General features: G+C 45.1%; 3 protein-coding genes across 4 annotated transcripts; 1 reads left to right on the top strand and 2 right to left on the bottom strand.

Annotated features, from left to right (window-relative positions):
- Positions 1 to 25800: 25800 nt before the first annotated feature.
- Positions 25801 to 29322, bottom strand: LOC136537202 (BTB/POZ domain-containing protein At1g03010-like). The gene is made up of 3 exons (XM_066529250.1): positions 29210 to 29322; positions 27164 to 27230; positions 25801 to 27072 (listed from the first exon to the last, which is right to left on the bottom strand). Exons 1-3 carry the CDS (start codon positions 29320 to 29322, stop codon positions 25801 to 25803), a joined length of 1452 nt encoding a protein of 483 aa, XP_066385347.1.
- Positions 29323 to 31543: 2221 nt separating this feature from the next.
- On the bottom strand, positions 31544 to 34612 carry LOC136539960 (probable mediator of RNA polymerase II transcription subunit 26b). 2 transcript variants are annotated; one of them, XM_066531944.1, is made up of 9 exons: positions 33703 to 34612; positions 33533 to 33601; positions 33356 to 33438; positions 33160 to 33212; positions 32946 to 33067; positions 32800 to 32827; positions 32373 to 32707; positions 32166 to 32283; positions 31544 to 31935 (listed from the first exon to the last, which is right to left on the bottom strand). In XM_066531944.1, exons 1-9 carry the CDS (start codon positions 34096 to 34098, stop codon positions 31808 to 31810), a joined length of 1332 nt encoding a protein of 443 aa, XP_066388041.1. In that variant the 5' UTR covers positions 34099 to 34612; the 3' UTR covers positions 31544 to 31807. The 2 variants fall into 2 exon arrangements, with proteins under 2 accessions (XP_066388041.1, XP_066388042.1); XM_066531945.1 differs by having other exon boundaries at positions 32166 to 32280; positions 33703 to 34604.
- Positions 34613 to 40769: 6157 nt separating this feature from the next.
- Positions 40770 to 48151, top strand: LOC136539959 (stomatal closure-related actin-binding protein 1-like). The gene is made up of 13 exons (XM_066531943.1): positions 40770 to 41118; positions 42770 to 43074; positions 43294 to 43422; positions 43680 to 43772; positions 44543 to 44683; positions 45458 to 45526; positions 45621 to 45704; positions 46059 to 46242; positions 46348 to 46464; positions 46550 to 46608; positions 46960 to 47094; positions 47391 to 47540; positions 47621 to 48151. Exons 2-13 carry the CDS (start codon positions 42790 to 42792, stop codon positions 47657 to 47659), a joined length of 1485 nt encoding a protein of 494 aa, XP_066388040.1. The 5' UTR covers positions 40770 to 41118; positions 42770 to 42789; the 3' UTR covers positions 47660 to 48151.
- Positions 48152 to 71855: the final 23704 nt, after the last annotated feature.

The raw sequence follows: 71855 nt of genomic DNA, 5'->3' as shown, positions 1-71855 counted from the left end.
GACGACCGGACGCAGCAGCTCAATGTGACCGGACGCTAGACCTTAGCGTCCGGTCGTTTCCAGTAAGCATCTAGAAATGATTTTTCACGACTGGACATGTCCGGTCATGCTCGACCGGACACACCCAACGTCTGGTCACTTGGTGTTTCCCCTGTGCATGACCATGTCAGTGTGACCAGACATAGCCAGCCAGCATCCGGTTGTTTCAGTGCCAGTGTTCGGTCGACGATCGACGCTGCGCTTCTTCTACTGCTACTGACCGGACGCGCCGGTCCTTCAGAGACCAGCGTCCGGTCACTTACAGTGACCATGTTCACTTGAGTTTAGGGCGCCGGTGGCACCGTTGGACTGTCCGCACTCTACGAGCGGACACTCCGCCGGTGAAGTTTCTAATCCTTGCTCAAATATGCCAACCACCAAGTGTATCACCTTGTGCACATATGTTAGCATATTTTCACAAACATTTTTCAAGGGTGTTAGCACTCCACTAGATCCTAAATGCATATGCAATGAGTTAGAGCATCTAGTGGCACTTTGATAACCGCATTTCGATATGAGTTTCACCCCTCTTAATAGTACGGCTATCGAACCTAAATATGATCACACTCACTAAGTGTCTCGATCACCAAAACAAAATGGCTCCTACCATTTATACATTTGCCTTGTGCCTTTTGTTTTCTCTTTCTTCTTTTCAAGTCCAAGCGCTTGATCATCACCATGGCATCACCATCATCATGATCTTCACAATTGCTTCATCACTTGGAGTAGTGCCACCTATCTCATGATCACTTGATAAACTAGGTTAGCACTTAGGGTTCCATCAATTCACTAAAACCAAACTAGAGCTTTCAATCTCCCCCTTTTTGGTAATCGATGACAACCCTTTCACAAAGATATGAATTAAATTTAATTGAATCCATGTTGCTTGTCCAAGCATATTTACCATGTGTAAAATGATATGGACAAGTTTCATGAACCCCAAATGGTAGTGATTGCTCCCCCTACATATGTGCTAAGAGTTTGGATTGTAGATTGCACATATGCTTAGATAGGAAATATAGGAGACAATATCTACCAAATGATGCTAAGGTATAAAAGATGGACCTTTGAACCGTGATACCAATCAGAGTGCACCAATATACCATCCTTAGCACCATGGTTAGCTCGATACCACTTGGAAACACTTGGAAATGAAATCACTAAATAACCTATGCATGCTAGATTTTCATTTCATTATTCAAACCTACAACTAGCATACACCACACAAGCATGGATATTGAAATTTAAAACTTGTGCCATGCAAGCAAACATATGAAATGCACAATCAAATGCACCATACAAGTTCATGAGCTTGCTCCCCCTACTTGTGTGCTCAAAATTTTAATTGATCCCTTTCCTTTGTCATATCTCTCCCCTATGTCAAGTTCTCCCCCTATCACTTATATCTTTATTTCTTTCCCCCTTTGTTGTCTTTTCACCATCTTAGTACATTAATATCTTTATTTTTCTTCCCATGTACAAATATCACTAATATCTTTGTTTTTCTCCCCCTTTGTCATCAATGACCACAAAGATTCAAAAAATAGATAGGTTGAGATTATCAAAGTCAATCAATGGGGTGAGGATCATTTTTTCAAATTTAGTCCAATCTAGATCATTTACCAAAGATATTTAACTTAGTTTGATCCAAGGACAAGCTTCTTCACACCTCTAAATAAGGGTTATCTTATACCATGTTGAGTTAAACACTTAGAGCTCATTTTCTAGATTAAACACTAGGTTTATAAGCCCACTAACATGTCATATGCTACCACTAGATCAAAAATAAGCATAGAAGTAATAGTGGTACCACACAATCATCAAATTCATTTGATTTTCATGAATGAGTCTATTAAATGTGAAAGATATCTAGATGTGCTAAACATGTCCTTAGTAAGGATGTATGCCATGTCAATCAACTTTTACCTTGGATTGCTTGAAGGAGAGGCATGTCATATGAGTGGAGGGGTGCATCAACACATATTTGAGAAATCCAATATGTTCAACTCATTCCTTAGCTTGCAAAACCTTTTCTCATCCAATGGCTTGGTGAATATATCGGCAAGTTGATCTTCAGTGCCTACACTCTCAATGCAAATGTCCCCTTTTTGTTGGTGATCTCTTATGAAATGGTGGCGGACATCAATATGCTTTGTTCTTGCATGTTGAACTGAATTGTTGGTCAACTTGATTGCACTCTCATTGTCACATAGCAATGGCACCTTTTTGAACTTGATTCCAAAGTCACTCAAAGTGGCCTTGATCCAAAGTACTTGTGCACAACAACTACCGGTGGATATGTATTTGACTTTGGTAGTTGATAATGCAACACTATTTTGCTTCTTTGATGACCATGAAACAAGTGATCTTCCCAACAATTGACATGTGCTCGTGGTGCTCTTCCTTTCAACCTTGCATCCCGCATAATCTGAGTCAGAGTAACCAACTAGCTCAAACTTTGCTCCTTTGGGATACCACAAACCAACATTTGTGTATGCTTTAAGTACCTCAATATTCTCTTAGTAGCCTTCAAATGACTTTCTCTTGGTGAGGCTTAAAATCTTGCACACACGCATACACTAAACATGACATCTGGCCTTGATGCGGTCACATAGAGTAGGCTTCCAATCATAGACCGATATAATTTTTGATCCACCATGTTGCCACTTGCATCACTATCCAAGTTACCATTTGTTCCCATTGGTGTGCTAATGACTTTACTATCACTCATGCCAAACTTCTTGATCATGTCCTTGATATACTTGCCTTGACTCACAAATGTACCATTCTTCAATTGCTTGATTTGAAGACCAAGGAAGTAACTTAACTCTCCAATCATGGGCATCTCAAACTCACTAGCCATCATCTTTCCAAACTCATCAGAAAAGTCTTGACTTGTTTATCCAAATATGATGTCATCAATATAGATTTTCAACACAAATAAATCTTTTCCAATCTTCTTGATGAAACCAACCTTACCCATCATGAACCCTTTAGAGAGTAAAAAGTCCCTCAATCTCTCATACCATGCTCTAGGTGCTTGCTTCAAACCATGCAATGCCTTCTTCAACTTGTACACATGGTCGGTCTTCTTGTCATCTTCAAAACTGGGAGGTTGCTCAACATATACTTCTTCATTGATGTAACCATTGAGAAATACACTCTTAACATCCATTTGATAGAGCTTGATATTGTGGGCACAAGTATATGCTAGCAAGATTCTAATTGCTTCCAATCTAGCAACCGGGGCATATTTTTCTCCAAAGTCAAGACCTTCAACTTGTGTATAGCCTTGAGCTACCAATCTTGCTTTGTTCCTTACTACTATCCCATCTTGATCTTGCTTGTTTCTATAGACCCATTTGGTTCCAATCACATTATGTCCCTTTGGTCTCTCTACTAATTCACACACTTGATTTCTTGTGAAGTTATTCAATTCTTCATGCATAGCATTCACCTAGTCAACATCCTTCAATGCTTCATCTATCTTCTTTGGTTCAATGAATGACACAAATGAGAAGTGCTCACAAAATGAAGCCAATCTTGATCTAGTTTGCACATCTCTTGAAATATCACCAATGATAGTGTCCAATGGATGATCCCTTGTAATATTGGTTGGTTGGAGGATTGGAACTTGATTGCTTGCACTTGCTTGATCATTAGGTTGAGATGATGTACTAGCCACTTGATCTTGTGCATTATCATGAGAGCTTGCTTGAGTTGTATCATCTTGCAAATTTGAGTTAGAGAGCACTTGCACTTGATCATCTTCATCATCATTCACTTGCCTAGGTCTCGATTCACCAACATCCATGTTCTTCATGGCATTTGAAAGTTGAATGCCTCTAACATCTTTCAAGTTATTATTCTCTTCTTGTGAACCCTTGGTTTCATCAAATTCAACATCATGAACTTCCTCAAGAGTGCCACTATCCAAATTCCAAACTCTATATGCTTTGCTTGTAGTGGAATATCCGAGTAGGAATCCTTCATCACATTTCTTGTCAAACTTGCCCAATCTAGTGCATTTCTTCAAGATATAGCATTTGCAACCAAAGACCCAAAAATATGCAATATTGGGCTTTCTACCATTCAAGAGCTCATATGGTGTCTTCTCTTTCAATGGGTGACAATAGAGGTGGTTGCTACAATAGCAAGCCGTGTTGATAGCTTTGGCCCAAAAACATCGACTCACATTGTACTCACTAAGCATAGACCTTGCCATATCAATGAGTGTCCTATTCTTCCTCTCAACAAGGCCATTTGATTGTGGAGTATACTTGGCTGAGAATTGATGTCCAATTCCAAATTTATCACACAACTCATCAATTCTAGTGATCTTGAACTCACTACCATTGTCACTTCTAACTCTCTTGATGGTTGTTTCAAACTCATTGTGAATGCCCTTGACAAATGATTTGAATGTTGTAAACACATCACTTTTGTCCACTAGAAAGAATACCCATGTGTATCTAGTATAATCATCCACTATCACAAAGTCATATTTGTTACCACCGATGCTAGTGTATTGTGTTGGCCCAAACAAATCCATGTGTAATAACTCAAATGCTTTACTAGTGCTCATCATGCTTTTCTTAGGATGGGTGTTTTCAACTTGTTTTCCAGCTTGACAAGAGCTACAAAGCTTATCCTTTTCAAATACAACATCTTTCAAGCCTCTAACCAAGTCATGCTTAACCAATCTATTCAATTGTTTCATTCCAACATGACCAAGCCTTCTATGCCATAACCAATCCATACTAGACTTAGTGAACAAGCATGTAGATAATCTAGCTTCACTAGCATTAAAATCAACCAAGTATAGATTCTCATATCTAAAGCCTTTAAAGATCAAGTTAGAGCCATCTACACTTATGATCTCTACATCATCTACCCCAAATATGCATTTGAATCCAAGATCACACAATTGAGCCACAGATAGCAAATTGAAGTTCAAGCTCTCTACTAGCAACACATTGGATATGCTCATGTCATTGGATATTGCAATCTTACCAAGCCCTTTGACCTTGCCTTTGCCATTATCACCAAATGTAATACTATTATAACCATCATTGCCATTGGTATTGATTGAGTTGAACATTCTTGCATCACCGGTCATGTGTTGGGTGCACCCACTATCAAGAACCCAATGTCTTCCTCTAGCTTTGTAATTGACCTACAAAAGAAGATCAATTCTTTTTAGGTACCCAAACTTGCTTGGGTCCTTGAAGGTTAGTTACTAAGCTCTTTGGTACCCAAATGGCTTTCTTCTTTGAGCCCATCCATGGTTTACCAATGAACTTAGCCTTTACACCATTTGCACCCTTAGTAAGCACATAGAAAGAATTAATCTTAATGGAGGATACATTAGCATTTTTACTCTTGTTCTTGCACTCATGCTCTTTATGACCAACTTGCTTGCAACTAGTGCAAAACCGACCATTGTTCTTCACAAAACTAGTCTTGTGAGGAGTAAAGGTCGCCTTGCCTTTCTTGGGAATATAGCCCAATCCCTCTTTATAGAGAGACGCTCTTTGGCTACCCAAGCACATACGCAAGCGGTCCTCACCACCGTAGGCCTTAGCTAAGGTGTGAGTGAGCTTATTGACCTCCTTCTTGAGGTTCTCATTCTCAACCATTAGTGAGGCATCACAAGTGAAACCATCACTACTAGATGAGGTGGAAGTAGAAGTACTACAAGAAGGGTTAGTGGGAGCAACAATGATAGGCATAGATAATGATTCATCAATTATATCACAAGTTAAGCCTACATTGCAAGTTTCAACATGCTTCTTTTTATTTTGCTCATTAAGCAAAGAGGAATGAGCTTTTTCAAGCTTCTTGTGAGCCTTGCCAAGCTTCTCATGGGCTTCCTCTAGCCTCTCATGAGTTGCTTTGAGCTCATCAAGGGCTTGCTTAAGGGCTTTTACCTCCTTATTTAAGCTCTTGCATTCCCTTCTCTTAATGTCAAAGTGTTCTTTAGCATCTTCTAGTATGTCAAATAATTCATCTTTAGTAGGTTCATCATCATCACTATCACTATCATTTTCATTTTCATTTTTGTTATCATGTTCTTCATCACTTCTATCATCACAAATTTGTACCTTAGTGGCCTTAGCCATGAAGCATGATGGAGTGTCGAAGAGAGAAGGCTTCTCGTTGATTGCAATGCTTGCAAGTGCCTTCTTCTTGGTGGTCTTGTCATCATCACTATCATCATCTCTTGAGGAAGCATCACTATCCCAAGTGACCACATATGAACCACCCTTCTTCTTCTTGAAGGTCATCTTGTCCTTCTCTTTCTTTTCCTTCTTGTCCTTCTTCTTGTTCTTCTTATCATCATCATCATCATTGTCGCTATTGTATGGGCATTGAGCAACAAGATGATTTTTGCTTCCACATTTAAAGCACCTTCTTGACTCCTTGTTCTTGGATGAAGATTTCTTTCTTCTAGCATGGTACCCTTTCTTCATCATGAACTTGCCAAATTTCTTGACAAAGAGAGCCATCTTCTCATCGTCATCATCATCCCATGAGCCATCATCTTCACTTGATGTTTCTTACCTTGCCTTGCCCTTGGATGATGTGGCTTTGAATGCCACACTCTTCTTCTTCTCATCTTTCTTCTCCTTCTTTTCTTCCTTCTCATCATCATCTCTATATGTATCATCGGTCATTATATCTCCCAACACTTGGTTTAGTGTCATGGTGTCCAAACCACTCCTCACTAGAATAGTGACCAATGTGCCAAATCTTGAAGGTAAGCATCTTAAGAACTTGTGGGAGAAGTCCTTGTCCTTCACCTCTTCTCCAAGTGCTTTGAGATCATTGACAAGCACTTGAAGCCTATGAAACATCTCCGGCACACTCTCATCCTCCTTCATCTTGAAGCTTGCGTACTTCTCTTTGAGAATGTATGCCTTTGCACCCTTCATGGCTTGAGTGCCCTCAAATGATTCTTCCAACTTCTTCCAAGCCTCATGAGCCATCTCAATATTCTTGATTTGCTCAAATGTTCTCTCATCAATTGCATCATGAATGGCACTTAGAGCAATGTCATTGTTTTGGAGAAGTATTTCTTTGGCCATGGTGGGATTCTCTGGATCACCAATCTTAATTTTGGTTTCTACCACCTTCTACACTTTTCTATTGATTGACTTGATATGTGTGGTCATCTTTGATTTCCAATATGGATAATTTGTGCCATCAAATTGGGGTGGCTTCTTGGTGTTGTTGATTTGAGCCATTTTTACACCGAAGGTTGTCAAGCCTCAAATCACGGTGACCCCAGCTCTGATACCACTTGAAAGGTCCTAATGACTAGAGGGGGGTGAATAGCCTATTAAAAATTTCTACAACAACACTTAACAAACCGGTTAGATAATTATGAGGCGAAGCAAGTATTGCGCTAGCCTACTAAAAATGCAAGCCACCTACCACAATTCTAGTTTATATAGTTTCTATCCACACAATAGCTATGACACTACACTAAGTTAGTGTGCTCTCAAAAGCTAACTAAAGAGCCACACTAACCAAACTAACAAGCTCTCACAACTAGCTACACTAAAGAGCTTGACAACTAGTTTGCAGTAATGTAAAGAGAGTGAGCAATTTGTTTATACCGCCGTGTCGAAGAAGGAGCCAATCAATCACAAGAGTGAATACCAATGAAAACCAATCACCTCGGAATCAAATGATGAACACAATGATTTTTACCGAGGTTCACTTGCTTGCCGGCAAGCTACTCCTCGTTGTGGCGATTCACTCACTTGGAGGTTCACGAGCTAATTGGCATCACACGCCAAACTCTCAATAGGGTGCCACACAACCAACATAAGATGAGGATCACACAAGCCACGAGTAATCCACTAGAGTACCTTTTGGCTCTCCACCAGGGAAAGGTCAAGAACCCCTCACAATCACCACGATCGGAGCCGGAGACAATCACCAACCTTCGCTCGACGATCCTCTCTGCTCCAAACCGTCTAGGTGGCGGTAACCACCAAGAGTAACAAGTGAATCCCGCAGCGAAACACGAACACCAAGTGCCTCTAGATACAAACACTCAAGCAATGCACTTGGATTCTCTCCCAATCTCACAAAGATGATGAATCAATGATGGAGATGAATGGGAGGGCTTTGACTAAGCTCACAAGGTTGCTATGTCAATGCAAAATGGCCAAGAGAGTGAGCTTTAGCCAGCCATGGGGCTTAAATAGAAGCCCCCACAAAATAGACCCGTTGTACCCCTTCACTGGGCACAGCACGGGGTGACAGGACGCTCCGGTAATATCGACCAGACGTGGACCTCAGCGTCCGACCACGCAATGCGTGCCACATGTCCCCTCTCTTCAAATATTGATCGTCTGATCTCAACGGTCAAGTGACGACTGGACGTAGCAGCTCAATGTGACCGGACGCTGGACCTCAGCATCCGGTCGTTTCCAGTAAGCATCTAGAAATGATTTTTCACGACCGGACGCGTCTAGTCATGCTCGACCGGACACACCCAGCGTCCGGTCACTTGGCATTTCCCCTGTGCATGACCATGTTAGTGTGACCAGACGTAGCCATCCAGCATCCGGTTGTTTCAGCGCCAGCATCCGGTCGATGATCGACGCTGCGCTTCTTCTGCTGCTACTGACCAGACTCGCCGGACCTTTAGAGACCAGCGTCTGATCACTTACAGTGTCCACGTTCACCTGAGTTTAGGGCATCGGTGGTACCATCGGACTGTCCGCACTCTACGGGCGGACACTCCACCGGTGAAGTTTCTAACTCTTGCTCAAATGTGCCAACCACCAAGTGTATCACCTTGTGCACATGTGTTAGCATATTTTCATAAACATTTTTCAAGGGTGTTAGCACTCCACTAGATCCTAAATGCATATGCAATGAGTTAGAGCATCTAGTGGCACTTTGATAACCGCGTTTCGATATGAGTTTCGCTCCTTTTAATAGTACGGCTATCGAACATAAATGTGATCACACTCACTAAGTGTCTCGATCCCTAAAACAAAATGGCTCCTACCATTTATACCTTTGCCTTGAGCCTTTTGTTTTTCTCTTTCTTCTTTTCAAGTCCAAGTGCTTGATCATCACCATGACATCACCATCATCATGATCTTCACAATTGCTTCATCACTTGGAGTAGTGCCACCTATCTCATGACCACTTGATAAACTAGGTTAGCACTTAGGGTTCCATCAATTCACCAAAACCAAACTGGAGCTTTCACCTGTGTGAAAGACTTATAGAAGCTTATGGGGTGCATGGTGGCTCTAAGCCGCTTCATATCATGTTTGGGTGAGAAAGGTCTCCCATTCTTCAAGCTGCTAAAGGCTAATGAGTGGTTCGAGTGGACGGAGGAAGCCGATAAAGCTTTCACCAAACTCAGCAATTCTTGACTTTGCCTCCAATTATGACTGCACTACAATCTAGTGAGACTTTACTGATTTACATCACCACAACCTCCTAGGTTGTTAGTATGGCTATAGTCATTGAGCGTGAGGAGGCTAGGCATGCGTACAAGGTCCAATGACCAGTTTATTTCATCAGTGAGGTCTTGAACGAGTCCAAGACTCGACATCCTCAAGTCCAGAAGCTATTGTACGTAGTCCTAATTATATCCCGCAAGCTTCGACATTACTTCGACGCTTACAAGATCGTTGTAGTCACCAAATTCCCCCTTGGTGATATTCTCCACAACAAAGAAGCTAACGGCTGCATCATCAAATGGGCGGTTGAGCTCCCCACCTACTCCATAGAGTTTAGAAGCCGACCGACTATCAAGTCATAGGTATTGGTAGATTTTATCACCAAGTGGACCGAGGTTCAAGAGCCCATATCGGTTGATCGCCCCGAGCACTAGAAGATGTATTTCGATGGCGCTTTCAACATCGAAGGTGCCAGGGTAGGCATGTTGTTTATTACTCCCTCTGAGGACGAGCTCCGCTACGTACTCTGGATTCATTTTTTGACATCCAATAACGCTACCGAATACGAAGCAGCTCTCCACGTCCTCCGTATCGTCACCGAACTCGACGTCAAGCACTTGTTCGACGGTGTAAAGGTTGCCAGTTTTTCGCCAAGCAGATACATGTGCTAGCACAAGCCCTTTAGATGATCCCCGCATCTTGGCCTTTCACATGCTGGGGACTGGACATGATCGGGCTCTTTAAACCAGCTCTGGGAGGTTTGAAATATGTGTATGTCGCCATTGATAAGTTCTCCAAGTGGATTGAGTACAAGCCCCTCGTCACCGTGACCACAAAGAAGGCAGCCGACCTGTTTGAAGATATTATACAATGTTTTGGTCTGCCAAACAGCATCATAACTGATCTGGGATCTACATTTACCGGCAATGACTTTTGGGATTTTTACAAAGACCGGTGCATCTCTGTCAAATACGTTTCGGTCGCCCACACTAGAGCCAATGGCCAGGTCGAATGGGCAAACAACATGATATTAGATGCCCTGAAAAATAGATTGTATCAGAAGGACAAGAAGCACCCAGAAAGATGGCTCAAAGAATTGCCGGCAGTAGTCCGAGGACTCCGGACCCAGACCAGTCGTAACACCGGTGTCTCTCCATACTACTTGGTGTATGGTTCGGAGGCTGTTCGCCCGCCAATATCGCCTTCCAAGCTCCAATAGTTGAAATTTTTTATGAAGAACAATAGGTTCTTGCCCGACAAGAAGACATCGATCGCCTTGAAGAAGAGTGCTTGTTTACGTGTGTTCGCACGACCAAATATTTAGAAGGCCTGTGGAGGTATTACAATCACAACATCCAGGAATGATCATTTGTGGTCGGCGACCTGGTACTCCGCAGGAAGGAGAAGACTAATGGCTTGCACAAGCTCTCGTCACATTGGGAGGGCCCCTACATCATGAAAGAGGTACCCGACCATGCTCCTACAGGTTGTGCAACTCCGAGGGGGTCAACATCCCCAACTCCTAGCACATCGAGCTTGTTAGGCATTTCTATCCTTGAAGCGTTTCTAATAAAGATATGTATATCTCCATATTCCTTTCTAATCGTTGGAAACTTGTCTAGATAGGGCTGCCATATGATTTGGTATGCCTATGTAGCATCCGGTGGATTATTCGGTGATGTCTGTGTCTGCAATCTTTTTCCAACGGCTAGTAGACCCTTCCCACCTTATATTATATTATATTATATTATATTATATTATATTATATTATATTATATTATATTATATTATATTATATTATATTATATTATATTATATTATATTATATTATATTATATTATATTATATTATATTATATTATATTATATTATATTATATTATATTATATTATATTATATTATATCTCTACGTTTTCCTTGGCTCTTTGGGAGCTCTCTTTGACTCTGAAACACACAGACACATATATAGGGACTTTGAGAAGGGCTTGAGGGCATTCAAGTTAAAATCACTTGGTGGGAAGTGTGGTTAGTGTGCATCTAGGGGTTCTTGGCTTGGATAATCATCAAATGAAGGTTAAAGACTTATTACTCTAGGTGTTTGCCAGCACCTAGATGGTTTATTGGAGGACTAGTAGGTGACCTTCTGGATGGAGCTACTTTGTGGGGAGACTCTTAGAGTTGTGTGTTCAGTATGAAACCCGTAGACCCAGAGTGAAGAAGGGGTATTCACCTATGTAGACTTGAGTCTTGGTGGCTCAGGAGAGCGTAACCGAGTCTTGGTGGCTATTTTGTGCTCCTGTGAGAATTAGGGGGTAGTGGCAACTACCTGATACCACAGAAAAAAAACCTTGCTATCTCCTACCCATCATTTCAATCATTGATTAGTTTATTATTTGCTCTTTGTTTGTGTACAAATGTGACAACTAGGATTGTTTCTTCTTGCTAGAGTGTGCTTAAGAGCATCTCCACTGGATCTCTTACTATCAGTGTTTTATAAACCAAACTAGTAAATTTATATGATTGCCACGCTGCTCTAGGAAGACGATGGTAGCATCCAAAATACATGAGGATTTATACTGGTTTAGGCCAGAGCCCTACATCTAGTCTCAGAGATGATCGAGTGCGTGTTCCTCGCTTGAATGCTCTGAAGTTCTTACTATGGGGGTGCAAGAATGGTGGAAGAGGAAGAAGAGCTACAGCTAGGAGATGGACTGCCTAAAGAGAAGCTCCAGGAGCCTTACTACTATGGAGAATGAAAGAAATGGTAGAGGATGTCAATCTCCCCAGAGAGGGTGCCCTGGCTGCCCTTATATAGAGTTTGGGGCTAGGGCGCATACAAAGCAGTAGGTTCTCCCGACAAAGGGTCGTGAGCCTGAGGGAGAGCCTAGCTAACTTGGCTTGCAAGCTACGCCGTCTTGAGGTACACATCCATGCATGGTTGTCGTCATGGTCTTGTGGCCACATTGCGGCATGGCGTGGAGTGGTGCTACTATGCTAGTTGTGGTAGCACTATAGGCACGTTGGTGGTACTAGGCTGTCGTACGAGAGTTGGTAGCCACCCCTAGGTCGTCGATCGTCTTGTTGGCTTGAATAGCTAGGGGCCACAATCCCGATCGTTGGGGTCGTGTCTCCCATTGGTCCAGATGGCCTCTAAGTCAAGGCTCTTGTCGCGGATCCCATCCCGTAGAGGGTGATATGATACCCATGTCTTGTCGGTCCATAGTTGGACGGTGGGCTTCGTACCGGTCATCACCGCCGTGTGGTGTTGTCTTGTCTGTGCAGCATGGCACATGGATGACGTCTGACCGGGCCGAGGTGACTGTTGTCCCCTCGATCCTTACAGGGTCAGTGCAGCGTGCCTGCTCTTGTTAGAGCGGACACGCTTGGCTAGGCTTGACCTCTCCCTGTTCCCTCCGGGGGTCATGACGAGGGAGATGTCATGCGCCTTTCAAGCATTATGTGGCTAAGGCAGGAGGAAGGGGTCGTGGCCGACCTCGGCCTTGTCACCTAGCCTGATTCATTTGGCCGAGCTGGGCCTCAGTCGTTTGGGCCTTCGCTAGCTAATATGTTGCGGGCCGCGTGTTCTGCTAACTAATCGATGCCTTGAGACACCCTGAGGTTATGACCCCGACACTTATACTCTCCCCTATCCCTTGAATAAGAAATAAATGTAACAGCTGCAACATATCTCCAATCACGTCTCCTATCCCTATATTCTTTAGAAGATCTCCTAGATCCCTAAAGAAAGGGGCAACCCCTCCCTCTCCTAAATCCGCTGGAGCAAAGGTCTCTCATATCCTAAAGTTACTTTGAGACATCTCCTATAACTACTTATAGGGGAGAAGTGTAACACCCCTGGTGTTACGAGCATATTTAGCACCGTGATTTAGGCCTAAGTAAAGTTTTCAAAGCGAGTTTCTTGGATTTTTGATTTAAAACGTACTTGCCATGATAAGCGGATCCTGCGTGATTTAGTTTCGAGGACTCAAATAAACACTCTAGATAAATTACGCAGTGCGTAGAAATGTTTAGAAATGTTCGATAACGATTCTAGCAAATAAATAGTGAACGACGTGTTTAATTGATTAAACACGAAAAATAGTTTTATAAACAAAATAAAATATAGTTTGTATTTAGTACTTAATAAATCGAGAGCGCAAGTTTAATTGAGGAAAATGCAACTCTTGTTTTGGTAAGTAAAAGTATTCAATAGTATATATATATATATATGATAGCTCAAAAATCAAAGTTAGAATTTAAAAACTATCCAATTCGTTCACGTCACGCCGTGTTGCTCTATCTGCCACGCTGCGCTGTCGTGTCCATGCCCCCGCTACGCGCCACCGTCCAACTGCTGGTTCTGTCGCCTCACCTTGCATCACATTGAATGCCTCTGCTGCCTTGCCTGCCTTGCGTGCTTCAGTTGCCTGCCTGTGCACTCTCCCTTCTCCCTCTCTATCCTTTCGCTGCACTGCTGCCCGTGCTGCTCGTGCACTTTCTCTTGGTAGTGATAGCCGGTGTCTTGTCCAAATATTTTTATGGGAGTACCAGCAGTCCTCAGCGGCTCACCTTTTTTTAGCACCAGTAGCTAGCATTTCTTTTACTGCACCAGCAGCCGAGCCAGCACAGCTGCATTAGGTCCCTTTTTCCTTGCCTTCGACTGCGTCCTGTACCAGCGCCAGTCTTTTTCCTCCTTGCGAGCGCACCCATGCCGGTCGTGGTCGCATATCATCCCCGCGCTAGAGCCGCGACCCCAGCCCTGCTTTTCTCCAGCTCGCCTTCACTGCTGGCTTCGGCGTTATGGCGCAAGCCATGCCGCTGCCCGACCACCGCATGCGCTAGTGCGCCTGATCCACGTGTGGCTCCTCGCCCCTCCTCTTCCTCCTCTGCCACGGCCGTGCATGGCCGTCGTGCCCGCCTGCCTACGCCAGTCGTCGTACCACGCCATTTGCGAGTGCTCCGTGGCCGACCGCAGTGCTGCCCCTCCCGCAGCACCTCGCCTCGCTCCTCTGTGCCGCCATGGTCGCTTCCACCGTTGCCACCGCGCTCGTGAGCGCACGCAAGCCACAACACGCCACGGCCGTGACCCGCACGCCATCACCAGGCGCATCACGCCGCCCCGCCGTGCCCCACAGTCGTCGAGCCGCAGCGCCGCTGCTCCTTCGTCCTCCGCTCTGTCACCATGCCGCATTGCCCTGCAGCACCTGCCAGGGCTGCGCTTCGCCAGCTGTTCGCCCGCGCCTCCTCCATCGAAGTCGTGTCATGCGGAGTGGGCCGCCGTGCGCCGTCCCGGAGCCAGCCGCGCCGCCGATGCCGCTGTGGATGCCGTCCCATGCCTCCTCTGCTTTGTAAGATGAAGGAAGGGTATAAGTCCAAACACAAACTTTGTACAGGGTCCCTATTGCTAAATACTGGACTCAAGTAAATAGTAATTTCATAACGTGGGTTAAATTGAGGAAAATACGAGGGCCTCGGTGCAAATTGGCGCCATCGCTGTCTGGATCCTGGCCGCATGGGCCGGCTGTTGGGCCGCGGCCTGCGCACCTGGCCCGACCGCGCCAGCTACCGGCCTGCTCCCGCGTGTGGCCGGCTGCTCACCAGCGCCTGGGCCGGCTTGTCGGGCCACGCTCGCGCCCGCGCTGCTTGGGCTGAACTCGCCCGCGCTGGGCCACGCGCTGTGCGTCTGCGTGGGCCGTCGGCTCGATCTGGGCCGCACGCGCTCCGTCTCCGCCTAGGCTGCTTGGCTCACTGGGCCAGGCCGAGCTAGGCCGCTTCGGGCCCAAGGAACCTTTTACTTTTTTTTCCCGGTGTTTTGTTAATTTCAGCAATTGTCTAAATGCTTGGAAATTCAAAATAAATGGTAGAAAATCATAAAAATGCCAAACCAGTTTTATTGAGTTCCTAAAATCATGATCTACCTGTTAGTATAGTTTGTTCACATAGTTTGATAATATTCATGGAAGCTATATAATTAATTTAAGGTACTTAATATTGTAAAATATAAACTTGTAGGAGTTTCCATGAGAAATTGGTAATATTGTTGAATCTAAAATTTGTACAGTAGGCTCTTAGCAATATTAGGTACTCGTGGTAATTTTTGTAGCTCTAGAATAATCAGTTTACAAGGTAGCTGATGATGCTCTATTGCGAATAATGATTAAATCGATAGAATAAAATAAAGAAACACCTTGGTTTATATAACTGAAATAATTGTTTGGAAATAACGTCTTATTCGACAACATGGATACGTAGACCAGCGTTAGAGCTATCTCGTTAGCTTGTGAGGCGTGATCAGGTTTCTAAGTATTTCAGTTGTCATCGATTATTTACATCTATGCATTTGCATCAATGCATATCATATAGGTACGTGATGGATCAACGGATCAATTGAAGGATGATTGGGAATCCAAAGATGGTGTAATGGTATTCTCTTTAGGAGATGATGCAATGGGCTTTCTATTCATATGATGGTGGATGATCTGAAGATGCAGATACTAAATTTTTAATATATATCTTACCCAGGCAAGCCCTGGTGCATAACCCCTACTTTTCTGCAGTTTAAATTATATTTGTGCATTAAGTTTTAAGGAGTTGATTAAAACCCACTTGCATATATATATATATATATATGTATATATATATCTTTATCCTATGAGTCTTACTAGTATGACAGGATCGTGTAGAATGCTATGCTACAGGACTCCAGCAGAAGTCGAGTGATTGCCTGTCACTCGCGAGAGATAGAAAATATATTATTAGATTATTATCACTTGAAAGATATAAATGGTGGAAAGGAAAAATGGTGACCAGGCAGGGATATGGTTTGGGTATTGGTGGGTGTAAGAGGTTGTGTCGCCGTGGACACGGGGCATGGCTTGGTTACACTGCTTTCCCTGTCTGGTCGGTTAAGGACCGATCATTGCATAAGCCATCGAGGCAAGTCACAGACCTATTATCCCGAGCACATACTTGGGTATGGGCGCTTGGAAGACTTGTTGCTCTCTTGTCGCGGATCCGGATCTTTCTGGACCGACTAATTGGAGGCGGGGATGGTGGAGGTCCTTGCACCACACGGAGTCCGAGACTCAGGATGTGGGGGCTTGGAGTCCAAGTTTGGATGGGGACCTGGCCACCTGGGATAGGAGAGTGATGGGTTGGTCCTGCTTGTGCCTTGGGTATAAGCGGGTGTGTGTTTTTGGGGTACCCAGCTGGGGGCATTGATTCGCGAATCGCCGGGCAATCCGGTATGGCTTGTTTCATGCCTAGCATCGTAGTAAGAACTGAAAATGAAAGATGGAAGATGGAAAAAGAAAATTTGATCGCTTACCACCTGCTTGAAAGTAGCATAGGTGCTTACATAGAATGGTTAGTTAATGAACCAATGCGGCTATTAATAAAAATCGAATATAAGGATGCACGTTTAGTAATGCTTCCTGCAAATGCAATGACCCACAAGCCAGATAGCCTTGCATATCCTTGGAGGCTTTTCTTTTCTCCTGTCGGGTAAGTCTTGCTGAGTACAATTGAGTACTCAGGGTTTAATTCCTCCTGTTGTAGGTGACAGGTGGATGCTAGAGCTGACCTTTGTGTGTGGATACCTCCTGGTGGGCTCAGCGAGGATTCCTTTACGCTACGATCGTAGTTTATTTACAACTCTCACCAAATGTTTTCATAAATGAAAGATTTATAATCTGTCCTCATAACTTATATACTAATGCTCCATCATGCTATGAATATCTATTTATTTCCGCTGTTAAATTAAACTGGTCATATCTCTAATAATATGATTACATTCTGCTGTTATAATGCTAAATATTATACTCTAATGTTGTACTACAAGTGATGTAAGAAATGATTAAGAATGATGTAAGCTTTATTCTCTCATTTGTGATCCTGATGGCAAAAATGTGGATTTTTGGGTTCTCCCCTAGGGTGTGCCCGACAGAACAGAGTGATTTAGTGTTCTCCCTCGAGTGCTTAGTATCTAATGGAAGACAAGCACTCCTGTGAGGCATTAGATTAGGCGGTTCTGCCATAGGTGGTATCAGAGCATAAATGAGGAAATAAAGCTTTGAAAACCTTTTCTCAACAAAAATTTGACAACCTACTTTTGTAAAAAGTTAGGATGTTTGCATGCGCAGTTATATAAGTAGCCCTATTACTATGGTTATGTATCTAGGATAGATGGCACTTTGCTGACTTAGATAGGATTAATCAAGTTTCTGTAGGTACACTGACTTGAGCATAGTCCGATAGTATCGACTAGCTACAGGGAGAGAACGATGTGCCAAGAATCTAAGAACGGATGCCCTATATGTTGGCAACAGTGAAAGGATGTATAGGACGTGCATTCATGCATATCCCATTTGTGCATTGTAGCGCTCGTATTACTTACTGATACGCTACCCATAGGTGTTGCACGTGTCATATTGCGCATGACTGGCTCGTTTCTGTCCTACAGTTAGGTCTATGTTGTGGTTTCGTGCTCCGCGTTCGCCCGTGGTTCACGTCGGTCGTGACCCACGTCTTCCTGTACCCCTTTTCTATACTCTGGTCAGACCCTTGCCCTGCAGTCGTACTAGTCAGTAATGGCATCGTGGAATTTCGTCGATTCATTATAGTGATACCACGTGGGGACCCTAGTGAACCATGCCAGGACCACTGAATGCTCCGCCTTTATATGTAGAGCCTAGCTTAGCTATTGGTATCACCCCTCGGCGCACTTTAGCTCGACTAGCTTTTCCTTTGAGCTTGCTTTTCTTTTCGCTCAGCCTTCCTTGCAACCACCGCCAGAGATGGTAGGAGCCTGGGTTAGTACCTACTGCCTGAATGTTGAGGGTTTTCCCAAAATCCTGCATGCCACCCTGCCAAAGTTCGGAGTCAAAGATCGTCCTGAGTATGAGGGCCGTGAGTGTGATGAGCATGGCACCGAGCGATGTGAGGTTACCGTCTACATCGGGAAGAGTGAAGAGTTCCCCGACATCACTGAAGCCTGGAGTGTGACCGCAACCGGGTTTAGCTTCACCGACACCTACCAGGTTGTGGCCTGCAAAGCCTTGCGGTACCTCTGCCAGATCTATGAGGAACCCATTGCCTGTACCCCCATGCAGTTCTTTCCTCCTTTGGACAAGAATCGACGAGCATGGAGGGCTCGCATGGAGGCTTTGCAAGGGCGGGATGCGCATGAGGACAGTCCTACCATGGTGCACTTGACCACGTACCTGCTTGCCCTAGATGAGTAGTATGACCGGCAAGCCTTGGAGCTGAGGGCGTGCCTTTGGCGCGCCAAGGAAGCCGAGGTCATCAACCGAATGCTCTAGGTGCAGCTCGCCGAAGCACATGCCAGTACTGCAGCTGTTGAGAGCCGAGATGCTACCATGGAGGAAGCTCTGAAGGAGGCTGAAGATCGGCATGTCCATCAGCTGGGTGAGGCCTTTCTGTTCACTAGGGCTAGGCAGAGGATGCTGGCTGTTGATAGGCAGGATGCCCTGATCTTGGAGGGGATCCCTATCCACCCACCTGAAAGGAGGAGACCCGATGATGCAGAACCGCTAGCACCTCCACCGTTGGAAGTGTTAGAAGTAGAACCCTTGGTTCCTCTCACTTAGCCATTGCCACAAGAAGATGTAGACTAGTTGCCTTGGGATGCTGTACCCGTAGTAGTAGTGCATTTCGTCGCTGTCCTCCGCATGGTACTCTTGCCGTTGTTGTCGTCCGTAGTTGTTGAGATCGTCCGACCATAGGTGAATGCTGTGTCATGAATGGGAGCCTGAATGCCTGTATGTTGTACCCGTGTAAGATCGTTGGAATATGCATTTTGTTTATTTCGCTGTGTTTATTGTGTTTATCTACCTTAAGTTTTTTTAGACGTGATTAAAGTTTCAAGGGCGATGCTAGGCGGGTTACAAGAGAAGTTGCCATTCAGATACCAGCAGAGCAGGCATGGTTGGATAATATAGGACACTGTATCGACTAGTTGTGGATGTCCCAACAAAACACTTGAATCTTTTTAAAACAAATCCACCGTTGGATTTGAATTCCTTGTCCCTTGTTGTTTGAATTTTTCCCTTGTAATACTCCCCTTATTCTATGGTCTATGACCCCACTACCTTTCATGGCGTGTAAGTTGGTAATAGTTGCCTGGTTAAAAGCTTATGGTGCCGCGATGAAACCGAGGGCTCCCTATGGAACAGCTGCCACATGGTGAAGCTGCTTGACACGCGCTGGTATCAAGGTTGTTGACCAAGTACCTTTACCAAGTTACATCGCCGTACCGTTTTGTTTTAAAATTGTCTCCATGGAAATATTCGGGTGTTCAAACGAGAAATCCACAACGGGTTGATGCAGAAGTGTTCTCTCAAGGTAAACAAGAGATAGTTTTGGAGGAAGAAAGTATGACATGATCTGAGTTACAGAAAAGACGGATGTGGTCAAGGAAGGAAAGCAAAAGAAGAGTAGTAAGGAAAGTTAGCAGTGAATAGTCGGGAGTAATTGAAAAGCCTAAGTGGGCGTCCTGTCCCAAGCCCTGTGCTTAGTTGACCGCATTGTGCATGCTGGGTCATTTCGTTGCGTGCCCTACGAACGCCGCCTGTGTCGGGATCTGTAGCACCCCGTTTTTGTGTGGCCACGGCATCGTGCAGTGCTCGTCGTCTTTGTGCACTGTGCGTTTCTCCTTTTTCCCAACATCCGGTTGGCTCTCGCCTCTCGCGTCTCGTCCCTTGTATCGGACCCCCCATTTCCTTCTTTGTGTGGACATGACCGCCCGCACGCCTGCCTTGTCGAGCGGACCCCCTCTCCTCTCCTTTATTTCCCCCTCCGCTAATCGCGCGCGGAAGCGCACCATGTCTCTAATCTTATCTCCACAGCATGAACCATCTATGTACCCCATCCATGCTATCTCCACCCCCGGTGTGTTGCTCCCCACCTCCATTCGCCTCTATAAGATACCCTTGGTCCTTGCTCTTCTTCTTCATTCCCATTCCCCTCGCATTTGGAGCAGAGTTACGAAATCCAGTCGACATTATGAAGCTAGGTTCGTCAGTCTGAGGGATGGTGTAATCTGAGGAGAAGAAAGGATCCGGTTCAGCGAAGAAGTTCTAGTTCTCTTGGTTAGTTGATCTTAGGGTTCATGATGTTTTACTTCTCAGTCGATTGTTTCTGGATTTGTTGGTGCTACGCCATGTTTTGGATAATCATCTTCTTGTTGTTTCTCCATTGTCCTCGTCTATCTCGACTTCTAGAGTAAGTCTCGGTTGTATCAGGTTGCTCTTAGCCATGTATCTCTAAATCCCTGTGTGGTTTAGTATTCAAAGTCGTATAACCTTTCATGTAATCCCTAATCTACGAAATGTAATCGCATTTTCTCTCTTTTGGTTCTTGCTTTGAATCTCAGGACGAGATTCTTTTTAAGGGGGGTTGGTTGTAACACCCCTGGTGTTACGAGCTTATTTAGCACCATGATTAAGGCCTAAGTAAAGTTTTCAAAGCGAGTTTCTCGGATTTTTAAATTAAAACGTACTTGCCGTGATAAGCGGATCCTGTGTGATTTAGTTTCGTGGACTCAAATAAACGCTCTAGATAACTTACGCAGTGCGTAGAAATATTTAGAAATGTCCGATAACGATTCTAGCAAATAAATAGCGAATGGCGTGTTTAATTGATTAAACATGAAAAACAGTTTTATAAACAAAATAAAATATAGTTTGTATTTAGTACTTAATAAATCGAGAGCGCAAGTTTAATTGAGGAAAATACAACTCTTGTTTTGGTAAGTAAAAGTATTTAATAGTATATATATATATAGCTCAAAAATCAAAGTTAGAATTTAAAAAATATCCAATTCGTTCGCGTCACATCGTGTTGCTCTGTCGGCCACGCTGCGCTGTCGTGTCCATGCCCCCGTTACGCGCCACCGTCCAACTGCCGGTTCTGTCGCCTCACCTTGCATCACATTGAATGCCTCTGCTGCCTTGCCTGCCTTGCGTGCTTCAGTTGCCTACCTGTGCACTCTCCCTTCTCTCTCTCTGTCCTTTCGCTGCACCGCTGCCCATGCTGCTCGTGCACTTTCTCATGGTAGGGACAGCCGGTGTCTTGTCCAAATATTTTTATGGGAGTACCAGCAGTTCTCAGCGGCTCACCTTTTTTAGCACCAGCAGCTAGCATTTCTTTTACCGCACCAGCAGCCGAGCCAGCGCAGCTGCATTAGGCCCCTTTTTCCTTGCCTTCGACTGCGTCCTGCACCGGCGCCAGTCTTTTTCCTCCTTGCGAGCGCACCCATGCCGGTTGTGGCCGCGTACCATCCCCGCGCTAGAGCCACGACCCCAGCCCTGCTTTTCTCCAGCTCGCCTTCGATGCTGGCTTCGGCATTACGGCGCAAGCCACACCACTGCCCGACCACCGCACGCGTTGGTGCGCCTGATCCACGTGTGGCTCCTCGCCCCTCCTCTTCCTCCTCTGCCAAGGCCATGCGTGGCCATCGTGCCCGCCTGCCTACGCCAGTCGTCGTACCGCGCCATTTGCGGGTGCTCCGTGGCCGACCGCAGCGCTGCCCCTCCCATAGCACCTCGCCTCGCTCCTCCACGCCGCCGTGGCCGTTTCCACCACCGCCACCGCGCTCGCGAGCACACGCAAGCCGCAGCACGCCACGGCCGTGACCCGCACGCCATCACCGGGCGCGTCACGCTCCCCCGCCATGCCCCATAGTCGCCGAGCCGCAGCGCCGCTGCTCCTTCGTCCTCTGCTCCGTCACCATGCCGCGTTGCCCCGCAGCACCTGCCAAGGCTGCGCTTCGCTAGCTGTTCGCCCGAGCCTCCTCCGTCGAAGCTGCGTCACGCGGAGTGGGCCGTCGTGCGCCGTCCTAGAGCTAGCCGCGCCGCCGATGCCGCTGTGGATGCCGTCCCGTGCCTCCTCTACTTTGTAAGATGAAGGAAGGGTATAAGTCCAAGCACAAACTTTGTACAGGGTCCCTATTGCTAAATACTAGACTCAAGTAAATAGTACTTTCATACCGCGGGATAAATTGAGGAAAATATGAGGGCCTCGGTGCAAATTGGCGCCGTCGCTGTCTGGATCCTGGCTGCATGGGCCGGCGTTGGGTCGTGGCCTGCGCACCTAGCCCGACCGCGCCAGCTACCGGCCTGCTCCCGCGTGTGGGCCGGCTGCTCAACCGCGCCTGGGCCGGCTTGTCGGGCCACGCTCGCGCTCGCGCTGCTTGGGCTGAACTTGCCCGCGCTGGGCCGGCCGTTGGCCGCCGCGCCCGGGCCACGCGCTGTGCGTCTACGTGGGCTATCGGCTCACTCTAGGCCGCACGCGCGCCGTCTCTGCCTGGGCTGCTTGGCTCACTGGGCCAGGCCGAGCTAGGCCGCTTTGGGCCCAAGGAACCTTTTACTTTTTTTCGGTGTTTTGTTAATTTCAGCAATTGTCTAAATGCTTGGAAATTCAAAATAAATGGTAGAAAAATCATAAAAATGACAAACCAGTTTTGTTGAGTTCCTAAAATCATGATCTACCTGTTAGTATAGTTTGTTCACATAGTTTGATAATATTCGTGGAAGCTATATAATTAATTTAAGATACTTAATATTGTAAAATATAAACTTGTAGGAGTTTCCATGATAAATTGGTAATATTGTTGAATCTAAATTTTGTACAGTAGGCTCTTAGCAATATTAGGTACTCGTGGTAATTTTTATAGCTCTAGAATAATCAGTTTACTAGGTAGCTGATGATGCTCTATTGCGAAGAATGATTAAATCGATAGAATAAAATAAAGAAACACCTTGGTTTATATAACTAAAATAATTATTTGGAAATAACGTCTTATTCGACAACATGGATACGTAGACCAGCGTTAGAGCTATCTCGTTAGCTTGTGAGGCGTGATCGGGTTTCTAAGTATTTCAGCTATCGTCGATTATTTACATCTATGCATTTGCATCAATGCATATCATATAGGTACGATGATGGATCAACGAATTAATTAAAGGATGATTGGGAATTCGAAGATGGTGTAATTGTATTCTCTTTAGGAGATGATGCAATGGGCTTTCTATTCAGATGATGGTGGATGATCTGAAGATGCAGATACTAACTTTTTAATATATATCTTACCTAGGTAAGCCCTGGTGCATAACCCCTACTTTTCTGCAGTTTAAATTATATTTGTGCATTAAGTTTTAAGGAGTTGATTGAAACCCACTTGCATATATATATCTTTATCCTATGGGTCTTACTAGTATGACAGGATCGTGTAGAATGCTATGCTATAGGACTCCAGTAGAAGTCGAGTGATTGCCTGTCACTCGCGAGAGATCGGAAATATATTACTGGATTATTATCACTTGAAAGATATAAATGGTGGAAAGGAAAAATGGTGATCGGGCAGGGATATGGTTTGGGTATTGGTGGGTGTAAGAGGTTGTGTCGCCGTGGACGCGGGGCATGGCTTGGTTACACTGTTTTCCCTGTCTGGTCGGTTAAGGACCGATTGTTGCATAAGCCATCGAGGCAAGTCACAGACTTATTATCCCGAGCACATACTTGGGTATGGGCGCTTGGAAGACTTGTTGCTCTCTTGTCGTGGATCCGGCTCTTTCCAGACCGACTAATTGGAGGCGGGGATGATGGAGGTCCTTGCACCATACGGAGTCCGGGACTCAGGATGTGGGGGCTTGGAGTCCAAGTTTGGATGAGGACCTAGACACCCGGGACAGGAGAGTGATGGGTTGGTCCTACTTGTGCCTTGGGTACAAGCGGGGTATGTGTTTTTGGATACCCAGCTGGGGGCATTGATTCGCGAATCGCTAGGCAATCCGGTACGGCTTGTTTCATGCCTAGCATCGTAGTAAGAACTAAAAATGAAAGATGGAAGATGGAAAAAGGAAATCTGATCGCTTACCACCTGCTTTAAAGTAGCATAGGTGCTTACATAGAATGGTTAGTTAATGAACCAATGCGGCTATTAATAAAAATTGAATATAAGGATGTACGTTTAGTAATGCTTCCTGCAAATACAATGACCCACAAGCCAGATAGCCTTGCATATCCTTGGAGTCTTTTCTTTTCTCCTGTCGGGTAAGTCTTGCTGAGTACAATTGAGTACTCAGGGTTTAATTCCTCCTGTTGCAGGTGATAGGTGGATGCTAGAGCTGACCCTTGTGTGTGGATACCTCCTGGTGGGCTCAGCGAGGATTCCTTTACGCTACGATCGTAGTTTATTTACAACTCTCACCAAATGTTTTCATAAATGAAAGATTTATAATCTGTCGTCATAACTTATATACTAATGCTCCATCATGCTATGAATATCTATTTATTTCCGTTGTAATTCTGATCACATGTTTATATTCCGCTGTTAAATTAAACTGGTCATAACTCTTATAATAAGATTATATTCCGCTGTTATAATGCTAAATATTATACTCTGATATTGTACTACAAGTGATGTAAGAAATGGTTAAGAATGATGTAAGCTTTATTCTCTCATTTATGATCCTGATGGCAAAAATGTGGATTTTCGGGTTCTCCCCCGGGTGTGTCCGATGGAACCGAGTGATTTAGTGTTCTCCCTCGAGTGCTTAGTGTCTAATAGAAGACAAGCACTCCTGTGAGGCCTTAGATTAGGCGGTTCTGCCACGAGAAGGAATAGGAGATCAGGTGAAGATGCTCTGAGGACCTCATTTTAGTGTGACCATGAGCTTCCGTCCATAAGCTTATCCTGTAGTTTATGCTAATCGTTGTGTGAAGCTCTGGGTAGACTTGATTAGCATATTCTTATAAACAGTTTGCTTGTTGCTATATTATAAGGACATGTTTATAGTGATGGCCTAATGACTTATTCTTATGCCCTGTTAGATTTGCTGAAGAGACAATCTAAAAATACTGTTGGCTGATTTGTTGTGAGAGAAAAATATTGTTCCTTCGCTAAAAAGTACGGCTCATAAGACGAACGAATAAGTCATACATAGGGTGAGTTTTTTTTGCATAGACTAAGATTTGTCACATTAATTTTTTAAGCCCAATTCATATCCCACGTCTCGGGCCATTTGGTTAAGGGAAAATTGGTCTGGTAGCATTGAAAGATAGCCGTATCCGGAAAATACCATCGAAATTTTGCCGCTCCGTAAAATACCATCGAAAGAATGCAAGGTCACCTGGATATAGCATTCTGTCATGTTTGGAGCAAACGCCGTCGCCTCCGTCAAGCTCGTCCCCTTCTCCTTCCTGAGGTGAGCGTGGCCACTGCCTCCGCTCCAGGCGGGGGGGCCATGGCAGCAAGCTCCCGTCTGGCTGCTGCGGGCGGAATCGCGGGCTGGTGCACAAGCACGTTAAGCTAGCTGCCTTCTGGTTCTGGCTAGGCGAAGGAAATTAAAGCAGGTTGCATCGGTGCGTGCCTTGAGGAAGATGTCGACGTCGCGGTAGAGGCCGTCGGTGACGACGCGAGCGTGGTCCGGGAGCAGCTCGGCGAGGGAGATGAACTTGGACGGGAGGATCTTGGAGTCGAGCGCCACCTCCGCGAGGTAGCTGTCCAGCAGCTTGGCTGCCTTCACCAGGAGGCTCTGCTTGGGCGACCGCGGGCTGTCGTAGTCGAACCCGGCGTCCTCCTCGTTGTGGTCGTCGTCGAGGTTGAGGAACACCGAGAAGATGCGCGCCACCACGTCCGTGTCGTACAGCGCGTGCTGCTGCCCGTGCCTGCCCGGCGTGGCCGCGCCCGCGCACGCGCCGGCGGCGATGAGTATGTCCTCCAGGATGGCCTGGTCCAGCTGCATGCCGATCCGCTTCTCCAGGTCAGCCCTGCAGATGCTGGACGCGGACACCGACATCGCCGTCTTGAGGAGCCCCGAGAGGAAGGCCATCGGCACGGGGCTCTTCTTGGACTGCGCCGGGAGCAGGCCCACGATGGCCTCCGCGACGGCGCGCTGCTTCTTGACGGCGTCAGCGTTCGCGGCACCGCCGCCGCATCTGTGCACGTCCCTGGCCATGAGCCCGTGCAGCGAGTTCTGCGCGTAGTTGATGAGGATCCGGGTCACCGTCTCCTGCTTGAGCCCCTTGGCCTTGACCGCGGACAGCAGGCGCTGGAAGAAGTCGAGGCCGAGCGCGGCCACCGACTTGCCCCACCAGTCGCCCTGCGAGTCGAGGTCGGCGAACGCCGCGGCGGGCTTCAGCTGCGCCGCGCACTGGTCCAGCTTGGACAGTCCCGACGTGATCTGCTCCTTGCACACGTTGCTAGCGATGGCGGCGATGAGGCGGGGCATGAGGCCGACGTCCTCGGCGGCCGGGAGTAGCGCCTCGCAGCTGCGGAGCACGGCGACGGAGCTGGCGATGCTGGGGAGCACCGCGTCGCGGAGGAACGCCTCGGCGCGGAGCTCCAGGCTCTTATCGGAGAAGTCGTCGGTGATCTGCAGGCAGTGCGTGGCGCAGCGCAGCATGGCGACGTTGGCGACCGTGACGTCCACGTGGACGCCGTAGCAGAACTTGGCGGCGAGCTCGAACGCCGGCGCGCCCCCCGGGGTGCTGTACAGGTTGAGCCGCGCTAGCTTGGCGTCCTTGGCCTCCGCGACGAGCCGCCGGATCTTGCCGCTCCGGGACACCAGCGGGAACTGCGCGAACAGCTATGCCGTCGGCGTTAGCACATCGTTTTGGTTTTCTGCCGCGTTCTTGTGCAAGGCCAAGGAGCTCTCAGTCTCTCACCTCGTGGAGCGCGAAGCTGGAGGTGCCGACCTCGACGGTGAGGTCGATGAAGACATCGGTCGGAGGCCTGCAAGACGTAGTACGAAGAGAGGGTTCAGCTAAGTTCGCGATAGGATCGGAGCACAGGAAGGAGAAGGGGACGAGCTTGCCGGAGGCGACGGCGTTTGCTCCAAACGTGACGGAATGCTATATCCAGGTGACATTGCATTCTTTCGATGGTATTTTACGGAGCGGTAAAATTTCAATGGTATTTTCCGGATACGACGTTCTTTCAATGCTACCAGACCAATTTTCCCTTTGGTTAAGTGGCGAGCCGGCTACTCCGCTTGCCTACCATCTCTCTTGATTGGGGAACAAACTTTGGGTTTGTTTTGCAAGGATCCCGGTGGCTCTGGCTCTGGTTGTAGCTCCTAGGAGTCGAAACCGGTGAATCCGGTGAAATTCGACTTCATCCGCTCTTTATGTTTTCTAGTTATTTTTTCTAAAGAAAGAGAAATGTGACTACATCGGTTCGTCCTACAATATCACTCCTAAAAGGAACCGAAGAAACCCTCTCCTCCAGCCCGGACCTCAAACTCCGTTTCACTAGAGCTCGTGGAACCGGTGAAGAGGACAAAGATATGGAAGGCGAAATTTGGAGTCAAAAGCATAGCCCTTTTGAAAATGCAGGGGCTGTTGATGGTGGTGGAAAGTGTGAGATTGAGAAGACTGATCGAAGAGGGTGTGATGCTATCACGGTGGTGGATGCATTCATGGTTGCATTATCTGCATCCCCAAAAGCTGGTCGGGTAAAGAGGATATGGCCAGAAGTCATGTCGCCGACCCCAGAAAGGATAGTGCTGGGTTGTGCAGTTGTGCTCGTGCTCTGCTCTCTCTTGCTTGCTTCTTTGCTTACTGCTGGCACACCTACGCACTACGCTGCTTCAGCCGTCTAAAAAAAGAGTGTACTTCTCGTTTTTTTAATAAGTCAAGTAATTTTAAATTTAATAAAATATATAGAAATATATTAGAATTTATGGTACCAACTCATTACCATTAAATTAAAAAATCGGTTAGCTATAACGAAGAATAAGACAATCCCTTCCTTCACAGCGCTAAGCACCGGTTTAAAATTGGCGCAAAGAGTTGCAGCGCGCAGAACATCAGCAGCCGAACTGGTTCGTTGGCGGGCGGCGTCCGGGCCACGAGCAGCACAGGGCCCCGTGAGCCACGCCACGCGGCCTACGGGATACTCCGTCCGACTTGTCCCGCGGTCACGCACCCGCAGGGGGCCGCCGCAGGCGACACGCAATCTAGCAACTATAGCAAGGCAGGCGGCAGTGGGGCCCGCGCAACAGTGAAGGAACCGCCAGGAGACCGTATCCTGTAAATGTCCATACTGCCCAAGGTACGGCGGCCCGACACGAAGCACACAATTTTAGCCCGAACCAATCACGGCACGCCCCGATGGTCAACGGGCCAGGGCTGACCCGGCCCGAGGGAGCATGCCGTGCCTGGGCCGCTGCTCAGGCCCGTGGGCTGGCACGGCACGGCCCAGCCTTCGACGGTGGGCCCGAGCGCGGCCCACTGTCCCCACCTCCCCCCCTCATATATAAGCGAACGCCACGGTGGCTCTCCCTCACACCCCGAACCCTAGCTCATTTTATTTCATCCCGCCGCGCCGCTCTCATCTCGCCTCGCTCTCGCGGTCTCGTCCTCGCAGTCTCGGCTCTGTCCTCCTCGACTTCGGTGAGGTGACCTCGACGATCCGCCTGTCGCCGGTGAGCAGCTCCCTACTCATCCTACCTGATCCCTCCCTGCTCCCTCTTCGCCTCTCCCTTCTCCCTATCCCTATCTCCGCTCTAGATCTCGGTGATTATGTGAGTTCGTGTCCCCGTCTGCCCCTCCTCTGCCGCTCGCTGTCCTTCTAACTGGTGTGTCGTCTTCTCTGGCACCGGGCTCCGGTTGCGCAGGTACAACCCTAACCCTAACTCTCCTCTTTTTCCATTGATGAATGATGATTGATCTATTCTGATATATTGTTTTCCTCATCCTCCATGTTTTTACGCAGGTCGGTAGCCGATGCGTCGTCCTCTAGCAGTGGCATAGGAGCGACCAAGGCGGCCCCGCGCACCGTTGAGGAACGGTGCTGGAGAGCCCTCCGCGGCCGAGGGCGCCATGGCTGGTGCTGATGACGAGATCGTCTGGCCGCTCACCGGCAACGACGATCTCATCTGCTAGAAATTGCTTCTCATTTAAATGCAAGTGAAAAAGATCAAAATCTAATTGCTGTTATATATCTTATGAAGCTTAAATTCCTTAAATACTGGCAGCGTATACCTTTGGTATATTCATTTGCATTCATTCTTGATCCTAGAGTTAAGATGAGAGGTTTATTTAGAGTCCTGGAATTACTTAAAGAGAGCACTAGTTGTGATTATACTTCATATTATGCTGATGTGAAAACTGAAATTTACAAGTTATTTAACAAATATGAGAGAAAGTTTGGTGCAGCTAGGAGTCAAAGGGTTGCACAGTCTGCAAGCCATACAGGTAAGAGAAAACAGGCATGGGGAAGAATCTTTGGAGGCCTTGGATCTGTTGTTGGTCCTTCCCCTGCCTGTGCCCCCACTTTATTTTCATCTGCTTCTACTGCTAATGAGCTCTCAGTTTATCTGGACAGTGACAATATCACTGCATATGATGATGATTTTGATTTACTTCTCTGGTGGCGTGACCACAAACTAACATATCCAATCCTATCTATAATGGCTACAGATATTATGTATGTTCCTGTTTCTATTGTCTCTTCGGAATCATGTTTTAGCTTGACAGGAAGGATAATTGAAGAGCGGTGACGTCGCCTGTTGCCTGAAACTGTGGAGATGCTGGCCTACATAAAGGATTGGGAGTTGGAAGAAAGCAGATTACAACATGGTGTTGACAACCAAGAGCTGGAGGACTCCTTTAATAATCTATACCTCGATGAAGATGCAGATGGGGCTACTGATACTGCTGGTTCATCTGGGGCTGGGGCTGGTTCATCTGGGGTTGGTACATCTAGGGCTACTGGTAATTAATCTGTTATCTCTATTTTGTATCTGTCATCTGTGATTGTGACAGTGTGACTTGGAACCTTTGAACAATGATGACTTATTAAGAGCTGTGCTGCACTTTTTTTCTCTTTTGTAGGGTTTCTCACAAGGGTGAGTTTTACCTAGAAAGGTTTTTAATGAGGCAGCATTGCACAAATAGCTCAGTTATTTTAATTCTCTTTGTCTCCTTTGGTGGCTTTTGTTAGAAACTTAGAATTGAGAATCTGTGACTGTGATCAGTTTATTACGTGTGATTTTGTGAATGTGAAATACTGAAATGTAAATGAATTGTGAAATGTGATTGTGAAAATAGAGAAGTGTTGGATGAGAGAAGCAGTTTGAGGTGTTTTAACGGCACCGGGCTGTGGGCTGGCATGACCCGCGGATTTGACCGTGCTTACCAGGCCGGCACGACTCGAATTTCGGCCCGTAGGGTCGTGCTTGGGCCGATAGCCAGGTACGATACCTAGAGGGGCACGACACGGGAGGCACAACGTGCCGTGCTGGCCCGTCCCGTGCGGGCTGTGCTTGGCCCGGGCCTGGCCCGACCCATCGGCAAACTATCGCCCTGCTCGTTTTTGGCCCGGCCTGTTGTCCAACTATCACCGTTTGTGCTTGTTTGGCTTATAAGCCATGGCTAAAAGTACTATTAACTGATTTAGTGAGAGAAAAATAATATTCGTTAAATACGATCAGCGAACAGGCTGTATACCGTATCCACAGAGTCACAGACCGAAGCTGCTGCCGTCCCACGGCGCCCACCACAGGCCATGAAACACGAGCTTGTGTCGACACTCGACAGCGACCAATAATGCCTTTGCTGGTTGCTTGCCCCCACTGCTCCATCGGCTGGTCCCCCGTGTTCACATACATGACGTCTCAGTCATGGAAGGTGGTGGTCTGGCTGAGCTTGGAAGCTACCCGTGGCGGTCAAACTCATCGCCGCAAGATTCACTCATAAGTTTTGGAAGGATCCTTTCAAGCAGAAGAACTCTTTACTCAAAACTCAAGGGTCCAGAGTCAAGAGAAGAAAAACCCTGCTCCCGAACATGCCACTGTTTTGTGTTCTTGTGCCATAATCCATGTTGATCCAAGTCTTTGCTGGAGGCAAGCCACTCTTCCTCTTTGATAACAGCTCAGGTCGGCAGGTCGCTCATTGCAAGCGACAGAGACCACACACCTTGATTGCAAGAAAGAAACTGCATACCACAAGTAGGAGCATTTGCATCTAGAGTCCAGACAGACCATGAGACCAAAGGCCACACAACGCGGTGTCCCAGCAGGTCTCAGAACTGATACTGTAATATGTATAGCTATGTAATGTAACATTATCTCTCTACAGGTTTGTCAACCATTGGAACGAGCCACTTATACGAGCTATATATGACCCGAGACAAGATGTTAGGGCTGCAAACGCTAGTGCATCCCCTGCCAGTTTTCGCCTTCCAGATGTATGGATGGTACTGGACCCAAAAGAAAGAAACACTAGACTGGTATATCCAGGTTGTAAGCGGTGGCCGGTGGTTAATTAGTGAAAAAAGCATGGTGAGCGAATGGTGGGTGGATGGAATCAGCGGCGGACGCCCAGCCGATTCCTGCTGTTGTTGTTCCTTGGCTTGCCGTTGAGCGCTAGGTTTCGGTTCCCTTGCTTCGGCAGGTCTTGCGGATCCACCATTTGTATCGTCCGCTGCTTCTTCGCTGCATTTGCGCCAAATTGGAAACATCATTCATCTGTCTTCTTTCGAAACGACAATGGCATCATAATTCATCACATCAACCAGTCAAGAAATGTGGTGCTATTAGCAGAACTACGCATTGATCAATGGCTAAACTAAACATCCCATCCATACTGTAACTATGTAAGATATATCTCCTGGCACTGCACAGAACGAAAGAGATGGGTGCCTAAGGCTGAAGAAACGGCTTACCATTATTGAATTCTTGGTAACCCTCTTGAAGCTTGCGCTTTGTAGCCTCCAGCTTGGCATCCTTTGCGAGTTGTAGCTTCGCACAGACTGAGTTTTCATCATGCTGAGTTGGTGGCTGCTATATCGGCAGTGAAATGTTTTAGGCCAATAGTAGCAAAATATGCATCAAATAAATATAGTAAGTTGCTCCCAACGCAGTACGCTTACCTTAGGCATTGTCGGTTTCGGTCTTCTTTGAGCCACTGAGACATCTTGCTGCTGCTTTGGCTTCACTTCCGAACATTTCGGCCCCGTATGATGCGACATCTGAGGTCTCCCTGGACCGAAAGCTGCACTTGACGCCTTCACTTGCGCCCCTGAATTAGACTGCTGCCTTGTTTGCCAGTTGAATGCTTCATTTGGTCGCGATTGCTTCATAGCAGACTGGTCAAGTTTCCAGTTCTGCTCTGGGTCATACCATTGCCCCGTAGGTGACTGCTTGTTGACTGACTCTTGGCTTGCCGGATTACACTGCCCACCATCCTTGGCATCACTCCTAATGTCTGTAGTTTACAGGACAGGAGTGAGGTCAATGCAATATGTAACCAAGAGTCACCAGGGCATGTGGTGTGATCCAGGAAGTGCGATTACTCACTTCCATCATCATCCATTTCATCGAAGAACTTCAAAACCGATGCAGATTTTCAGCACGATAAGGCATCCAAGTTTGTCAGAACAACTGTAACATTGATAAATACAGTAATAAAAAGAAAGAGAGGCTGAAGTTTATGTGTCTGGTACCTCGGATAGCTGGATTGAAGTACATGGTGCTGCAAACAAGGCTGCCTCATCCATGGGAGGGGAAGGCAGACCCCCTTCTTCCTGATCCAGGCAAGAAGCATCCACTGATTGTGGTGTATGATCTGTGAATTATTTCAGCTAGATTATATATTAATCAAGGACAGAATAGGAAGGACATAACAGTGAAGAGTACATTGACTTTTGTATTCCTTACCCACAATGGGATCTCCGTTGTTCACCCACTCATTAACAGTAGCCTTCCAACCTCTAAAAATTCAGATCAAGCATAACATCAATCAAACATGTAAATACGAGAAAGCTGCATAAGACCAAACTAGTGTCTAAAATGATGGCCAAGTAATATAAAGAACTAGACATTTTTGGGGCAAGGAAAAGCACAAGCAGCTTACTCAATAAGCGATCGGACGAGTTGCCGAATCTGCTTCGAGCCATGCTTTCGCAGCGGTTTCACGGCCATTCCAATCTCAGTAGCCTATATAAGTGATTCGAGAGATATGAACAAACGCACAAAGAAGAGTTCATCAAGCACATGCAGCAGCGGCAGTTTCACTTCCGTCACGGCTCACCCTGATAGCGTCCACCGTGAATTCCAGCTGCCCCAGCCTCCCGAGATGCTCGAGCAGCGTGGCCTCTGACTGCAGGCAAGTCGAACACACAGCAAAGTCGATGAGAAGGGATTAATGCCAACGTCAGCAAATCAGAAACAGAATCAACAAACAGGGAAGCAATGGAGGACCTTCTCTTGGGCATTGGAGAGAGCCGCCTTGACACGGAACGCCTCGGCGACGACGTCGTCATCGCTCTTGTTCCGCGGCGCGGCGCCGCCGCCGTTGTTGACGACCTCGGCGCGGTCGGAGCTGCAGAGGCTGGGCACGCTGCCGGCGCCCTCGGGGAGGAGGAGCGGCGGCTGGCACGGGGTGGGGTGCCCCGGCTCCTCCGGCGCAGGTAGGGCGATGAGCGCGGTGTAGAGGCGCTCGGCGATGGCGTCGCGGCGCGCGCGGAGGGCGTCGGGGTGGTCGGCGGCGGCTACTCGGATGGCGGCGTCGATGGCGTCGAAGATGCTAGCCCGGGCGCCGCTGAAGAAGCCCCGCCAGTAGTCCAGCGACGCCGGCGGCTGCGGCGGCGCCGCCATCCGAGCCAAGATCGGCCGCCGCCGATCAAACCAAGGCTCTCTCTCCTTTGTTAAAGAAAGATTGCAGTCAATCAAGGTTGGTTCGTTTTTTTAATATAATCTTGGCAGTTTAATGGCAGGCGTTTTTCTTGATCTCGCGGTTCCAGGCCGAATCCAAGGGAACCTCGCGACCAATTAGTGTTGCAACCGGCGATCCAAGAAAAGAAAGAAGGGAGAGGGGAGAAGGCACGGCTTCTTTTCTTGGGCAGCGCGATCTGTGTCTCTCTTTGGTAATGGCGCCGCTGTATCTGTCTGTCTACGCCAAAGCTGGGGCCTGGAGGAGGCGGAGGCGGGGAGCTGGAGGAGGTGGTGAGGGAGACGATGGAGAGCGATAGGGACGGGGTTGGGTGGGCCGAGCAAAGCACGGCCGAGTGCTGCTCTGGTGCTGCGAGGACGGCGATTGCGAATAGGAATGCGAATGGAATGGATGCCGTAATCCAATCCAATCCGGATTCCGGTGGATTTCCTTCACGATGCGGATTCGATGCGAACGAGAAAAGGGAAAGAAATTCTGGGGGCGTCACGTCATCGACTCGTTGGTTGCGCATATACTTAGGCCATCGGGCCGGCCGGCTCGGCACGGCCCGGACACGGGCCAAGCACGGCCCGGAGGATGTCGGGCCGGCACGGCACGCCGTGCGTCTCGTGCCATGCCGCTGCGGGCCTCGTGCCTTGCCATCAGCCCAAGCACGGGCCTGTGGGTCTAAATCCGTATCGTGCCGGCCTGCTAGGCATGGCCAAATCACCAGACCGTGCCAGTCCGAGGCCCGTAGGGTTCAAAACATATCAAAAATTTATCTCAACAAGAAGTATTCAAATTTGAAGTATTTTTTTCCCAGAAGAGTTTCAAACCAAAACCAAAACCATACACATAGAGAACAAGAGGAAATTAAAAGGATAACTGAGCTGTGTGCAGTGCAATGCTGCCTCATTAAAAACCTTTCTGGGTAAAACTCATCCTTATGAGAAACCCCAGAAAGGAAAAAAGAGTGCAGCACAGCTCTTATAAGTCTTAAACATGTTCAAAGGTTTACATAATACATCACAGATACAGATCATAATCAAGTCTCAGGCTCTTAGCTCACCTCTCAAGTCTCACACTCTCACTGTCTCAATCTCAACTCTCAACTCAAGAACCACCAGATGTAAAAGCCACAGATGTAGATATGCTAGCAGAAGGAGCCCCAGAAGTAGATGCATCTTCATCAAGATAGAAATGCTCGAAGGAGTCTACCAGTTCTTGATTGTCAACATCATGATGTAGTCTTCTTTCACCCAGCTCCTAATCTTTTATGCAAGCAAGCATCTCCACATGTTCAGGCAATAGTCGATGGCGCCGCTCCTCAAGTATTCTTCCTATCAAGTTGAAACAAGATTCTAAAGACACTGTTGAAACAGGAACTGACATAATATCTCTAGCCATGATAGAAAGCACTAGATATGTTAGCTTATGGTCACGCCACCAGAGAAGTAGATCAAAGTCATCCTCATATGCAGTGACATTGTCACTGTCCAGATAAGCAGATAGCTCACAAGCAGCAGCAGAAGTAGATAAAGAATGACTGGGAGCAGAGGCAGGGAAAGGTCCAACAACACCAGATGCTCTAGGGCCTCCAAAAATTCTTCCCCATGCATGCTTCCTCTTACTTGTGATGTTTGCAGGATGTGTAGTCCTCCTTTGAGACCTAGCTGCACCAAACTTTTCTTCATACTTGTTAAACAACTTGAAAATTTCAGTTTTCACAATACCATAATAAGAACTGTAGTCAAAACTAGTTTTTTGTTATATTATGGTAAGAACATTAAATAAACCTTTCATTTTACCTCTAGGATCAAGAATGAATGCAAATGAATACATCAGAGGTATGTTCTTTCAGTATTTTAGGTATTTAAGCTTCATAGGATAGATAATAGAAAATAGATTCTGATCCTTTGAACTTTCATACAAATAAGTTATAATATCTAGCAGATGGTGCAGAATAAGTGAAATAGTTGGATAGTAAACACCAGAAAGAGTCACTGTGGAGTCATAAAAAACTTCCAGGAATTCAAGTATTTTATCAGCAATATACCAGTGACTTGCAGTTAACAACATTGAGCCATAGTTGAAATTAATAAACACAGAAAAAACATCCTTATATGGAAGCAGGTGTTTAAGCATAAGATATGTAGCATTTCATCTAACATCCATATCCAAACCAAACTTTCTAGGTCTAACACCCTTAACAATGCAAAAGTTCTTGAACAAAGCAATCATTTGATTAGATGAATTCAAAAAGTTAATAGCAGTTCTAAAATCCTCAGTGTAAGGTTTGAACCTTTTTAAGCCAGATTTTACTATCAGATTAATAATATGGCAAGCACAACGTTGATGCACAGGATGATACTTAACCTTATTAGGATCTGAAGGTGTAGGTGCAGGTGCAGGTGCAGGTGCAGGTTCAGAACCCAGATAACCAGCAAACATAGGTGTCAATGATTTCATAGCCTTAGCATTGGAAGAAGCATTGTCAAGAGTAACAGAGAACACCTTGTCAAGCAAACCAAATTCTTTAATCACACAAGCAACTTTTTTTGTAATATTCTCACCAGTATGTTTTACCTCAATCAAGCGGAGACCAATTACCTTTTTTCTGCAACTCCTAGTCAGCAGTCACATAGTGAGCAACAACACTGATATAGTCTTCCTTTACATTACCAGACTAAATGTCTGGTGTCAGACCAACAGAAGAAGCACCAGACAACACACAATTCTTAATTATATTACGTCGTTCATTAAAAAGTTTGCCAAAATCTCTAGTGGTGGTCTATCTAGAGACCTTAACAAACCTAGGATTATGAGCTCTAACAATGTATTCTTCCCAAGCATCAGTCTCACCAATTCCTAAAGATAGATCAAGCTTAGCAATCAAACGACATAATTCAGATCTAGCAACTTCAGGTTTATAATCCCAGTTATAAACAGGACCATCAGGATTGTATGAAAGCCTAGATTGAACCCTAGCACGTTGATCAGTTTTAATCCAATATGATTTTTGGTGCCTTTTTAAGTGACCAGTGCCAGCAGCAGATCTAGCAGACAAGGTAGATTTGCACATCTTACAAACAGCCTTGGTGTAAATTCTAGAACCATTAATAACCTCATAGATCTCAAAATCAGACCACACAGGCGATTTGCGCTTACTAGTGTTACCTGTACCAGCAATCGAAGGAGCAGAGCCGTTGGAGTTCGTAGTCGCCGTCGCCCCTTCGCCACCATCCGCGTCCACATCGATCGGAGCAGCAGAGCCGTCCCCAAGATCGATACCGAACAACGCAGCATCGTCGGCTCGAGTGTCGTCGTCGTTCTCGCCCTTTGGGGCCAGGCCAACCGGCAGGAGGCCATCCTCGTCGACCATGGCCGCCTCTCCAGCCCCGTTCCTCGACGGTGCGGGTGGCCGCCTTGCTCGCTCTAAGCCACAGCTAGAAGACGATGCATCGGCTACCGACCTGCGAAACAATGGAAGAAGAAGAAATCATAAGCATACATTGAAAGAAAAAGAAGAAATTAGAACATGGTTAGGGTTTCACCTGCGCAGCCGAAGCCCGGTGCCGAAGAAGACGATGAGCACCCAGAGTCCAGAGAAGACGACACTCAGTCAGCAACGACGGCGGACGGTGGAGGAGGGACAAACAGAGACAACCAACTCACATAACCAACGAGATCTAGAGGGAAGATAGGGAGAGGGAGAAAGGAGAGGCGGAGTAGGGAGCTGCTCGCCGATGGTAGGTGGATCATCGAGGTCACCTCACCGGAGTCAGGGAGGACGGAGCCGAGACCGTGAGAGCCAAGAACGAGGCGAGGCGAGAAAATGAGCAAGGGTTTGGGGTGTGAGAGCCGCCACGGCCGCGACGTGTGCTTATATATGAGAAGGGGGGAGGCGTTGAGGTCACCCCACCGGAGTCGGGGAGGACGAAGGCGAGACCGCGAGGGCAAGAGCCGAGACCCGAGAGCGAGGCGAGGCGAGAGCGAGGCGAGCGAGCAAGACGAGAAATGAGCTAGGGTTCGGGTGTGAGAGCCGTCGCGGCCGCGGCGTGCGGCTTATATATGAGGAGCGGGGGGAGGCGGGACGGTGGGCGGTGGGCCGGCCGCGCTGGGCGCGTGGGGAGGGGGTATGCCGGGCCGCTGCCGGGCCGACCGACTCAGGCGGGCCGTGCCGTGCCAGCCCACGGGCCTGAGTAGCGGCCCAGGCACGGCCTGCTCCCTCGGGCCCGCACGTCACCGGGCCGGGCCATGCTCATGTCGGGCTAAAAAAACGGGATTCGTGCCGTGCCGTCGTGCCTCAGGCTACATGAACATATATAGTTGCGCACTTGCGCATGCGCTCCTTGTCCTGGGACTCCTCGGTGAATGGGCCCTTGACGTTGTCGAGGTCCAGCCAATTCTGTCTACGGGCTGGAGAGCGATGCAGGAAAGATCATAATGAAAGCCCACATAAGACTTGGGCCAACTGTAGATTTTGTTGGACCTCGGTCGTTTTCCGCAACAAAATGGTCAACCAATGAAGCTCGGTAAGTGATCAGATCGAGTTCGTTTAATTAATCAATTAATCTGGAAGAAGAATAAAAGATTAATGAAGACTTCAGTAGTATACAAGAGATCAGACAAGGTCAAGAAGCTCTCGTCACATGCAGGTTACGTTTAGCATGGGGCTCGCCGATAATTGAGGCAAGCAATGACGCCGAATATCAATACCATAACATAACATAATCGAGTCGACGCCCCCAACAGCAACAGTCGACACGGAACGTGCGGGTATTCATAACATAACATGCTACGCTACTAATTAAGCATTTCCCAACTAATCTGCGAGCAAGCAGCCGCGGCAGGGCAGTGCATGTACTCCGTAAGCCACAACGGCCCGGCCGTTAATCCCTGACGGCGGCGCGCTTTCCTTCCTGATTATTAGGTTGGTGACGTGCTCTGATTCGATGACCCCCACAATACCGAGCAAATGCAAGGGGCTCCGCGTAAAACGTCGTAACGGACTCCCGCCATCCAACGCCCGGGCCCCCTCCTTTCCCGCCACCAGCGTCGCGATCCGACGGCCCCGATCGATCGTCGCTGGGCGCGACTACGGCCTACCTGCTCGGGGTCCGGGATAAGCGGCACCGGCCTTCTTCTGGCTGCTGCCTGGGCCCTGGGCCCCGCCCCCGACCTGGTCGCCTCGTGCTCCTGGGGATCCCCCGCTCAGGATCCTCTGCGCCCACGACGGGGATCATGGCGGCCACAGAGTGGGCTGCAGCGCCGGATCCGGACGCGAGAGGGGCGCATGCAAGGCGCACAGATTGCTCGCTTTTTACTGCTCTGCCATGCATGGTCACTGTCACTGGTGTGCTCGACTTTGGCGTGATGGCGTGCCAATCCCAACGGATTTGTCACGCAGTAAGGACTTGTTTGGTGTACGTGTCTCAATACATACTTGGTGAAACGGATTGTAGTAAAAATTAAACCAAGTTCCGTTACAATTTACTTCAGTACTTCAATTATTTACCACAAAAATGTTACTAACTTTCTTCCCAAAATGGGCTGTGTCCAGTTTTGTACTGTGTTAAACTTATGTATGAGTAAATTCTTGTATCGAGTCTATCAACAGTGGCCTTGTTCGTGTGCCCTTAAACCCGGCTTGATCTGCATCTTTTTTCATCCGAAACCGTGTTTTTCTCTCATAAATTCCTCCAAGTGAACGGGGCCAGTATATTAGAGTCTACAATATCAAATAAGTTGTTTCATGACTAAGCTTAAACAAGTGTGGTGTGTTACACTATTTCGTGGCGAATAATTTGAGCACCACAGCTGTGAGAATGTGGTTAAAAGATGAGTCCATGGCATCATATGGACATGGTGCTAAAAAAATATGGCACGCCATAATGAAATTGTGGTTGGCAACCCTAGTCTTGAACTAAAAATGCCTATGTAATGATGTAGGTGTTGGCACATTTGTATATGAAGTTTTGTAAAAAAAATTTGAGAATCTTCACTTATATGAGAAAACAACTAAAATAACTTTTACTCTGAAATGAAGGTAGTGTTGAGGATTCCTTTTCCATGTAGTTTAGGCACACATGGTCTACTCTTATTTTTTAATTGATTTTTATATGCGTGCAAGAATTAGACGCCGAGGGGGTTAAAACAAATACAATCAAATGGTGGAGGAGGATGTCATATCTTCATCCAATTCCAATTCAGTTATAAGACATATACAATCAGAACAATGACTAATGCATGTCAGGAATTTGGATACAATCACTATATGTACATTAATTAAAGCCAAATTCTCTATAGTGACACCCCTTTTTTTATGCCTCTAAAGTAACATTTCTAGTATTTCATATCAGTAGCCCCCATATTAATTAAGATCAATAGGAGGATAGCAATAATGTTAAGGTTATGCAAGTGGAAATAGTATGAATTAATAAAATCAAAACACATAGTACAACGTACAAAAGGGGGAATTTGTTGAGCTTTTCTTTTTCTACCGATGGTCCTTCCTGCCTTGTGAACCAGGAAACAAGAAAGAAAGATGCACGTTGTGCCGTGTGGCCCTAGCAAAAGGAGAGATGCGATACCCCCGGCCGGAGTGCCGGACCAGCGATCGCCATTCAAAGCTGCCACCCGCCCCCCTGCTCCCACTGCCAGCCCAGAAGCCCTACCACCAGGCTACCAGCAGAGAGAGAAGGCGAGCGCGCGAGGCGCGAGCAGAGCAGCAACCACCTCCGCCTCCGCCTCACCCGCTGGCCCGCACCGCATCGCCCTCGCCCTCGCGAGATCCCCAATCCCGCCGCAGGTTCCTCACCGGAGCGACCCCCATTGCGGCGCGGGGTTGCCGGCCGGTTCCGCGGCCAGCAGTTCTCCCCCTGCTGCTGTTGCTGTGAGTCCCGCGGCTTGATTCGAGCTCTGCTGCCGTGGAGGCGGCCGCCCGAGCCGCGCGCATTGCGAGGGTTAGTTACTTCTCGGTATCAACCATTATTTCTCCTCCCTACGCCGATTTTGGCGTGCCTTTTCTTAGCCTTGGCGATTTGTTTGATGCGTGCATGTACTCCTCGCTCGGGGAGCGGAGATTTTGGATCTTTCCGCACTGTTCCCTTGTTGTAGCGTTAAGGTTCTTCGCGTTCTGCGTTGTTCATCATCGAGACGCTGGCTTGGGTTGCCAGCGTAGAAGATTGATGCGCGGGGCCAGGGCTCGCATTTCCTTGGAGCGGTTGGGTGGTTAGTCCTGGGACGGGAATGGGATGCCGTGTGGAGTCTGAATTAGTTCAGCGCTACAGCTGGACTCCAGTTGTTTATACTCTTGATGGGGGGGGGGGGGGGGGGGGGGGGGGGGGGGGGGGCGCTGTAGAGCTTGCAAATACAAATACTCGTCTACTTGCACTCTGGGGCTAGTAGGAGTAGGCTAACCTCCGTATGTTTCTTTCCGAAGCATTGCTTGGTCTACGAAGATACGATCTTATCTTCGGGTCTACGCCAATAATTGTACTAGCGTACTCGAGAAGAAAATAGCTGTACTGGCTTCGCGTGCTAACGGAGGTTCTTATAATCTTGTGTTGATAAAAAAAAGGGAAATACGGAGTAAGCTCCAATTGGATGCCACATCGACGGGCTAAGCAACTCAATAGTTCCGATTTCTTGACGTGCACTTACTTATGCTCTACCAGTGTAATGTACTGCTATTTCTTTCAAGCCAAAGGTCCTTACAGCTGAAGCTGCCACGGATGACTTCCGATTTCGTTCTTGGTTTCGTAATTTGTTTGACTTTCTACATGTGGAATAAATGAGGGTAGCGACGGGAAGCTGTCATGTGAGGAAATTCTGACCTTCTGTGGCATCACTAGATGCCGCTCTCCTGTTTACAGTCACCTCTCTAGCAGTCTAGCTCTGTGCTACCAAACACTTGCGTTTTCCTAACAAACAATGGTGGCCCACTCCCAACTGTAAAGCACGGATGCTTTTCTTATTCACTGATAAAGTTGCATTCTTCCCGTCCCCTGACTGTCCTTTTTGTGAATTTCAAGAAAGCGATGACAAAAGTGCTTGGTTCCACTCTGGTCTTAATTTCAGCTGAGATTACTCGAATTTGCTGTTAAGTGGAGGCTTATATGGATTCATGCTGTATTATTTTGTCTAACACTTGCAGGATGCAGTCATTTGTTATCCATTTGTTTGCTGCTAGAAAATCAACCCTTTGTGACCGTCTTTATGAGTGCCTATTTTTTTTTTCCTTTTCTTCTGGTGCGTATTGTTAAAGAAAGCATTTGGACATTGGTGTTCTTTTTTCTCTCTTGAGAATCCGCCTTTTGTTTCCTTGTTTTATTATCATCTCAGAGTTAAGCTCAATTGATGTTTATCATTTGCTGCACGCAAGCTGTACATGGTAGAGACAATTAGGTCATATTTTAGTGCCTATCCAGCCTGTATCCACCTTTATATTCTTGGATTCCATTGTGCAAGCTCTGCTGTTTGGTCAATATTCTTTTCTTTATGACATGCTTTTTAGGAAAAGAAAATGTGAAATGGCAATATTTTTATCCAAATAGCATATAGAAATGGTAAATTCTGAATTTCACAATAACAGTTCTTTGTTTTGTGGACCAGGATTCAAGGGTATTTTATAGATGACAAAGGCAGCAACTCTTTATGGGAGCAAGACACAGAGTGAGGCCCTGCGGCCAGGGCCATTGCGTCCAGCAAATATTATCAGAAATAAATTCCCCACATACAAGAATGGTTCAAATGGTATAGTGATCAAGCTGGCTGATGGTCCAGAAATGCCACCTCTCAAGGAGATCGTTGCAAAGGAGACTGCAGATCTACTTGATCGTCGTCAGCGTCTCTCTGTCCGTGAACTTGCGATGAAGTTTGAGAAGGGTCTCAACACTGCCACGCTGTTGTCGAATGAGGTTCAGACCCATTCATTTCAGTGTATTCGTGCCAGTTGTATTTAAATTGATTCAATAACATAATACCACTTTTCATACTTCTATGATTACACAAATATGTAGTGCACCTTATTAGTGTGTTGGCTTATCCGTTCCCTGATGAATGTAGTTTTCCAATAATTGTAAACCTGACCAAACATATAACACTGAATATTTTGTTTGACTTGCACACACTGGCAGGTTAAATGGAGACAAGTAGCTTTGCTGGAGCGGGATATCCTTTTGAAGAATCTAAAGAGTGTATTGGAGTCACTGCGAGGTCGGGTGACAGGCAAAACTAAGGATGAAATCGAGGAGTCTATATCTATGGTTGGTTTCTTCATATTCTTTTGCCAATTTATTGGGTTTCCTTTCCCCTTGACATATATATATTTAATAATATCATGTCTTATAAATGTATTATACATTTGCTGAAAAAATTGTACTCCACCTAACCTAGTTTAATGTGTAAGCATGTTTCCTAAATTCTGTAATTTTATTTTTTTTGTCAAGAAACTCTCCGGCAACCTGCTGAGGTGGTGCTCCTTTTTCATTTTGATATTTGATTGGGGTGTAACATTTTGTAGGTGGAGATCCTTGCGGTTCAGCTCTCCAAAAGAGAAGCTGAGTTGCTTCAGCAAAAAGAAGAGGTCACAAAATTAGCAAAATCATTAAAGCAGGTGTGTTTTACATTATTGTATAACTTATGTACATGTGTGTTAATAGTTTGAGGAACGAGAATCTATTTACTTGAAATATTCCAAAGTTCTTACTGTCATGATTCAGTCATCTTGCACTGTTTATTGTTCCCCACCAACTTGTTTAGCTTAAAGGTTGCTGTTTGGTAGCTATGTTTTCAGAGGATACCTTGCTCAACATGTGAGAGATCTGCAACAAGCTGACTTAACTGTTAAATCTCAATATCTTCTAGAAAATACCTCAACCAGGAATCTTAAAGTTCCCAATTGATATGTAGATTTGAATTGCCATGACCATAGAGAAGGGGTTCTTATGTTCGACTGAGGAACACACCCATTGATCATAAAAATAAGTGGCCCATTTACCCCACTTCGCCCTAAGGCATTTAATTATCAAAATTATAATAGATATATGGAACTATGCGCCACTTTGTAGTTTATACTAATACCCATTGCTGTTGAAGGCCTGCCTAAAAAATTGAATCTTGTTGTAATGGTATGGTAGTCCTTCATTTCACCTGACTTTCTGTAATTTAAAAATTGCTCACAAATCGTGTAGCTACTTATGTGAGCATAACATATGATTACCTTACTTTGGATTTGATTTCCTTACTCATTGTAAACATTATGCTCTGGCGTTAATTTCCCTCAAGAAAATGGCAGCGCTATGGGTTTAGCCATCTAGTCTCCGCATTGACATTGTTATTTGTTTACAAGTTTGAGGGTTTGCTCCTTTCTAATCTTGTTCATAGGCTTCTGAAGATGCAAAGAGAATTGTTGAAGAAGAAAGAGCTAATGCTCATACAGAAATAGAAACCACTAAGAGTGCTGTCCAGAGAGTTCAGCAAGCAGTTCAGGAGCATGAGAAGATGTCCCAAAATACTGGGAAGCAAGTATGGGATAAATTTTAGAAATTTTCATCCTCATTACATTCCAATTGATACAAGCTGACCCATAAATTTGCTGCCTCTACTTTAAGTGAAGTTTAGACATACTTGTTGTTAGAATAGGCGCCTATGGGCCTGGCGCCCAAGCCTATTGGCTGGGCTGCCTCTAGGGATTATGGTAGATGATTATTGATTAGGCAAGGATCACCGTTGATTGGATGTTTCTATAAACCCTTTCTGATCCTTGCCTATATAATGTACTCCCTGTACCCATATCAATCTATCACAATTTCCCGAGACCTATTCGCTCTCATGGTATCAGCCGCCTAAGTTTAGGTCTTCCCTTCCGCTGATGAGGCAAGGATCACCGTTGATTGGGTGTTTCTATAAACCCTTCCTGATCCTTGCCTATATAATGTACTCCCTGTACCCATATCAATCTATCACAATTTCCCGAGACCTATTCGCTCTCACTTGTTAATACACTTGTCTTGTCTTACCCATCTATATTTCCTATATAATTGCATTATTACATAAACCAGTCTGATCAGTTCTGAAAACCTGCTTAATTCTCTGGACCTATACAAATTATAAATTTTAGTTACATGAAAGTTTATCTCTGCATATATGCATATTATTTGGAACTTGCAGAAGTTATTCCCTTTGTATATACATATATGCATCTAGTGGTTTTACATCATTTCAAATTTATAAACAATCTTATTTTCATACCGTTTTCAACTATGGACATGTATGTGATATCTATTTGATGTTTGGAAGGACATGGAAGAACTAAAGAAAGAAGTTAGAGAAGCCCGGAGGATCAAAATGTTGCATCAGCCCAGCAAGGTTGGGATATACCTACTATACAACTCATTATATCATTGGAGTGTGTATACTCTCTTTGTCGTATGGTAACATGGTACATTTTGCGTTTGTCTAGGCAATGGATCTGGAAAATGAAATACGAATTTTACGTAACACATTTGCTGAGAAGTCCAAGGATTGTGTTAATCTTTTGAAAGAGGTATTTTTTTATTGTTACAAATACCTTCTTCAATTTGTTAGTATACTGGAATTGGTATTATTTAGTGTACTGGAAGTAGTTAGTATAAATAACACAAGCAGGTGCAAAGGCACCATTTTACTCAGAAGCATGATGCGTATATGCCACTTCTTTTGTTTGGGGGGAAAAGCTATGGTACTGCTTGGATCAGTCACAAAAAGTGAACTGTGTGTCTCTCACTGCTGTACTCAGACAGCCTCAAGCTCTTTTATTGTCAACATCTGAACTCTGAAGTGTTTCCAGCAGTAGTGATCTTTTGTCGTGTCAAATATAAGACCTTGTTACATTACTGATTTGGAAATATGTTTCTGGCAGTTGGAAATGCATAAAAGGTTAAAAGAAAATGGTACCATCCCTTCATTCGATCTGGAAGGTCTCCAATGCTTAGGATCAATGCTACGTATAGTTGGTCTGAGTGGTACTCACATGGATTTGTCAAATATTTCAATCCAGTGGTTCCGGATACATCCAAAAGAAAGCAATAAAGAGATTATTTCAGGTGGAATCATGCTCTGTCTTTGTCTTGGTCTCTGCCTCTGTCTTATCTTCGCATTAAATTCAGAGTGCCAGTGCTTTTTACATCTTTTGTTTTTAACCTCTTTAGGTGCCACAAGACCAGTATATGCTCTAGAGCCACATGATGTTGGACGCTATTTGCAAGCTGAAATCGATGTTGGCGGTGAAATTGCAGTAGCCAAGACAGCTGGGCCAGTAGACCCTGGTTTGTTTGACTGAACACATTTGGCGAGCATTGTCTGTATGTTTTGGTTATTGCATGACTAACATGTGTTTATTATTGTTAGCAGATGCTGGATTGGTAGATTATGTGGAGACACTCGTAAGGAAACCTGAAACTGAATTCAATGTATGATTCCATCATCCTTTGCCACTCTATGGCATTTCTTTTGCTCAAATATGCCATGCTGAGATCACAATTTTTTTGAAGTATTCAATCCTATTTACCAAATAAGTAGCCTGAATTGGCATGACCAGTATATTAAACATAGCCATCTGCTGCTCTTAATTTGAATACTTCTCTTAATTTCTTTTACAAGGGGCACATGCACTACTCTTAAACATGTCATCTGCTGTTCTTAATTCGAATAGTACTTCTGGTAACATAGCCATACATGATACATCAAATCCCATCAAGGCACAACCATTAGAACCTTGAACGGGTGTTCTTAAGTGCACCTTGCGTTGTGTCTTATTACAGGTTGTTGTGCTTCAATTGAATGGCATTGACCAGCCAAAAGAGTCGGTTCATGTACTCAATGTCGGAAGACTGCGGATGAGACTTACTAAAGGGAAGTCTGTAGTTGCCAAGGAATTCTATTCCTCATCAATGCAGGTATGGTACAATGCATGAGTAACATCATATCTTCTCTTTTGTTGTTAGATAGTGATTGCGAAGGATTATGTTAGATTTGGTGCATGTATTATGGCAAAAAACACGCCTGTCATTAAGGGTTGTTACAAAGGTTTTCACCAATATTACTGGTAGTTCACTGCACCTATAGTAGTCATGTTCCCTTACACGCACGAGTTTGTATTGATATATTGCTCTTCTTCAATACTGCTACCAATCCAAGTTGACAAGTGAGAAGACTCTCCCTGCTCTTAAGGCCTTGCTGTTTTTTGTTACAGTTATGTGGTGTTAGAGGTGGTGGCGAAGCAGCCTCGCAGGCAATGTTTTGGCGACCCAGAAACGACCTCAGCTTGGTGCTAGCCTTCGAGAGCACTCGAGAACGCAACACAGCCATCATGCTTGCTCGGCGTTTCGCTATAGATTGCAATGTATGTGCCTTCGCCAAGCACTATGTACTAGTCTCATACTGCTGCAACATTTTTTTCTTACCTTACTGAAATGGTTGCAGATCATCCTTGCTGGGCCAGGAGACAAAACTCCCTGGTGAACGAAGATGGCACCTGTGCTCTGCCGATCCCACCACTCTTAACAATTCGCGATTCGTGCAGTGATGTACATCTTGCGTGCACAGCGTGTTTGCACCAGTTCCTCTAATTTTCATGTTCAGTCTGGGCTGTTCTGCTCGTCCTCGTGTTGTAGGTTTGTGAAAGAAGGCGCCGTGCGCACCATTTTAACCGCCTTGGCGCCGCCTTTCTATCTCACTGTGCTGTGTTTTTCAGTCGCGAGGGTTGTAATCTGTTGCTAGGAGATGCGACAGTAATGTAAGCTTGATGCAGTACACGTCTAATTGTGTTTGACATATGTTAGTGTTGATGTTGAAGCAATGATAGGTAATATGTGTGGGAGTGAGGGAAAAAACCTTGTAATCCGCCTCGGTCGTGATGTGAGCCCAAATACTGGCTCGTGGGTCTATCTCTTGTTCAATGATACAATTGCACGATTAGATTTGAAAATAAAAAATTGCCTTCAAGGACATATACATCCACGTGCATTCACCTTTGGATGTATATGGGTCGCGTGTGCAGCTAGAGAGAGCACACGTATCCTCATGTGCATCTGATGCACATAGAGCAGATGGGACAAAAATATTAAAATAAGATACAAATTTAGTCTATGTAGTTTAATGTTTTGGGTAATTGTTATCTAACTTCACGAGGAGGTATGAATTTGGTGTTTTTGGGGCACCACTCCAGGAGCTCTATATATTCACTTCTATATTTCTGGTGTCTATTTTTTTTGTTTAGCCGATAGGTAATTTCATTATTCGATAATACTATGACACGGGTGTCTGTCCATTTCCGGACATCGCGCGCCCACACACCCGCCTTGCTGTTGTCTTTCCCCGTGGCTCGCTCCCACTTCGCTCCGCGTTCCGCTTCAGTCCTTCACGGCTTCTCAAAAAAAAAAACCCAGTGCAGCCCATCTTCTCCATCACAGTGCCCCCCCCCGCCCGTCATGGCCTTCTCTAGTGCGGTGGCGCCGCACCCTGCCCCATCCCGTGCCACTCCGCGCCTAGCGTCGTGCCACCGTCTCGCGCCGCGCCCTCATCAACCTCACCCTTCGCGAAAGGGGAGGCAGGGGAGGCCAGCGCCTGCTCCTAGAGAGGCCAGCGCCTACGCCCCCATCCACCTCGCGCTATTGATGTGGCAGAACCGTCTGAAATAACATGCTTTCAGAGGCGCTCGTCTTCCACTAGACACTAAGCACCCCAAAAATTAGCTACATCGGACAGTTCCGTCGAGCACACCCCACGTAAGAACTCGAATCAATCCACGTTTTACCTCCAGAATCCAATAATGAGTATGAGCTTACAATACTTAATCCATTTCATACAACAAGAGTTCTTGGAAATTATTTATTACAATACCAAGGTTCAGAGTGCGATAATTAAACAACGGAATAAAAATAAACATCTAACAGAAGTGATACAAGGATCTGTCTGTGCCCACCAGAAGAATCCTCCACACAAGAGCTACTCCTCAAGCTACACCTACAACAGGGTAAAATAAACCCTGAGTACACAATGTACTCGCAAGACTTACCTAGCTAGTGGAAATAGTTTCACGACTTCAAGGAGTATGATAGGCAATATGGGTTTGCTGTTTTCTTTTTGTCTACGTAAAGCATTACTAGAAGTACGTCCTTAAGATTAAGTTTAATTAGCAGTCATGATTACTTCATTAGCTAACTATTCTAGGTAAGCGCATGTTCTACTTTCAAGCAAGGGTTGAGCAATCAGAACCAATTTACCATCCTTTGTCTTTTAGTTCTTACTACGGTGCTAGACCAAAGCCAAGTCGTACCGCCTCATGAAAACGGCGATTCGCGAACCAATATATCATAGCTGGGTACCCCAAAACACATGCCCCATTTGTACCCTAGGCACAAACAAGACCAAACCATTTCACTCCTATCACAAGGTCCAGGTCCCCGTCCAAACTTGGACTCCAAACCCCCACACTTGAGACCCGGTCTCAATATAGTGCTTAGACCTCCACCTTTTCCCGCCTCCAATCAGTCGGTCCAAAAAGAGCCAGAACTCACGACAAGAGTGTAACAAGCCTTCTCGCTTCCATAAGCAAATATGTGCTCAGGATAATAAGTCTGTGACCTGACTACCATCCATATCAACGGACGGTCCTCAATCAACACGGACAGGGAAAACAGTGTAACCAAGCTAAGCCCCGTGGCCGCGGGACACAACTTGTCACACCCACCATAACCCATACCATATCCCTACCCGGTCTCCATTTTCCTTTCATCATTTTATCACGAGAGTAAATATAATAATCACCTATTGTGAGTAACGACAGGTTACTCACGCTACCAAAAACCTAAGTATAGCAGCTACTCGAATCTATACTAGTAGGACTCATAGGTAGATATATCTATGCATGTGGTTTTCATAAAATTCCTCTAACGTAAATGCACATCAAACATATATACAATGATTATAAAAAATAAGGGTTATACACCGGGGCTTGCCTTGGGTAGGCGCCGTGTCAACTGAGTCAGTCGGTGGCGGCTCTAGAACCTCCTTCTACACGAGAATCTCCTCCTCGTACTCCTCAACGATCTCCTCGAACTCACGATCGTCTATGGTGTGGTAGAACCGCCCAAAATAACACGCTTTTAGAGGCGCTCGTCTTCCACTAGACACTAAGCACCTCAAAAGTGAGCTACATCAGACGGTTCCGTCGAGCACACCACAAGGGAGAACTCAAACAATCCATGTTTTTCATCTAGAATCTAATAATGAGAATGAGTTTACAATACTTAGTCTATTTCATACAACAAGAGTCTTCAGAAATACATTATTACAATACCAAGTTCAGAGTGCGGAATTTAAACAGCAGAATTGAAATAAACATTTAACGATAAGATACAAGGATTCGTCTATGCCCACTAGAAGAATCCTCCACACAACAATCACTCCTCAAGCTGCACCTGCAACAGGGGTAAATAAACCCTAAGTACACAATGTACTCACAAGACTTACCCGACTAGTGAGAATAATTTCTTGACTCCAAAGGATATGATAAACTTTATGGTTTGCTGGGTTTCCTTTTTGCGAAAAGCATTACTAGTAGTGAGTCCTTATGTATGTGTTTTATTAGCAGTCATGATTAGTTCATTAGCTAACCATTCTATGTAAGCACCTGTTCTACTTTCAAGTAAGAGTTGAGCAATCAGACCCATTCATCCTCTTTCATCTTCCAGTTCTTACTACGGTGCTAGACCATAGCCAAGTCGTACCGTATCACATGACGATTCGTGAACCAATGTATCCCAGCTAGGTACCCTGAAACACATGCCCCGCTTGTACCCTAGGCACAAACAAGACCAACCCACCACTCTCCTATCAAGGGGTCCAGGTCCCCGTCCAAACTTGGACTCTAAGCCCCCACTCTTGAGTCTCGGACTCAGTGTGGTGCTTAGACCTCCACCATCCCGCCTCCAATCAGTCGATTCGAAAAGAGTCAGAACCCATGACAAGAGAGCAATGAGCCTTCCCGCTCCTATAAACAAGTATGTGCCCAGGATAATAAGTCTGTGACCTGACTACCATCCACAGCAACGGATGGTCCTTAACCAACACAGGCAGGGAAAATAGTGTAACCAAGCTATGCCCCGTTGGCCGTGGGACACAACCTATTACACCCACCAATACCCGTACCATATCCCTGCCTCGGTCTCCATTTCCTTTCACAATTTTATCATGAGAGTAATAATAATAATCACCTATTGTGAGTAATGGCAGGTTACTCACGCTATCGATAGTCTAAGCATAGCAGCTACTCGACCTATGCTAGTAGGACTCATAGGTAGGTTTATCTATGCATGTAGTTTCAATATAAATCCTATAACATAAATGCACATCACATATATATATCCAGTGATTATTCAAAATAAGGGTTATGCACCGGGGCTTGCCTTAGGCAGGCGGGGTGTCAGCTAAGTCAGTCGCCGGTGGCTCCGAGGCTTCCTCCTATACGAGAACCTCCTCCTCGTACTCCTTGATCACCTCCTCATACTCCTACTATCCGGTGGTCACGAACTCCACCAACTCGTTCTCTACATGCATGCCATGATGATTCAACACTTAGCATTTATGCAACAACAACTCATAAAATAAGAATACACATACTAAGCTACTAAGCTAGCTCTAATGACTAAGGCACTAAGCTAACTATCATCTTTACCAAGCAAAGTGTTGGGTTCAACTAACAAACACCTAGCTTTACAAATGAAGGATATATCTTTATTTCTAATGATGATTTAATGTATATTTGAAACAAAGAGCATTTAACTACCCTTATGTTTAGTCTATTCTAAAGCTACAAAAATTACAGTGAGCACATAATAATACCACGATGCTGCCATAAAATTTTTAGGGCTAAAGCTATCACCAATTTACCGCAAAAATTTCTACAATAATTCTCCTAACAATATGAAACATTTTCAAGTGATTTAATAGCTCCTGGTATCAACATGCATATATATGAACTAAGTACACTAACAGGCAGAGCACAATTTTAGAAACTTAATAAAATTTGTTTCACAATTTTTGGACACCTATATGATTTTATATGATTTACTAAAGATCAGCTCAAAAATTATATTAGAAAACTATTTCTAATTCCTTATGAAAAAGAAAAATGAATTCTCCCGCGCAGCCCACACGCGTGGCCCACACGGCGCCGGCCCACGATGGGGAAACCCCACACGCGCTGATGTTTTTGCAAAATAGACCTCGCACTTCTCCCGAATTACAACTAAGTACTAACACTATTTCTCCTCTCTCATAACTTCTCACTTAACCCCCTAGCCTTTCTCTAATTCACCCACGCGCACCCTCGGCGACTCAGTGCACGGCGGCACGACGAGCGGTGGCACTGAGTGCCTATGCCAGCCACCTAGGACCTACGCGGGCCCTCTTAACTGGTCGATCACCATCTATGACCCGAGCAGCTACGCTAAGCGGCGGTGCAGGATGACACGACTGGCTAGGGAAGGCTGCAGCGGCGTGCGGCCGTCCACAATGGCGGCGCATTGTTTCGGTGGGCTAGGGTAGATATAGGCCTAATTGATTAGCACATGAGCGTCATGGGGCTACCATGGACTAGGCCAAGGTGACAGTAGAGGCGAAAGATGATGGAGGAAGGCTGGCCACGTGCGGCCAAGCCGTGCGGCAGCGTACCACGGTGGCACAGTCGCATCAGCGATGAAGGGGAGGCGCAAGGTGGAGAGGGAGTTAAGGCAATGCTAATTGTGCAGAGGAATTTGCGCGAGGTGAAGTGGTGGAGGCTAGCCATGGCACGGGCGGTGACAGGTCTTAACAGCGTGGTGGTGGGGCGAAGGTCCAAAATTGAGGCTCGGCTGAGCCATAATTAAAGTGGGGTGGGGGCGGCTAGAGAGGGGACGTGAGGGCAGAGGCACGAACAAGAGGGATTGATGAGAGGTTACCCCTCGCAGCTGCGACACCAGTGTGATTCGATGGTGGTAGGGAGACGAGAATAGAGAGAGACGGGGCATGGTAGATGGGCTCGGCTCGTCCTCACCTTGACGAGACACAAGCGGTGCGATCAGGACACCAACACGCAGGCACTACAAACAAGACATGCGCACGTCCGATTGGCGTGGCCCACGTGGCCATAGTGCCTTAAATGACATGGCGATAGCGGCTCAGCCACATGCGTGCGGCAGCGACAACCTTGAACTAGGCTAGCAGCGGTGTAGGGTTACAGCAGACAGGCGCGGACACGACAACGATGCGACGGCAATGGTAGTGTCACAATGCGAGGCTGGTTGGTAGTATGGCGATGCGATAGCAACACAGCGCGGGCCATGGTGGTAGTGTGAGGCAGGGTAGCAGGGCGCGGGGCCAATGGCTCGCTATGGTTGGCCTTAGCCAAGCCCATGCAGCTCGACTAACCCAACGTGGTGGCACAGGGTGACCTTGTGAGATGCGGCCATGTGCGCGGTGTCGGGAGGCCGTGCGATGACCGCGCACACGGCGCCAACCAACCCGAGACATGTGACGCACATGAATTTTAAAGCGCTGATCACGACCAAACCGTTGCTCATAAACCTAAACTGGCTTCATTACACTCAAGATAGCATATGGAACTACTAAATCGAATCATAGCACTACACCACTCCTCAACCCAATCTCTCCAAATAAATTGCTAAACATAGCAGCGTCTAGTTGTCCACAAGCTTAGAAATTTTCTAAGTGTTTGAGCTAATCTTAATTTCAGATTGCATTTCTAAGCTACTGAAAATATTACTTAGCAATATTCTTTTCAATACCAAGTATTTCATTGTCATCTACAAAGTTTGTACTTCAAACTTTATTTAAGTGTCACATACATGTTCTATAGCATTTTTGTTCAATAAAAATTAGTTTACACCCCTACTTTGTTAACTGTACCAATCGTGGAGCAACTTTTGTTTCACATTTTTGTTGATTGTTTTAGTTGCAATGCATTATCTACTCACTTCACCACATGCATTAACACACATGTATGATGCTGATGACATGTTTTAGTAAATGATTTAGGGTGTAACATCTAGGGTGTTATAACTCTCCCCCCTTAAATAAAATCTCGTCCCGAGATTTCGTATGAGTGCCTAGTGTAGGAAAATGGGTAAGAGTGAGTTTTTAATATAAACTATTACCTCGATACACCGGGAAGAATATGGGGATAATACTCCAGAATATAACTCTCCAGCTCCCAAGTTGCTTCATCCTCCAAATGGTTTTGCCACTAGACTTTATAAAATTCACCACTTTGTTTCTAGTAACTCTCTCTTTTTCATCCAAGATTTTGATAGGATGCTCAATATAAGAAAGATCAGGTTGGAGAGGAAGTCCTTCAATTTCCACCACTTCCTCAGGAACTCGTAAACACTTCTTTAATTAGGAAACATGAAAGACATTATGTACTGCTGACAAGATATCCGGAAGTTGGAGGCAACCGAACCACATCATTCCAAAACTTTATATGGTCCGACATAACGAGGAGCTAACTTTCCACAGACTCCGAACCGATGCACACCTCTCATCAGGGATACCTTTAGGTACACATGGTCACCAACTTCAAACTGCAAGGGTCTTCTTCGCTTGTCCGCATAAGTTTTCTGACGATTCTGAGCTGCCTTCAAATGACTCTGAATAACACTAACTTGCTCTCAAGCTTCCTTGATAAAATTAGGTCCAAAATAACCACGATCACCCACTTCAACCTAGTTAAGAGGTGTTCTACATTTCTTGAAATATAGGGCCTCAAAATGTGCCATACGAATGCTTTCTTGATAGCTATTGTTATAAAAAAACTCAGCTAGAGTCAAGCATCCATCCCACCTCTCTGGAAAATAGATGACACAAGCCCTCAACATATCCTCAAGTACCTGATTGACTCTTTCTGTCTGACCGTCAGTTTACAGATGATAAGCTGAACTTCTAAGGAGACTAGTACCAAGACATTTCTGAAGTTGCTCCTAGAAACGAGAGACAAAGACTGACCCTCTATCGGAAACAATGGTAAGAGGAACTCCATGTAGGGTCACAACCCGATCAAAATACAACTTGGCATACTTCTTGGCTGAATACCTTGTATCCAACGGGAGGAAATGAGCGGACTTGGTAAGGCGATTCATAATGATCCAAATAGAGTTATACCCCTTTGTCGTGTGGGGCAAACCCACAACAAAGTCCATGGAAATATCCTCCCATTTCCAAACAGGGATAGGCAAGGGCTATAGAAATCTAGGCATACGCATATGGTCTGCCTTAACCCTTCCACAAATGTCACATTCTGAGATGTATTTGGTAATGTCCTATTTCATATTTGGTCACCAATACAAGTGATGCAAATCATGATACATCTTGTTACTTCCTGGATGAATGGATAACTTGGAGTTATGAGCTTCATCCAAAATCTTTCTCCTAAGCTCCTCACTTGACAAAACAACCAATCTGTTTTTAACCTCACTACACCTTGATCATCAATACTAAAATGTGGACCACGCTCTTCAGTGATTAACTTCTTAATGTGAGGAATTCCTAAAGTATCTTGCCTTTGCTCGATAATAATTTGCTCAAGTAGATCCAAGACTAGAGCAATGTGAGCTAGCACCTCCGCCTAGTTGAGAGACAAAGGTGCTTCTTCAACTCGATATGACTTTCGGCTCAAAGCATCAGCTACCACATTAGCTTTTCTAGGATGGTAATGAACCTCCAAATTATAATCCTTGATTAGCTCCAGCCATCTCCGTTGCCTCATATTCAGCTTGGACTGAGTGAAAATATATTTGAGGCTCTTGTGATCTGTATAAATATGCACTTTATTTTCCAACAAATAATGCCTCAGAGCTTGGAAAGCTTCTTCACAAGCCAACTCTAAATTTTTAGAGCGTGCACAACTATAGCCAACTCTAAATCATAGGTGGGATAATTTAACTCATGCTTTTTCAGTTGATGTGAAGCATAAGCTATCACTAAGGCTAGATAACGAGCTGGCTCAGCTCGGCTCGGCTCGGCTCGTTCTGGCTCGTTAAGATAACGAGCTAGCTCGGGTTGGCTCGTTATCCTAACGAGCCAGAAAGCTAGCTCGGCTCGGCTCGTTAAAAGCTCGAGCTGGCTCTTTAAGCTCGTGAGGCAGGTATAAAAAATACACAAAATATAATATTTGCATTTATCTAAAGTTTAAGAATAATAATAATATAAAAGAAATGCATCTAGACCAGTTACCGGTCAATTTATAGGGTCTAGACCAGTTACCAGTCAATTGTAAAGTGCAAGATATGAAGTAATACAAAAATTAATATAAGTTTTGATACTTTTTTTCCTGGAAGCTTGGCTCGTTTAGCTCGTGAGCGGCTCACGAGCTGGCTCGAGTTGGCTCCTTATAGCTAACGAGCTAAAATCTTGGCTCGGCTCGGCTCATTATCATAACGAGCTGAGCTGAGCCGAGTCGAGCCAGCCACGAGCCGAGCGAGCTAACGAGCTTCGAGTTTTTCGTCCAACCTTAGCTATCACACGTCTGCATAAGCACGCATCCTAATCTTTTCCTTGAGGCATCATACTACACATCAAATGGCCTGTCAATATCTGGTTGGGCGAGAACCGGAGCAGAGGTAAGAAAGTGCTTGAGAGCTTGGAAAGCTTCTTCACAAGTCAGACTCCATACAAACTTGATATCTTTCTGGAGCAACTTGGTCATTGGTTGGGCTATTTTGGAGAAGTCAAGAATGAAGCGTCGATAATAACCAGTAAGACTAAGGAACTAATGGATCTGATGCACTGACTTTAGAGACTTCCAATTTAACATATCTTGCATCTTGCTTGGGTCCACAGAGATACCCTTAGGTGTCAGAACATGTCCCTAAAACTATACTCGATCTAACTAAAACTCACACTTGCTGAATTTGGCATACAGCTTGTGTTCCCTTAATCGAGTCAATACTGTCCGAAGATGCTGTGCATGCTCTTCATTGTTCTTGGAGTATATCAAAATATCATCAATGAACACCACTACAAACTTGTCCAATTCTGGCATAAAGACTGAATTCATGAGGTACATGAAGAATGCAGGAGCATTGGTGAGACCAAAAGACATGACTAGGTACTCATAAAGCCCATACCTAGTAGAGAAAGCTATTTTTTGGTATATCTTGTGTCTGGATTTTAATTTGATGATACCCATAACGAAGATCCATCTTTGAAAATGCCTTTGCACCAGCCAACTGATCGAACAAAGTATCAATACGAGGTAAAGGATACTTGCTCTTAATGGTCACCGCATTGAGGGGGCAATAATCCACACACATCCAAAGAGTGATGTCCTTCTTCTTCACAAAATAGCTAGGCAACCCCATGATGAAGAGCTAGGACGGATAAAGCCCTTCTCCAATAATTCCTCTAACTGCTTCTTCATTTCTACTAGTTCTTTAGGAGCCATGCAGTAGGGATGTTGTTAAATAGGAGTAGTGTTAGGTTCTAACTCAATAGTAAACTCCATGTCCCTATCTAGTGGCAACCTAGGTAGATCTTCGGGAAAGACATTCAGAAACTCACAGACCATATGAATAGAAGCAAGATCAAGAGAAGCTTCAACACAAGCAAGAACTGGTAAGGCTAGATCTGAGGGAATAAGGAGAGACATCCTATCCTCAGAAGAAAGAAACCATAACTCAACAACTCTCTGCTTAAGGTTCAAGACTACCCCATAAATTTACAACCAGTTCATGCCTAGAATCGCATCTATGCCTTGCCTAGGCAGCACCATGAACTGGAGGCGGTAAGTGTGAGTGGCTAGCACTAATCTGACTGTGTCTGTTCGAGTATTAACGCACAACTGCGCACCTGAAGTACTGATTCTATAGGCAATAGGAATAGCCATAAGAGATATATTGTGCCTCTATGCAAACCCCATGCTCATGAATGAATGTGATGCACCAGAATCAAATAACACATATGCTTGGTGGGAATCAATGGTAAACATACCAGCCATCACAGGTTCATTCTGCAAATATCTCCTCAGCCTCAGTGAAGTTGACTTGTCCAGAGCGGCTTACTGGCACCTTCTTCTTGATAATCATCCTCTTGACTAGATGGGAGTTGGCTGAAGGCTAGGAAGACTATGTAGGTTGGTTTTGTGGACACTCTTGAGCATAGTGGCCCTCCTTGTCACACTTGAAACAAGCACTAGACTTGTTCCCCTATCCCTAATGAGGCAAAACCTACTGTCCCTGAGGCTGCTATTGCACCGACTGAGTAGGCGTACAATTCTAGGTGGGAGGTGCCTGATAAACCTGTTGAGACTAATAGGATGGCTGTCCACCTAGAGAGTGATAGGACATCCTCCTGACCACCCCCGTTCCCGCCATTGCCACCGGGGCCTCCACAGGCGAAGCCACCAATAACCTGGGCAAGCATCTCCAAGGCATAGGTTGACTCACACCGAGTAGCCAGCATCTCTGCCATCATCTCCACATGGGTCATCAGAGGTGGTGGTGGCGGAGGAGGAGGAGCCAGAAGTGGGGCCTCATGGCTATCCCCATTGGTGTTGGCATTGTCCTCACCGTGACCATTGTCACCCTAGTCTACCCCAGCGCTAGTACTCCCCTAACCAGACCTCAGGTTCATCTATAAACAGATAAGAACCAACCATTAGGGACAACCCTCCAGATTAGGAACAAGAGACTTAGAGAAATAATAAGGCTTTTATTAAAGCATTCTTTTAGGTTATCCTATCAATTCACTAATCCAAATTATATGTGTGGGGGGGAGTTTAGTTTAAGCAAGATTCTCTTTTCATGATGCATGCATCGGCCTACCTGTTCACTCAAGCCAGAATATAGCGGCATTCGCAAAAATTTTCGACACATCGCACACTCACTTTTCGCTTGCTAAATGATTCTCACGTAGCATAAGTTAGCGTACCTGCAGAAAATTGATTAGATAAAACTAGTGCCGCTATCCTAGATAGACCATATTGCTAGGGCTTATACTTATTTACATAATTTTATCGCATCCTACTTTTCACAAAGCTTTTGTTGGTCAAATTTTAGGTTTTGAAAAGAATTTTTAAACTTGTAGACTCATTATTGGCTCTGATACCACCTGTGGCAGAACTGCCCAAAATAACACGCTTTCGGAGGAGCTCGTCTTCCACTATACACTAAGCACCTCGAAAGTGAGCTACATCGAACGGTTTCGTCGAGCACACCCCAAGAGAGAACTCGAACAATCCACGTTTTTCATCCAGAATCCAATAATGAGAACAAGTTTACCATACTTAGTCCATTTCATACAACAAGAGTTCTCGGAAATATAGTATTACAATACCAAGTTCAGAGTGCGAAATTTAAACAGCAGAATTGAAATAAACATCTAACGATAAGATACAAGGATCCATATGTGCCCACTAGAAGAATCCTCCATACAACAATCACTCCTCAAGTTGCACCTGCAATAGGGGTAAATAAACCCTAAGTACACAATGTACTCACAAGACATACCCGACTAGTGAGAATAATTTCCTGACTCCAAAGGATATGATAAGCTTTATGGTTTGCTGGGTTTCCTTTTTGCGAAAAGCATTACTAGTAGTGAGTCCTTATGTATATGTTTTGTTAGCAGTCATGATTAGTTCATTAGCTAACCATTCTATGTAAGCACATGTTCTACTTTCAAGCAAGAGTTGAGCAATCAGACCTATTCATCCACTTTCATCTTTCAGTTCTTACTACGGTGCTAGACCATAGCCAAGTCATACCGTATCACATAACGATTCACGAACCAATGTATCCCAGCTAGGTACTCCAAAACACACACCCTACTTGTACCCCAGACACAATCGAGACCAACCCACCACTCTCTAGTCAAGGGGTCCAGGTCCTCGTCCAAACTTGGACTCCAAGCCCCCACTCCTGAGTCCTAGACTTAGTGTGGTGCTTAGACCTCCACCATCCCCACCTCCAATCAGTTGGTCTGGAAAGAGCCGGAACCCACGACAAGAGATCAACGAGCCTTCCCACTCCCATAAGCAAGTATGTGCTCAGGATAATAAGTCTGTGACCTGACTATCATCCACAACAACGGATGGTCCTTAACCAATACGGATAGGGAAAATAGTGTAACCAAGCTATGCCCTGTTGGCCACGGAACACAACCTATTACACCCACCAATACCCGTACCATATCCCTGCCTGGTCTCCATTTCCTTTCACCATTTTATCATGAGAGTAATAATAATAATCACCTATTGTGAGTAACGGTAGGTTACTCACGCTACCGATAGCCTAAGCATAGCAGCTACTCGACCTATGCTAGTAGGACTCATAGGTAGGTTTATCTATGCATGTAGTTTCAATATAAATCCTATAACATAAATGCACATCACGAACTCCACCAACTCGTTCTCTACATGCATGCCATGACGATTCAACACTTAGCATTTATGCAACAACAACTCATAAAATAAGAATACACATACTAAGCTACTAAGCTAGCTCTAATGACTAAGGCACTAAGCTAACTATCATCTTTACCAAGCAAAGTGTTGGGTTCAACTAACAAACACCTAGCTTTACAAATGAAGGATATATCTTTATTTCTAATGATGATTTAATGTATATTTGAAACAAAGAGCATTTAACTACCCTTATGTTTAGTCTATTCTAAAGCTACAAAAATTACAGTGAGCACATAATAATACCACGTTGCTGCTATAAAATTTTTAGGGCTAAAGCTATCACCAATTTACCGCAAAAATTCCTACAATAATTCTATTAACAATATTAAACATTTTCAATTGATTTAATAGCTCCTAGTACCAACATGCATATATATGAACTAAGTACACTAACAAATAGAGCACAATTTTAGAAACTTAACAAAATTTGTTTCACAATTTTTGGACACCTACATGATTTTATGTGATTTACCAAAGACCAGCTCAAAAATTATATTAGAAAACTATTTCTAATTCCTTATGAAAAAGAAAATGAATTCTCCCGCGTGGCCCACGCGTGCGGCCCACGCGACGCAGCGCGCGAGCACACGAGCGTGCAGTGGCCCACGGTGTGGCCCACGTGGAGACGGCCCGCTACGGGGAAACCCCGCACGCTGATGTTTTTACAAAATAGACCTCGCACTTCTCCCGAATTACAACTAAGTACTAACACTATTTCCCCCCCTCTCATAACTTCTCACTTAACCCCCTGGCCTTTCCCTAATTCACCCTCGCGTACCCCTGGTGACTCAGTGCACGGTGGCGCGGCGAGCGGCGGCACTAAGCGCCTACGCAGGCCACCTAGGACCTACGTGGGCGCACCTAACGGGTCGATCACTATCTCTGACCTAAGTAGCTACGCTAAGCGGCGGTGCAGGGTGACATGACTGCCTGGGGAAGGCTACAACGATGCATGGCCATCCGTGATGGAGACGCCACTATTCTAGTGGGCCAGGGTAGCTATAGGCCTAATTGATTAGCGCATGAGCGTCATGGGGCTACCATGGACCAGGCCGAGGTGACAGTTGAGGCGAAAGATGATGGAGGAAGGCTGGCCATGTGCGGCTGAGCCGTGCGGTGGCGCACCATGGTGGCACGGTCATATCAACGATGAAGGGGAGGCGGTAGTGGTTTGACTAAGGCACACAATGTGGAGAGAGAGTCAAGGCAATGCTAGTTGTGTAGAGGAATTTACGCGGGGTGAAGTGGTGGAGGCTGGCCATGGCACGGGCGGTGGCTGGGCAAAGCTCCAAAATTGAGGCTCAGCTGAGCCGCAATCAAAGCGGGGTGGGGGCGGCTGGAGATGGGATGTGAGGGTGGAGGCATGGATAGGAGGGATTAATGAGAGGTAACCCCTCACAACTGTTGCTCCGGTGTGATTTGACGGCGGTAGGGACACGAGAAAAGAGATAGACAGGGCATGGCAGGTGGGCTCGGCTCGTCCTCACCTTGGCAGGATGTGAGCAGTGCGATCAGGACACCCACACGTAGGTGCTACAGACAAGGCATGCACGTGTCAGACCAGCGAGGCCCACGCGGCCATAGTGCCTTAAATGACATGGCGACAATGGCTTGGCCACGTGCGCGTAGCAGCGACGGCCTTGAACTAGGTCGGTAGCGGCGTAGGGTTACAGTGGATAGGCGTAGACGCGACGATAATGCAACGACAGGGGTAGCATCATGACACATGCTAGCCGGCAGTACAGTGATGCGACAGCAGTGCAGTGCGAGGCAAGGCAGCAGGGCATAGGGCCAACGGCTTGCTGCGGCTGGCCTTGGCCAGGCCTAGGTGGCCCGACCGACCCAGCATGGCGGCACAAGGTGACCGCGCGAGACGCGGCCATGTGCGTGGCGTGGTACTCATATGTGTTTTGTAATTTGAACTTTTTTGATAAACTTTATACCCCGTATCTATGAAGTGGGAATTCTTACAGGATCTATTTGACACCCAATATGAAAGAAAAGAAGTACCCCCCCTATTTATTTTCCAAAAACAAAAGAACTAAAGTAAGTAAAAAAAAAAAGAGGGGGAGTATTCTAATTCTATGTTTCATGGCCAGATTAAAGAGTAGGATGTTTTTAGTTTCAGCATAGGCCGCACACAGCACCAACCAACCCGAGACATGTGACGCGCATGAATTTTAAAGCGCTGATCACGACCAAACCGTTGCTCCTAAACCTAAACCGGCTTCACTACACTCAAGATGGCATATGGAACTACTAAATCGAATCATAGCACTACACCACTCCTCAATCCAATCTCTCCAAATAAATTGCTAAACATAACAGTGTCTAGCTATCCATAAGCTTATAAATTTTCTAAGTGTTTGAGCTAATTTTAATTTCATATTGCATTTCTAAGCTACTGAAAATATTACTTAGCAATATTCTTTTTCAATACCAAGTATTTCATTGTCATCTACAAAGTTTGTAGTTCAAACTTTATTTAAGTGTCATATACATGTTCTATAGCATTTTTGTTCAATAAAAATTAGTTTACACCCCTACTTGTTAACTGTACGAATCGTGGAGCAACTTTCGTTTTGCATTTTTGTTGATCGTTTTAGTTGCAATGCATTATCTACTCACTTCACCACATGCATTAACACACAAGTATGATGCTCATGACATGTTTTAGTAAATGATTTAGGGTGTAACACCGAGGGTGTTACATGTGGTCACTATCTCCAGCAACTCGTTCTCTACATGCATGCGATGATGATGCAACACTTAGCATTTAGGCAACAACAACTCTTAATATAAGAATACACATACTAAGCTACTAAGCTACTAAGCTAGCTCTAATGACTAAGGTACTAAGCTAACTACCATCTCCATCAAGCAAAGTGTTGGGTTCAACTAACAAACCCTTAGCTTGGCAAATTAAGGATATATCTTTATTTCTACTAGTGATTTAATGTATATTGAAACAAAGAGCATTTAACTACCCTAATTCTTAGTCTATTCTAAGGCTACAAAAATTGCAGTGAGCACATAATAATAGAATGAAGCTAGTATAAAAATTTTAGGACTAAAGCTATCACCAATTTACCACAAAAATTCCTACAATGATTAATTTTAATAATATAAAGCACTTTCAAACGATTTAATAGCTCCTAGTATCAACATGTATGTATATGAACTAAATACACTATCAGATAGATCACAATTTTGAAACTTAACAAAATTTGTTTCATAATTTTTGGACACCTACATAATTTTATATTAATTACCAAATATTAGTTCAGAAATTAAATTAGAAAACTATTTACTAATCCCCTGGAAAAAGAAAACGGATTCTTCGCGTGGCCCACAATGCGTGGCCCACGCGACGCAGCGCGCACAGCGACCAGCTTCAACGGCCCACGCGTGAGGCGCCCGTGCGCTGGCGCTTTTGCATCCACGTCCTCGATTTCCTCCTAAATCACACCAATGTCCTAATACTATTTCCCCCTCTCACAAGACTTCTCACTTAACCCCCTGACCTTTCCCTAATTCGCTCGTGCATAGCCCTAGCAACTCAGCACACGGCAGTGCGGTGGGCGGTGGCATAGCGTGGCTGTGCCGGCCACCTAGGGCCTCAGCGTTCGGTCAACGGATGCTTGCCACGTGTCGCCTCCATTTAACCTCAGTCACTTGATCTCAATGGTTAAGTGATGATCCGATGCAGCAGCTCAAACTGACCGGACACAACAACCCCAGCGTTCGGTCGTTTCCAGTAAGCACCTAGACACGACCGGATGCGTCCGGTCGGTCATGATCGGACACATCATTAGCGTTCGGGCCTTCTCCAACTTCTCTGCGTCACCATACGTCAGCCTAACCAGACGCACCCTACCAGCGTCCGGTCACTTCCAGCGCCAGCATCCGGTCAAAGACCGACGCCTACACACTCTCGGCTGCCACTAACTGGATGCAGGACCCCAGCGTCCGGTCACCACATGACCAGCGTCCGGTCCACTCTGTGAGACCCTATCTTCTCTGAATAGGGCGCTGGTGGAGTTTTGAACCCTTGCCTCCGTTCCATCGCTGAGTTGATCCACATCAACTCCAACTTCATCTCCTTTGTAAATGTGCCAACACCCCCAAGTGTACACCACCATGTGTATGTGTGTTAGCATTTTCACAATCATTTCCCAAAAGATTAGTCACTCAACTTGCCATGCCACTCAATCCTAGCAACAATGCAAGGTTAGATCACTCGAGTGGCACTAGATGACCGATATGCAAACAAGTTTGCCCCTCTTAATAGTACGGCCTTCTATCCTAAACCCAGTCATAAACTTCTCTACACACCTATGACCAGTGAAATGAAATGCCCTAGGTTATACCCCTTTGCCTTGCGCATTCTATTCCATCTCCTCCAATGTCGATGCAACACATGCACCAACATGATCAACAATGATATGATCCACTTCATATCATCATGTGATCATATTGGTTCATCGATCTTGACTTCACTTGCTTTTCACCGTTGCCTTCGTCCATCAACGCTAAGTCTTGCTTATGCTTCACCGCCACACGGTCCATCGCTCCAAAGCCTCTAACTTGCCCTTCACGCTTACAACTGGTCCGTCAAGCCAAGTCTTGTCTTGATCTTTTCCACCTTGATCACATGACTCAATGTCATATCTCATGTGCAATAAGCTCCTTCATCATCACATGTGTGAGCTTTGCAACATCTCCAAGCCATTTTCACCTTCATGGCATATGTTGCTCACATACATGTACATGTGGACTAATCACCTATGTATCTCACATAAACACAATTAGTCCACCTAGGTTCTCACTCAATTACCAAAACCATACAAGGACCTTTCAATCTCCCCCTTTTTGGTAATTGATGACAACTCTACAAAGATATGAAAATTAAGTTCTTTTAGATTCATGTTGCTTGCCCAAGCAATTTTACCATGTGAAAATGATTTTGGACAAGTACCACAAACCCAAAATGGTAGTATTAGCTCCCCCACATATGTGCTAGTGTTTGATTTGAAGCTCACACATATGCATAGATTGGAAATGTGGGAGAGTAATTACTACCAAATGATGCTAAGGTGTATAGAGTAAACCTTTGAAGCGTGATACCAATCAGAGTTGCACCTTTAAGTTCATCCTTAGCACCATGGTTAGCTAGATAACACTTGGAAATAAAAAGCACTAGATACCTCATGAGATCAACATTAAAAGCAAGGTACTAGCATTACTTGAAAAGCATACCAAGTGTCTAGCTATCATCCTATGCATGCTAGTTTTTATTTCATCAATCAAATTCTACAACTAGCATACATCACACAAGCATGCATATTGAATTTAAGAACTTATGCAATGCAAGCAAGCACATGAATATGCACATATCAAATGTAATCAATCAAAGTTCATGAGCTTGCTCCCCCTACTTGTGTGCTTCTCTTGTCCAAGAATTTTGATCCATCTCTTTTCTCCAATGTTGCTCCCTCTTTGTCCATGTCCATGTCCAACCTCTATTTTTTTGAGTTTTCAATCTTTCCCAAGCTTTTATATCTTATCTCTCCCCCTTGTTCAATCTCAATCTCAAAGCTTTCATATCTTTGTACAATCTTTCCCCCTTTGTCATCAATTTCCATAAAAGGTGTGCTTCTTATTGATGCAAAGGTTGGCATTTGGGGTAGATGGTTGAGGCTTGAATCTTGCATTTTTATGGACATCACTTGATTGTTGGAATGACACCACTTGAAGATACCACACATAGGATCTTTGATCTTGATATCAATTTGTGGTACACCTCCCCCTATGTGATAGCATGGGTCATCCATTTGATACACTTGAGCTCTTGTAGGTGAGGGATGAATTCTTCATTTGATGATCACTTAAAGTTGAGGATCACTTGTGGAACCATCATCTTGCATGATTGATACCATGTGTACATGTGATACCACTTGAAAGAATCTTTTAGTATGGAACCACTTGTTGGATTTATCAATAAAAATCATTTCTTGAACATTTGTCATCTTTATGAGTACCACTTATAGGATATCATTTGTGAGTTGATCTAGACATCACTTGTAGATTCTTGATGAAACACTTGAGTCTAGATACCACTTAAAACAAACAAACTAGATATCCATTTACATTGTTGGCTTATGCTTGTACTCTTATCCCTATCATGAGCTTCTATGATTGACTTGTATTAAATTGATTTGCCTAAGCTTCCAAGTCCGGTTTGAACCAATGACAAGCTTCTTCACACCTCTTGCAAGGGTTATCTTGCCAATGTTGTACTTGTCGCTTGTTAGCAATCCAAATTGAGTCAAGTACTTGGGTTTACTAGCTCATGAACAAATTCATATACTAACCACTAGATCAATTAATCATTCAAGCAATAGTGGTATGCTATGAATTTAAACATTTCATTTGTTATGCATGATCTTATGAAGCATGTACTATATGCACTAACCACATACTAGTAAGGGATGAAATGATCATGCACATTACAATGATACCTTTGCTATGTTGGAGTAGAGGATAGTCACATAGATTCCAATTCATAACTCCAATAGCAATGTGAAGTCTAATTTTAAGCTTGGTGAAGACCAATAGATACCATTTGGAATTCCATTCTTCACCCATATGAAATGAATACCACTTATGATCAAGTGCACTTTCTTGTTGTGGTTGGCTTGCTTCATCCTTTGATCAATGCTTGCATGAGAGCATAAATTTGAGAATACCACTTGAAATACCATGATTAGCTCTCTTTTTGGGTGTTGCTTGCTTTTCTTGATCAATCCTTTTGATTGCTTCAACTGAGCATCTCAAATGTCCCTTGAATCACCACTTCCATGTTAGCCTTCTAAGTACCACACTTGGTTTACCTACTCATAGGCGGCAAGCCCCTACACTAGGGAGAAGGGACCTCTCTCCAAGAACCATCCTTGACACTCACTTGAAATAACTTGATTGATTGATCCAAGTGATGGACTTAACTTAATGAGTAACCTTGATTCCTTCTTTAAGTCCTTTTCTTTCTACCAAATGATCTCCAATCATATCTAGAACTTAAACTTCATCTTCAACTTGAGTTTGATCTTGATCTTCATCTTGAGTACCAAAAGTGTGCAAAGTACACTCAACAATCAAATGGCCTTGTACTCTTTGCTTATCATGCTTCTAGATTATCTCAAAACCAAACTTAGCTGCCTCAATTACTTATAAACATGTTTCCAATTTGAGGACCTTTCAATCAAAGTGACTTTAAATCAATCCAACATTTGTCACTTTTCTGGCAGATTTTGTACTCTTCAAAGAAATATGCATATCTCCCAAAGTACAAATCCAAATATCACAAAATTTGGTGCAGATGTGCATCACTAAGTTATCTAGGATCTGTAAAAATTTGAGCTTCATTTGACTTCTAGATTGCTACCAGATTTCAATTCTTCCACCACTGCTACATGCTGAAAACTGCTGCACTATAGCTGATAAGATCCACTCCAAAACCGAAGCATCTCTTATCCAATTCTTATGAAATTTGTACAGCACCTTATATCATAAGTCTAGAGCATGTACACCAATTTTTATCCCAATCCAATAAGTTTTGATCACTCAAACATGGCTAAGATCACAGCTAGCTCAGATTTTATAATATAGGACATATTTCAATCATTTGAGCTATACTTCATCAAATATGAATCAAACTTGAAACTAACTCATTTGAAAAACTTTCACAAGACATAAATCCATTCAATCCACTTACTAAATGTCATCTTATGAACTTATCCAACACGAATCAATCCAAACTTGACTACTAATCAATTATCCATTCAATCATCTCATAGTAAGCAACATTACATATTTATCCAATTCAATCAACTCATATGCACCCAAATGAAATGATCAACAAGAGATATACCTTGACTATCTCATGATCATCCAACTAGCAAGCTTAAACTCAATTATTTGCAAGTCATCAAATATATCCAATGAATCACCAACAACTTGAATTATAGCACTTGTATGTTGATAGCACTTGGACTTCACTCAATTTTCACTTGGCATTAGGTTTGGATGCGCACTAGGCTTCATATCTTGACTCAACATATGATGATCAATATGAAATCAATTGAATCAAGTCTCCAATACCGATGGTACCTACAATCTATCATCCACTTTTTGATGGTTCCCAAACAAGTTTGGGTCCTCTCAAGTTAGGAGCAACATACGTAGGCATAGCCTTAGTATGAATAGCGGGATATTTTGCAATAGCAACTATAGTGGTACCATTATCATCCTTCCTAAGCATAGAATCATCATCAATTAAAATAGGCTTAGAAGTTTTACCTATGGGACATGCATGTGCCATGTGTCCCTTTTCCCAGCATGAGTAGCACTTTCTCTTTGATTGAGCCTTCTCTTCCTTGCTCATATGGTGCTTCTCATTGCCTTGCCTCTCATGGATTGCTTGATCCTTCTTCTCAAGCTTGGTAGGACACTTAGAGGCAAAGTGTCCCGTACTTCCACACTTGAAGCACTTGATGTGAGCATAATCTTTCTTCTCATCTTCATTCTTGCTCATCATCTTGGCATCTTGAGTTTGCATTGGATGTCTTGCCTTTCCACCCCTTCTTGTTTTCTTCTTCTTTATCATCAAATCACCACCATCTTCATGGTTAATCTTGATTTGCTCTAGGGGTGTCTTCTCTTGCTCAACTTGTGGCTTTGGTTGGGGCTTCACTTGTTGCTTCACCAATTGCTTGGTTGGGCACATTGAGGTAAGATGACCCTAAGTGCAGCACTTGAAGCACTTCACATGCCTTAGCCTCTCTTTTTCTTTCTTCAACTTGAGCTTTTCTTCATTGGGGCAACCATTTGCAAGATGTCCCACTTCATGACACTTGAAGCACATGAAATGAGAGAGCTTCTCTTGTTCTTGCTTCTTCATCTCTCTTTCATATCTTCTCTTGCCCCATCTTTTGCCCTTGATCTTGCTCTTGTTGAAGCCAATACCACTTATGTCATTTTGGCTTTCTTGATGATTGACTTTGCTAGTCTTGAAGCCGACTCCACTCTTGTCACCAAAGTTTCTTTGAGTCTTCAACATATGCTCAAAGGTGACTTGAGAGTTGTAGCACCTCTCTAACTTGTTGCTCAATTTCTTCACTTGTTCATTGAGCTCATTGTTCTCCTTCAAAAGGTTAGTCTCACAAGACATAGAAGTAGAATAAGCATCTATATGCGAAGAATATGGCATTTCTAATAAATCGTCACAAGAGGTGGATACATGCTTCTTGCCTACATCACAAGGGTTAGCAACAATTTGTGATTGATCAATTGATTCATGTGATGAGCTCTCACTATTTTTAAGTTTCTTTGTTAACACTTTAATGAGAGAAGCATGTTGTTCTAATAATTCATCATGAGATGCAAGTAATGTCTCATGATTCAATTTTAGCTCATCATGTGAAGATTTGAAAGCATCAAGTAATTTCTTATGTTCTTTACAAGAGTTCTTTAGAAATGAGTTTTCGTTTTCCAATTTCAATGTTTTAGCTTTCTCATTTTCTAAAGACATGGTCATGCTAGCAAGTCTACTAACAAGCTCATCATATGAATCAACATGATCAACCACATTATCATTTGATACCTTGGTGTCACCTTGTGACATGAAGCAATGTGGTGAAGTAGGAGAGCTTGTAGTAGCAATGTCATCTAGGCATGATCCATCATCATAACCATCAAGTGTGCATGGGGTAGCATCATCATTTGCAACACTTGTGGCATCATCAATCTTGCCAAGTGAACTTGTAGTGGATTGATCATCATCATCACTTGACCATGAGGTGGAGCAATCTTCCACAATCACGGAGTTGTGGTCATGCTCAACATCCTCATGTGCCTCCTTCTTGGGCTCCTCCTTCTTGAACTTGCCATCATCCCATGTGGAGGAATCACCGAAGGTGTGCTTGATGGACTCCCATATCTCACGAGCGGTTCCCGTGTAGTTTACTTGTTTCATCAAATCAAAACTCAATGCATCCATTAGAAAACAACAAGCATGTGCATCAAGTTTATAGAGAACTCTTTGAGCTTTGGTGAGATTTCTATGGTCCAAGACATGAGTGAGACCACTAGTAACAATCCACCAAAACTTAGGTCCCTTTGCATGAAAATGATCAAGCATGTGATTTTTCCAAAGTGCAAAGTTTGTGCCATCAAAAATGTGTGTCTCACATACATCTAGCCCACTAGACGCCATCCTCTCAGGTCATTGAAGACCACAAATGAGAGACCTAGCTCTGATACCACTTGAAGGGTCGAGATGGCGGACTAGAGGGTGGGTAAATAGTCCTTTCTAAAATTAATCGCGTCGGCTAACCGAAATAAGTGCGAAATTATAACTATCGGTCTAGCCAAGACTACACCCCTCTATCTATATTCTCTAGCACCTTCCAAAGATACTAATTAAGCAACACAGGTGTCGGGCTAGCTAGAGCTCGCCTAACCAATTCTAGAAGTAAGGTCACACAAACCTATGCCACTAGTACTTTAAGCAACAAGGGAGCTCCTACACAAACTAGTAAGCAAAAGCACAAAGCTATCTAAGCTTACTAGCAATGCTCAATAACAAGGCAACCAATGCCAAATTAGGGAGCGCAATTACTTAGCTACACAAACTAAGCAATATGACTAACAAGGTTACACAAACCAAATTAGCCACGCAAGGGAGCTACTTCTATGCTACACAAGCAAGAAGGTAACTAGTAAGCTACACAAGCTAACTAATTACAAGAGCAACTACACAAGCACAATGTATATAAAAGTAATTACAAGCTTGTGTAACGAGGATGCAAACCAATGGGAAGAACAAGGTTGACACGATGATTTTTCTCCCGAGGTTCACGTATTTGCCAACATGCTAGTCCCTGTTGTGTCGACCGCTCACTTGGTGGTTCGGTGGCTCATTGGCATCACCCGCCAAGCCCGCACGTCGGGCACCACAAGAACCTACCCCGAAAGTGAGGCTAGCTCAATGACACGCTTTACTAGAGTTGCTCTTCGCGGCTCCCTCAGGACGAGCACAATGCCCCTTACAAAGCTCTTCTTCGGAGCACCGCACAAGCTTCTTGTGGGCTTCAACAGAGACCACCACCAAGCCGTCTAGGAGGTGGCAACCTCCAAGAG

Source organism: Miscanthus floridulus, chromosome 2, assembly GCF_019320115.1.
Source record: "Miscanthus floridulus cultivar M001 chromosome 2, ASM1932011v1, whole genome shotgun sequence".
Classification (NCBI taxonomy): domain Eukaryota; kingdom Viridiplantae; phylum Streptophyta; class Magnoliopsida; order Poales; family Poaceae; genus Miscanthus; species Miscanthus floridulus.
The sequence above is the reverse complement of the archived record's forward strand: the minus strand, read 5'-3'. Positions and strand labels throughout refer to the sequence as shown.

Coding starts and splice junctions, on each gene's coding strand:
- LOC136537202 (XM_066529250.1), bottom strand. CDS start 29,322: ATGGCGCCCTCGGCCGCGGAGGGCTCTCCAGCACCGTTCCTCAACGGT. Junction 27,231..29,209: donor CGCATCGGCTACCGACCTGC/GTAAAAACATGG, acceptor TACGTCTTGCAG/GCCTCCGACCGATGTCTTCA. Junction 27,073..27,163: donor CCAGCTTCGCGCTCCACGAG/GTGAGAGACTGA, acceptor CTGTTCGCGCAG/TTCCCGCTGGTGTCCCGGAG.
- LOC136539960 (XM_066531944.1), bottom strand. CDS start 34,098: ATGGCGGCGCCGCCGCAGCCGCCGGCGTCGCTGGACTACTGGCGGGGC. Junction 33,439..33,532: donor TCACGGTGGACGCTATCAGG/GTGAGCCGTGAC, acceptor TCACTTATATAG/GCTACTGAGATTGGAATGGC. Junction 31,936..32,165: donor TTACCAAGAATTCAATAATG/GTAAGCCGTTTC, acceptor GCGCAAATGCAG/CGAAGAAGCAGCGGACGATA.
- LOC136539959 (XM_066531943.1), top strand. CDS start 42,790: ATGACAAAGGCAGCAACTCTTTATGGGAGCAAGACACAGAGTGAGGCC. Junction 43,075..43,293: donor CCACGCTGTTGTCGAATGAG/GTTCAGACCCAT, acceptor ACACACTGGCAG/GTTAAATGGAGACAAGTAGC. Junction 43,423..43,679: donor TCGAGGAGTCTATATCTATG/GTTGGTTTCTTC, acceptor AACATTTTGTAG/GTGGAGATCCTTGCGGTTCA.